General features: G+C 37.9%; 2 pseudogenes; one reads left to right on the top strand and one right to left on the bottom strand.

The window, feature by feature from the left end:
• The first annotated feature begins 14,345 nt into the window (after nucleotides 1-14,345).
• LOC123825354 lies at nucleotides 14,346-14,485 on the top strand (annotated as a pseudogene).
• A 20,956-nt stretch (nucleotides 14,486-35,441) lies between these two features.
• Nucleotides 35,442-36,066, bottom strand: LOC123825124 (annotated as a pseudogene).
• Between the last annotated feature and the right edge of the window lie 36,023 nt (nucleotides 36,067-72,089).

The raw sequence follows: 72,089 nt of genomic DNA, 5'->3' as shown, positions 1-72,089 counted from the left end.
CTTCTACATTCAGACATTGTCTCACAAGAAGTTGGGCCTTTTTCCTCTTGGGTAATTTGTGTCATAGAAATTCACCTTAGGGAGGGATAAAGTACCTGTAGAGTGAATGACACTCATTAAGGCACTTTTTCTCATTTATATGATATTTAGAAAAAACTCATTTGTGAATGCATAAGGCCAGGAAGTGAAGGAATATGTTACTCGTAAAAATTATTTTATTTTCTGACCCACTTAATTCAGTTACATCAAATAAATTATTAAATGATAACCATTTAAAATGGTGAAAGTAGACATTTTAAGTAGCAATTTGAACTTTTTTACAGTAAGATAACTCTGCCTGGATGTGCCAAGAGAACCCAATGTCAACATGTTTCAGACTAAACCTGTACACACACATACACACATGCAGAGTCAAACAGACCTTCCACTCCTCTTGCACTCCTGATTTCAGCTTCTGGTACTTGCTCCCTTGTCAACCCCACTATCTCAGTTCAGGCCCTCCTCACCTCTCACATGGCTAATGCCTTTGGATTCTCTAATACCTCTCCCCAATCCATCCTGCACACAATTCCTACAGCAATCTTCATTTTGCATAGTACTTAATATTATTTTTTGATCATAAAAGTAACTTGGTTCATTGAAGTAAACTCATAAAATGCACAAACAACTAAAAATCCCACAAAAATAAAAATTCCACCATTCATCTATACATATTGTGAACATTTTGGGGTGTATCATTCCAGTGCGTCCATGTTTATGTGTGTATGGTTTTGGAGAACACTTTACATATTATTATATAATCTGTTTTTCACATTTCAGATTGAAGTATAACTGACATACAAATCATAAGTTAACAACTTAATTAACTTTAAAACTAAATACATCTAGGTAACTACCACCCAGATCAAGAAATGGATCATTCACTCACTAGAAGGCCTCCTTTTGTTCCTTGCCACTCTAATATTTATTATTTGTGCACACATTTCAATTTTATATACATGGAATCATGTAGTATGTTTTTTCTTTGCTGCCTTCTTTCACTTAATATTATAGCAGCTTTAGTTTACTTTCATTGTAGAGTATTCCACATACAAATATAAAAAAAATATTTATCCATTCTACTTTTATTGAAATGTGGATGTTTCTGCTACCAGTTATTACAAATAATACTACTATGAACATTCTTGTATACCTTTTGGTACCATATCAATGCTTCTGTGTTGTGTATTGACTGTATTATGTTGTATATTGATTGTGTTGTGTTGTGTAATTGATACTGCAAAACAGTGTTTCAAAGTGGTTACACACTGGTCAAGATGGAGACATAGGTAAACATGCCTCACCTCCTCATACAACTATAGCAAAAATTACAACTAGACCACAAAACAAATATCACCCAGAGTTGTCCAAAAATCAAGCTGTATGGAAGTCCTACAGCAAAGGATTTAAAAAAGCCACATTTATCCAGGCAGGCAGGAGGGGCTGAGATGCGGAGACACACAGAGAGGCGAGGAGAAGTGTGGAGAGGTGCAGAGAGGCACAGACAGTTGCAGAGACACTGAATGGGTGGTTCCACATTTATGTGTGGTGGATAAAAATCTGGAGGGATACCTTTGGAGCAAGAGATTCCAACCCCAGGCCAGATCACACAGCCCAGGGTTTCAGCACCAGGAAGACCAGTCCCCACAACTTCTGGCTGTAAAAGCCAGTGGAGGTTGGGGCAGCAGAAGAAATAGCGGGATTTCCTCAAGAGAGTCCTCTCAAAGGGTCTGAAATTGACTTAGGACTCATGCAGGTTCTGGGATTCAGCACCAGGGCAACAGTAGGAAGGGCACAAGTGGCATATGGGGAGAAATTGAAGTGACTGCAACAACACGAGTGCCGGGAGACAGTTTCCTCCCAGGCAAAACTCCAGAGGCCAGGCAATGGCATTGTCTGGTCTCCAAGCCTTCCCCCACATACAGCCACAGAGCAGTGAAGTGGGTTGCCTTGCCCTGTCAATTGCCTAAGGCTCTGTCCCATATGACTTACAGGTGCGTTTTTCTACAATTAGGCCACACTACTAACACAGGGAGTCAAAGCAGCTCTACCCAGTAACAAACACAGGGAGCCTACCAAATGAGGAGACAAAGAAATATGGCCTAAATGAAAAAAAAAAAAAAAAAAAAACAGGACAAAACTCCAGAAAAAGAACTCCACGCAATGGAGATAAGCAACCTATCAGATGCAGAGGTCAAAACACTGGTTATTAGGATGCTCAGGGAACACATTGGGTACTTCAACAGCATAAAAAAGACCCAGGTGGAAATAAAGGTTACATTAAGTGAAATAAAGAAAAACCTACAAGGAACCACCAGTGAAGGGGATGAAGCCAATAATCAAATCAATGATTTGGAACATAAAGGAGAAAAAAGTATTCAATCAGAACAGCAGGAAGAAAAATATTTAAAAAACAAAACAAAATGAAGATAGACTAAGGAACCTCTTACACATCTCCATACATACCAGCATCTGACTCATAGGGATGCCAGAAGGAGAAAAGGAAGAGCAGGAGATTGAAAACTTATTCAAAAAAATAATGAAAGAAAACTTCCCTAATTTAGTGAAGGAAATAGACATACAAGTCCAGGAATCACAGAGAGTCCCAAGTGAGATGGACCCAAAGAAGACCACACCAAAAAACATCATAATGAAAATGCCAAATATCAAAGATAAAGAGAATCTTAAAAGCAGCAAGAGAAAGCAGATAGTTACCTACAAAGAAGTTCCCATAGGTTGTCAGCTGATTTTTCAAGCTTTGCAAGCTAGAAGGGACTGGCAAGAAGTACTCAAAGTGATGAAAAAGCAAGTACCTACAACCTAGATTACTCTATCCAGCAAAGCTATCATTTAGAATGGAAGGGCAGATAAAGTGCTTCCCAGACAAGGTATAACTAAAGGAGTTCATCATCACCAAGCCATTATATGAAATACTAAGCAGAATTATATAAGAAAAATAATATCAAAACTATTAATATTAAAATGGCAATAAATTCACAATGATCAGCAATTGAATTTAAAAAAAAAACTAAGCAAACAAGCAGAACAGAAATAGAATTATAGATGTGGAGATCATTTGGAGGGTTATCAGTTGGGAGAGGGGAGGGGAAGTATGGGGAAAAAGGTATAGGGATTAGGAAGTACAAATTGGTAGCCACAAAATAGACAAGGGGATGTTGAGAACAGCATAGGAAATGGAGTAGCCAAAGAACTTACATGCCTTACCCAGGGGGTGGATTGCTGGAGGAAATGGGGATACTGGGTGGAAGGGGACAAAAGGGGAAAAACTGGGACAACTGTAATAGTATATTCAATAAAATTTATTTTTATAAAGTAGTTATACAAATAAACTTCTACTACTAGCATGTGAGAATTTCTGTTGCTCAATATCACTGTCAACACTGTAGGTTTTTGTTGTTTTTATTCTAAATTTGCCCTTCTAGTGAGTGTATAGAGTTATTTTACTGTGGTTTTAATTTGTGATTCCCTATGGACTAATGTTTTCATAAGCTCACTGGCTACTTGGACATCCTCTCTGGGAAGTGCATGATCAAGATTTAGGCCATTTTTAAAACATTGGTTTGTCTTAGTTTTCTTTGATTTGTAGGAGTTCTCACATTCTGAATACAAGTCTTTGATACAGGAATTCTTTATACATACTGGATATTAATCATTATTTGTAGTGCAAATATCTATTCCTACTCTTTGGTTGTCTTTTCACTATTGAATTTTCAAACTTTAATGAAGTCCTGAAGTCTTATTTATCCATCTTGGGTTTTTTTTCCTCTCACCTGAGGACATAGCCATTGATCATTTTTTAGAGAATGGAGAAGGAAGGGAGAGGGGGAGAGAAACATCTATGAGAGAGAAACATTGATCTGATGCCCTTCCTATGTGCCCCATATCTCATATACACCTCAACCATTGACCAAACTCTCAACCCAGGTAAGTGCCCTGACCTTAAATGGAATGCATAAGCTTTCAGTCCACAGATGATGCTCCAACAAAGTGGGCCACACCATCCAAGGAAATCCATCTTGTTCTCTGTAGTGAGTGCTTTTTTGACTTATTTAAGAATATTTAATGTGCCTCCTTGCACAACCAAGATAGGGACAACAACAATTTAGAAATAGAATAACAACCAGAACTAACAGAAAATTAACTGTATAGAAGTCGGACAACCAAGAAGTTAAAATAGACCCGTTCATCTAGACTGGTAGGAAGGGCGGAGTCGGGCAGCTGGGTGCAGGTCGCAGCTCGGAGAGCAGGGAGTGTGGGGACCAGGCACGTAAGGCATCCAGGGTGTGCAAGACCACAGTGGGGGGACCCTGAGTGCCCTAGTGGCAGCTGGCAGACCCCAGCCAAGGGGTGGCAAATGGCAGACCCAGCGATGTGGGAATTGTGAAACAAGGCACTGGATGAATCCCAGGATCACACAGCCCTGTGAAATAAAGCCTTGGGGCACTGATTGAAAACACCTGTGGGGATTGAGGCACAGGGAGAGACTCCCAGCCTCACAGGAGAGGTCATTGGAAAGTCTCATGGGGTGCACAAGCCCACCCACACAGGAATTGGCACCAGAGGGGCCCAGTTTGCTTGGGGAAAATGGTGGAAGGGACTAAGGTCCGACGGAGAGCAGAGCTAGCGCCATAATTCCCTCTTGGACCCCGCCCCCACATACAGCATCACAACCCAGCAACGGGGGTGCCCCACCCTGCTGAACACCTAAGGCTCCGCCCCTCATACATAACAGGCATGACCAGACCAAAAGAAAAAAAAAGATGGCCCAAACAGAAGAACAAGTGAAAGACCCACAGCCAGTACTTTTAAGCAACCAAGAGATAGCCAACCTATCAGATGCACAGGTCAAAGCACTGGTGATCAGGATGCTCACAGAATTGGTTGATTTTGGTTGCAAATTAGATGAAAAATGAAGGCTACAATAAGTGAAATGAAGAAAAATGCACACAGAACCAATAGTGATGGAATGAAAGCTGGGCCTCACATCAATGGATTGGACCAGAAGAAAGAAAAAAACATACAATCAGAAAAGAATGAAGAAGTAAGAATTCAAAAAAATGAGGAGAGGCTTAGGAACCTCCAGGACATCTTTAAATGTCCCAACATCCAAATTAGAGGGGTATCAGAAGGAGAAGAGAAAGAGCAACAAGTGGAAAACTTATTTGAACAAATAATAAAGGAGAACTTCCCCATTCTGGCAAAGGAAATAGACTTCCAGGAAGTCCAGGAAGCTCAGAGAACCCCAAAGAAGTTAGATCCAAGGAGAAACACACCAAGGCACATCATAATTACATTAGCCAAGGTAAAAATGAAGAAGAGAATCCTAGAAGCAGCAAGAGGAAAAAGACAGTAACCTACAAAGGAGTTCCCATCAGACTGTCAGTTGATTTCTCAAAAGAGACCTTGCAGGCAAGAAGAGGCTGGAAAGAAGTATTCCAAGTCATGAAAGGCAAAGACCTACATCCAAGATTGGTCTATCCAGCAAAGCTTTCATTTAGAATGGAAGGACAGATAAAGTGCTTCTCAGAGAAGGTCAAGTTAAAGTTCATCATCACCAAGCCCTTATTTTATGAAATGTTAAAAGGACTTATCTAAGAAAAAGAAGATAAAAAAACATGGATAGTAAAATGACAGCAAACTCACAATTATTAACAACCACACCTAAAACAAAAACAAAAAGAAACTAAGCAAACAACTAAAACAAGAACAGAACCACAGAAATGGAGATCACATGGAGGGTAAGCAACAGGGGAATGGGAGGAGGAGAGAGGGGGAAAAGGTATGGAGAATAAGTAGCATAGATGGTAGGGAGAAAATAGACAGGGGGAGGGCAAGAATAGTATGGGAAATGTAGAAGCTAAAGAACTTATGACCCATGGACATGAACTAAAGTGGGGATGTGGGTGGGAGAGGGTGTGCAGGGTGGAGGGGAATTAAGGGGGTAATGGGACAACTGTAATAGCATAATCAATAAAATATATTTTTAAAAAGAATATTTAGACTTCTAGCCAATATGGAGCCATAGGTAGACACACTGTGCCTCCTCCCACAACCAAAAGAAGCACAACAACAATTTAAAAACAAAATCAACTAGAACTGACAGAAAATCGAACTCTGTGGAAGTCTGACAACCAAGAAGTTAAAGAAGACACATTCATCCAGACTGGTAGGAGGGGCAGAGAAGGGCAGCCAGGTGGAGAGGACTTGTGGCAAGGTGGCTGGCAGACCCAGTGAGGTGGCAGATTGTGGACTGGGTGGTTCCACATTCTCTCACAGATAAACTGGGAGAATCAACTGCACAGTGGTTTGAGGCTTTATTTCCAGCATGGGGAAATAAAGCCTCAAACCACTGATTGAAAACACCTGTGGGGGTTGAGGCAGTGGGAGACTCTCCCAGCCTCACAGGAGAGTTCATTGGAGAGACCCACAGGGTCCTAGAACATACACAAACCTACCCACCAGAAGGGCCCAATTTGCTTGTGGGAAGCTGGGGAAGTGACTGAAATCCAGCAAAGAGCAGAGCAAGTGCCATTGTTCCCTCTTGGACCCCTTCCCCACTTACAGCATCACAAAGGAGCTACGTGGGTTGCCCCGCCCGGGTGAACACCTAAAGCTCCATCCCTCACTATGTATCAGGTGTAACAAGACAAAAAAAAATGGCCCAAATGAAAGAACAGATCAAAGCTCCAGAAAACATACAACTAAGCAATGAAGAGATAGCTAACCTATCAGATGCACAGTTCAAAACACTGGTTATCAGGATGCTCACAGAATTGCTTGAATTTAGCCTCCAATTAGATGAAAAAATGAAGGCTACGCTAAATGAAATGAAGGAAAATGTACAGGGAACCAATAGTGATGAGAAGGAAACTGGGACTGAAATCACTGGCATGGATCGGAAGGAAGAAAGAAAGAAATATTCAACCAGAACAGAATGAAGAAATAAGAATTCAAAAAATGAGGAGAGGCTTAGGAATCTCCAGGACATCTTAAAACATTCCAACATCTGAATCATAGGGGTGCCAGAAAGAGAAGAGGAAGGATAAGAAATTGAAAATTTATTTGAACAAGTAATAAAGGAGAACTTCCCCAATCTGGTGGAAGAAATAGACTTCCAGAAGTCCAGGAAGCCCAGAGAGTCCCAAAGAAGTTAGATCCAAGGAGAAACACACCAAGGCACATCATAATTACATTACCCAAGATTAAAATGAAGGAGAGAATCCTAGAAGCAGCAAGAGAAAAGGAAATAGTAACCTACAAAGGAATTCTCATAAGACTGTCAGCTGATCTCTCAAAAGAGACCTTGCAGGCAAGAAGGGGCTGGAAAGAAGTATTCCAAGTCATGAAAGGCAAAGACCTACATCCAAGATTGGTCTATCCAGCAAAGCTTTCATTTAGAATGGAAGGGCAGATAAAGGGCTTCTCAGATAAGGTCAAGTTCAAGGAGTTCATCATCACCAAGCCCTTATTATATGAAATGTTAAAGGGACTTATCTAAGAAAAAGAAGATAAAAAACATGTACAGTAAAATGACAGCAAACTCACAATTATTAACAACCACACCCAAAACAAAAACAAAAACAAACTAGGCAGACAACTAAAACAGGAACAGAACCACAGAAATGGAGATCACATGGAGGGTTATCAACAGGCAAGTGGGAGGGGGAAGGTACAGAGAATAAGTAGCATGATGATAGGTAGAAAATAGGAAGGGGGAGGGTAAGAATAGTATAGGAAATGTAGAAGCCAAAGAATTTATGTGTATGACTCATGGACATGAACTAAATGCGGGGGGCGGTATATGGGTGGGAGAGGGTGTGCAGGGCAGAAGGGAGTGAAAGGGAAAAATGGGACAACTGCAATAGCATAATCAATAAAATATATTTTAAAAATATGTATCTACCTCAAATCATGAATACATACAAGAGAGTCTTTGTATCTACCTCAAATCATGAATATATACAAGAGAGTCTTTTGGGGACTCTCAAAAGACCTGGAATTTATTTATAAAAGTTGAATTTATTATTACATGTTTAAACTCCAGCCACCTTCAAAATACTCTCCATTTGATGCAATACACTATCAAGATGTTTTTTCACTTCTCAGAACAGTTTTTGAACTTCCTGATTTTGATGCCTTTTAGTGCTTCTGCCATTTTTTGTTTCACCTCTCCCACATTGGGAAAATGTTTACTTTTGAGGACTTTTTGCATCTGGGGAAACAAAAAATAAGTCGCTCAGGGTGAGGTTGGGTGAATAGGGAGAGTGGCGCATGGGGGTCATGCTGCTTTTGCTCAAAAACACTCAACAGGGTGGGGGCAGGTGCGCTCACAAATCACCTATCGTGAAATGGGCAAAAATGGTGAGTCTTCAAAAACAAAATCACTGAAGCCAAACATGGCCTCTCACAACAATGCCAGCTGGTACACTGACACAGATGGGTTCCTAGAACACTCATCTAGTAAGGGAAGCCTGTATTACAAGTGGTCCACCCTCCAGAAGGTAATTCCAGGGTTTTTTTTTAAATGGAAGTTCTATTGTTCTGCTTTTCATATTTAGATCTAAAATCCACATAGGAAACCTATGGTTTTCACTCTGATATGTAAAGAGCTTGGATGCTGTCACTCCTGTCTTCACAAGAAGACATTTGGATGTACTGAAAATCAATAACTCTTCTTATATTTATCAGAGAATTTGGGGCACAGAATCAGCCACTGCCTCAAAAAGTGAAGACAGGACAATACAGAGAATCACCACTTCTCAGGAGCAGAAGCTACTACCTGGAACCAGCACCCACAGGAACACTCAGCTGTACTAGACAAATTGCTGGGAGTGTAGTGCGAACTAGCCTGAAGCAAAAAACTTCGGGAGCCCAGCCTTAGGGAGGCCCCCACACTTTCATGAGTTTTACCTCCAAGAAACCTACCAGGTTATCATGGTGAGGATCTGAGAAAAATCTGGTTTTGTTTCCAGAAGGAAGAGGATAAAAAGTAATCATTTTTAAATATACAAGGTGGGAATTACTCATTTTGAAATATGCCCAAAGCATTTCTCTTCTCTGCAACAAAGGCCAGATCTCAAGGGAAACTACAAAAGTCCTATCAGCTAGTCTTTTAGTCTCATACAAGGAAGGGGGACAAGACTAAGAACACCTCTGAAAGTCACAGCTCAGAGACTCTCTCCCATCAAAAAAAAAAAAGAAAGAAAGAAAGAAAGGATATCTAATCATAAGATAATAGGCTATTACATAGACTATCCCAATATAATATAATATTCCAATATAATAGTATACACACTGTAATACATATGCTATAATATACAATAGACTACTCTGTAAACTATCCCACTGCCTTGCCATCACATATGCATATGATAGAATAGAGAGAATATTCCAATATCTTGGTATTGTATTCACAGAGCTCCAGGATAATAACAGAGGATTACAACTGAGAGAGCTGCAAAATACGGACAATTTAAGAAGTTTCTAGGAAAACCCAACAGAGGGAACAAAAGCAAAGGCTCCAGAAGAACTTGAAGTTTCTGATACCTACATCTATCGCAAACAGTAAACATAGCTTAACTTCTTACCAGGAAAACAAAAGCTCACACCAAAGACCTATTTTCCTCAGTTCCTATTACCTAATACATTATGTCTAACTTTTAATGAAAAATTACAAGTTGCACTAAAGGCAAGAAAAAAAACAGTCTGAAGAGACAAAGTAAGTTTCACAACCAAATTCATATATGAATTTTAGAATTCAGACCAAGAATTTAAAACAACTATGATTACTAGTCTAAGAGCTCCAATGAGAAAGTGGACAACATGCAAGAACTTACAGGTAATGTAAGCAGACAGATGGAAACTCTGGGAAAGAATTAAAAACAAATGCTTGAAACCCAAAACACTGTAAAATACTTCAACAGCAGAATAACATTCCTTTAAAACTCATGTGGAACATTCACCATTACAGACCACATTCTGGGACATAAAACACATCTATAACAGTTTAATAGAATAGAAATCACACAATGTATGTTCTCAGCCCACAAATGAATTGATATAGAAATAAATAACAGAAAGATGCCTGGAGATTAGACAATGTACTTCTAAATCATGTACTGGTCAAAGAGGAAATTTCAAGAAAGTTTTAAAATATTTTTAACTAAAAAAATGAAAATGTATTTATCAAAATGGGCAGGATTCAGTGAGACCAGCACTTAAAGGGAAATTTATAGCATTGAATGCATATATTAGAAAAGAAGAAAGTTCTAAAATCAATCACCAAGCTTCAACTTTAGAAAACTGGAGAAATAAAAGCCACATAACCCTAAAGCAAGCAGAAGAAAAGAACTCATAAAAATTAGAGCAGACATCAATCAAGTTGAAAGTAGAGAAATAATAGAGAAAAACAACAAAACCCAAAGTAGGTGCCTTGAAAAGATCAATAAAATTGTTAAACCTGTAGCCAAAGGAAAAAGAGAGGGCACCAATTACTAATATCAGAAATGAAAGAGGGGCCATCACTACTGCTCCCTTGGCTATTACAAAAATAGTAAGAGACTGTTATGAACAACTCTCTGCTCACGGATTTGATAAATCAGATAAAATAGAGTGATCCCTTGAATGATACAATCTGCTAAAACTCACACAAGGAGAAACAAATAATCTGAATAGGTCTATATCTTAAAGAGATGGAATTAACAACTAATAACCTCTCAAAGTAGAAAGCATCCAGAAGAGATGGTTTCACTGGTGAATGTTTCCATTAAGGAAAAATGATAGCAATTTTCTACCATCTTTTCCAGAAAATGGAAGCAGAGATAACACTTCTTAGTTCATTCTATTAGGCCAACATTACCCTAATATCAAAACCAGACAGAAGAGACATTACAAGAAAGCAAAATTATAAGAACAAACACAACTCAATAGAGAAAGGGTGGTCTTAGCTGGAACAACTGTACATTCAGATGCAAAAGAAGAAAATTAATCTAGACTCAGACCTTAATACCTTTCACAAAAATTTACTCAAGCCAGATCAAAGACCTAACCATAAAATGCAAAGCTATAACACTTCTATAAGATAACATAGGAGAAAATCTAGGTAGTTTCGGGTTTTCAAAAGAGCTTTTAGATACAACACCAAAAGCATAATTTATGAAGAATAAATTAGTATATTGGACTTTATTAAAATTAAAATTTTCTGCTCTGTGACACTGTTAAGAGAATGAACAGGCAAGCTACAAGCTAGGAGAATAGGTCCAGACATGTTCTTTACAAAACACATATCTGATAAAGGATATGCATCCAAAATATACTAAGAACTTTTAAAATTTTACAATAAGAAAATAAACAACACTATTAAAGATGGGCAAAAGATCTAAACAGACACCTCACCAAGAATGATATACAGATGACAAGTAAGCAAATGAAAAGATGTTCAATGTCATATATCATCAGTGAATTACAAATTAAAACAATAATGAGGTATCATTACACACTGATTAGAAGGTCAAAGTTCAAATCAAAACACTGATAATACTAATGCCATCTAAGATGTGTAAAAACAGGAGTTTTCATTCACTGCTGTTGGGAATGCAAAATGGTATGATCACTTTGGAGAACAGTTTCACAGTTTTTAGAAAGATAAAGATAGACTTACCATGAAAATACCAATGTCTTTCTAGGTATTTACCCCCAAAAGTTGAAAACTTTTGGCCACATAGATATTTATAACAGTTTTATTAATAATTGTCCAAAAACTGGAAGCAACCAAGTGGTCCTTCAAAAGGTAAATGGATAATCCAAACTATGGTATACCCTTACAATGGAATGTTATTCAGCACAAAAGAGAAATGAGTGATAAAGCCATAAAAAGATATGGGGGAACATTAAATATACATTGCTAAGTGAAAGATGACAGTCTTAAAATATTACTTACTCTATCATTCCAACCACATGAGAGTCCAGAAAAGGCAAAACTACAGAGACAATAAAAAGATCAGTTGTTGCCATGGATTTGTACAGAGGGCTAGGAAAAATGAACAGATGAAGGACAGGGGAACTTTAGGGTGCTGAAGCTTCTATAAGATACTGTGATGGTGGATACATAACATTATGCATTTATCAAATCTACAGAACTGTACGGCACAAAGAGAACCCTAAGCTATGGACTTTAATTAACAATAATGTATCAATATTGGTTTATCAATTATAACAAATGTACCACATTCATGAAAGATGCTAAAACTAGGAGAAATGGTGATCAGGGAAGAGGCAGTTTATGACAAGTCTCCATTCCATTTGCTCAATTTTTCTGTAAACTTAAAATGGCTCTAAAACATAGTTATTAACTTTTTAAAAGTTTGTATAGAATTGATTTGTATGTATGTTCTGAACTAGGGACTATGATTCTATCTATATTTAAATATATATATGATTCCATAAGCATATATGAGTCCACATATATGTGTGTGTGTATATATAGTGTGTGTGTGTGTGTGTGTGTGTGTATATATTCCATATATATTGATGTTAAATTTACTCAGCACTGGAACAGGAGACATTTATTATAAAATAAAGTGACAAGTGTCAGAAAGAACATATCTCTCTGATCTCTCGAGTGTTCTACTCAAATTCATTTCTTTAGTTCTCATTCCTCCCCTGAATTCTAGGCTCGTAACAGCCAATAATGTACTCAACATCTCTACCCGGGTGTCTAATAATGGACATGTAAAATCTAACATATTAAGACACAAGCATTAATCCCCATACCTCACCCACCACATCTGCTTCTTCTGCAGCCTCCACTACCTGTCGTATCAGTTGCTCCATGTTGTTTAAGATTACACGTCTACCTTATAGTTGCTCCACGTCAGAAACTGTGAAGTGATCTTTGATGCCTGTCTTTTCTTATATCTTACACCAATTCGATAACAAACCCTCTGGGCTCCAATTTTAAAATATATCTGAAATCCAACCATTTCTCATTATGCTCACTGCTACCACTCAGAGATCTGAGCCACCATCACCCTTTAACTGGAATATTGTGACAGCCTCCTAACAAGTCTCCCTGCTTTCATCATTACTCACCCCCTCTCCAATGCACAGTTAATCTATTCTTTACCCAGCAGCACGATCATCATATTGTTCTAATCAAAACCATCCAGTGATTTTCCATATTATTTAGAGTAAAATCCAAAATTCTTACATAAGCTACAAGACTCTCTCTAACATGGTCCCTCGATATCTATATGATCTCATATTCTATTGCTCTCCCTCTTGCTTGTTTTGCTTCAGCCACACTGGCCTCCTTAGTGAACTTAAACATGTCAAACATATTCCTACCTCTGGGTCTCTGTGCTTACTGTCTCCTCTGCCGGTGATGCTCACACCTTAGATGTCCATATGAAACCCTCCCCCCATCACATTTGTGCCGAAATGTCATCTTTATGAAGGCATCTCTGTCCATACCCTATACAAAATAACACCATTATTTTCAACTTGTTATTCTGCTTGATTTTCCTTTGTATTACTTATAGGAAAAAATATATACTGTATGCAAATTTTCTGCCTTCCCCTTTCCAGAATGAAGGTTCTTCAAGAACAAGAACTTTGTTATTTGATGCTGCATTCCTAGCAGCAAGAAGAAAATCTGACATCTAATAGGTGTTCATGAAATATTTGTTATCAATGAAAAAACTTCCACATACCCTTCAACACCTCTTTCCCAGGAACTTCCCTGACCTACTCAAGAATAACAAAAGAGCTTTTTCCTTGCTCTAAACTCCCAAAGAATTTTGTTTAACATCTCTTCTGTAAAGTTCTCTTTTCACTATTTGATGATATCCTGTTTGCATTTGATTCCCTGGCACCTAGCATATCATCATTTAACACATATTTGATGAATAAACAAATAAATGTCTTGACAAAATTTCTATATTATAAGCACAACTAATGGGTAAATATTATGAATAAGTCCTCTCCTCTCCCTCTCTCATACATCTACTCTTATCCTTCCTCCGACCATCCCACCAAACGCTGGAACTTGCTGTTGGCATCTCGCTTACCCATGCCTTCTTATAGTCACATCTCCTTACTCTTACCTCTTATTAATCCCAGATAGGCAATCTCAGAAACTTATTTTTAAAGTACAAACAGAAATTTTAAAACCACTGAAGATAAGCTGCACTGAAGTTAAATACCTAATAGTTAATCCTTATGCTGTCCTTTCTTCAGGGAGACAATCTTCTATAGGGAGTGTATCACCAATAAAAATTGGAGACAACCCTCCTCTTCTTGGCAGGGATCAGGCATGGGGTCCAAGTCCCAAAATGTACAGAGGCAGCAGGAAATGGATCTGCCCCCTTAGCATAATGTCTTCGTGGTTTTCAATCTACTGATTCTATCCTCAAATGCCAGGCCACAGGTTAAAGAGAGAGAGAGAGAGAGAGAAAGAGAGAGGGAGAGGGAGAGAACAGTCGGAGTCAGGGGTAAATTATGCTTCCAAGGGCAGATTTTTTTATTTTTTTAAATATTTTATTATTTATGCTATTACAGTTATCCCAATTTTCCACCTTTGCCCCCTCTACCCAGCCCTCCCCTCGTATGCATAGTCAGTCCCCACACCATTGTTGATGTCCATTGTTCCTCGTATATGTTCTTTGGCTAATCCCTTCTCCTTCCTCGAACCAATCCCCACTTCTACCCTTCCCTCTTACAGCTATCAGTCTGTTCCATGTTTCTTTATCTCTGATTCTATTTTGCTTCTTAGTTTATTTTGTTGATTAGATTCCACTTATAAGTGAGATCATATGGTATTTGTCTTTCACTGACTGGTTTATTTTACTGAGCATAATAGTCAACAGTTCCATTCATGCTGTCACAAAGAATAAGGATTCCTTCTTTTTTACTGCTGTGTTGTATTCCATTGTGTAAATGTACACAGCATTTTTAACCACTCATGTACTGATGGGCACTTAGGCTGATTCCAAATCTTGGCTATTGTAAATAATGCTGCTATGAACATTGGGGTTCGTGTATTCTTTTGAATTGGCATTTTCAGATTCTTAGAATATATTCCCAGTAGCAGAATCACTGGTTCAAAAAGCAGTTCCATTTCTAATTTTTTGAGGAAACTCCATACTGCTCTCCACAGTGCCTATACTAGTCTGCATTCCCACCAATGATGTATTAGGGTTCCCTTTTTCCACATCCTCACCAGCACTTGTTTGTTGATTTATTAATGATAGCCATTTTGGCATATGTGAGATAATATCTCATTGTGGTTTTAATTAGCATCTCTCTGAAGGCTAGTAATGTTGAGCATTTTTTTCATATGTCTATGGACCATCTGTATGTCCTCCTGGGAGAAGGGTCTATTCAAGTCTTTTGCCCATTTTTTATTGCTGGTCTTCCTGGTGTTGAGTTGTATAAGTTATTTGTATATTTTGGAGATTAAACTCTTGTCCAGTGTATCATTGGCAAATATGTTCTCACATAAATGGATTTCCTTTTCATTTTGATGATGGTTTCTTTAGCTGTGCAGAAGCCTTTTAATTTGATGTAGTCCCATTTGTTTATTTTTCCTTTGTTTACCTTGCCCTAGGAAATACATCAGCAAAAATAGTGCTACACAAGATACCTGAAATTTTACTGCCTGTTTTGCTCTAGTGTTTTTATGGTATTGCAACTCATATTTAAGTCTTTTATCCACTTTGAGTTTATTCTTGTGTATCATATAAGTTGGTGGTCTAGTTTCATTTTTGCAAGCACTAGTTTAGTTCTCCTAACACGATTTATTGAAGAGACTGTCTTTACTCTAATGTATTCTCTTGCCTCCTTTGTCAAATATTAATTGACCATAAAGGAGTGGGTTTATTTCTGAGCTCTCTATTCTGTTTAACTGATTTATGTGTCTGTTCCAGACTGTTTTGCCAGTACCAAACTGTTTTGATTATAGTGGCTTTATAGGGTAGTTTGGTATCAGCTATTGTGAGCCCTCCAACTTTGTTCTTCTTTCTCAAGATTGCTAAGGATATTTGGGGTCTTTTTTGGTTCCATATAAATTTTGGGGGATATTTGTACTAGATCTGTGAAATATGCCTTTGGTATTTTAATAGGAATCATACTGAATCTATAGATTGCTTTGGGTAGTATAGACATTTTAATAATGTTAATTCTTCCAATCTATGAACACTTTATATACTTCCACTTATTTTGTATCTTTCTGAATTTCTTTCTTCAGTGGCCTATAGTTTTCCAAGTACAGGTCTTTTATCTCCTTGGTTAAATTTATTCGTAGGCACCTTATTTTTTGTTGTTGTTGCAATAGTAAATGGGATTGTTTTCTGATAATTATTGGTGTATAAAAATGTCATAGATTTCTACGTATTGATTTTGTATTCCATTATTTGCTAAATATATTTATTAGGTCTATTAGTATTTTGGTAGAGCCTGTGGGGGTTCTATGTACAATATCATGTCATCTAGTAGTAAAAACAGTTTTACTTCCTCCTTCTTGTCTGGCCACTATGTCTAGGACTTCTAGTACTATGTCGAATGAGAGTGATAAAAGTTGGTATTCCTGTGTTGTTCCTGATCTTAATGGAAATGCCTTTAATTTTTGTCCATTGAATGTGGTGTTGGCTGTCAGTGTTTTGCATATGGTTCTCATTATGTTGAAGTATGATTCCCCCATTCCCATTTTTCTGAGAGTTTTTATCATAAATTTGTGCTAGATTTTAGCAAATGCTCTTTCTGAATCTATTATTACGATAATGTGATTTTTTTACCTTTCATTTTGTTTATGTGATATATCATATTTATTGATTTGAGAATATCATGCCAACCTTGCACCCTCAGAATAAATCCCACTTAATCATGGTGGATGATCTTTTAAATGTATTGCTGGATCCAGTTGCTAATATTTTGTTGAGATTTTTAGCATCTGTGTTCATCAGGGATATTGGCCTATAGTTTTATTTTTCTGTTGTATCTTTACCTAGTTTTGGAATTAGGATAATACTGGTCTCATAAAAGACCTTGGAAGTCTTTCCTCTTCTTAAATATTTTGGAATAGTTTGAGAAAGATAGGTGTTCATTCTCCTCTGAAAGATTGGTAAAATTTACCTGTAAACCATCTGGTTCAGGACTTTTGTTTGTTGGGAATTTTTTTATTACTGCTTCAATGTCATTAGTTTCCATTAGTCTATTTAGGTTTTCTGCTTCTTCCTGATCCAGTTTTCAAAGATTGTATATTTCTAGAAATTTATCCATTTTTCCCACATTGTCCAATTTCTTGGCACATAGTTGTTCATAGCCTTTCCTTACAACACTTTCTATTTCTGTGGTATCAGTTCTTACCTCTCTTCTTTCATTTCTTATTTTATTAATTTGGATCCTCTCTCTTTTTTTCTTAATGAGTCTGGTTAAATGTTCATCTTTTTTTTATCTTTGCAAAGAACCAGCTCCTGGATTCCTTGATTTTTTTAAATTTATTTAGTCTCTACATCATTTATTTTTTCTCTGATCTTGATTACTTCCTTCCTTCTACTCACTCTGGGCTTTGCTTGTTGTTTTTCTAGTTCTTTTAAGTGTAGGGTTAGGTTGTTTATTTGAGATTTTTCTGTCTTTAGGTAGGCCTGTAATGCTATGAACTGCCTTCACAGGACTGCTTTTGCTGTGCCTCACGTGTTTTGGCTTGTTGTATGTTTATTTTTATTTATTTCCATGTCCTTTTTGATTTCTTCCTTTATCTCATTGTTGATCCATTCACTATTTACTAACATGCCATTTAGCCTCCATGTATTTGAATGTTTTTGAGTTTTTTTAATTGAGGATGATTTGTAGTTTCATGTCATTGTGATCTGAGAAAATGCTTGATATGATTTCAATTTTCTTGAATTTGTTAAGACTTATTTTGTGTCCTACCATGTGGCCTATTTTTGAGAATGACCCATATGCACTTTAGAAGAATGTGTAGTCTGCTGTTTAGGGATGTAATGTTCTGAAAATATCAAATAAATCTATTCAATCTAGTGTGTCATTTAAGGTCACTGTTTCCTTGTTTATTTGTTGTCTGGAGTTCTATCCATTGTTGAGAGTGGGGTGTTAAAATATCCTACGACTGTATTGCTATTTATCTCTTCCTTAAAGTTCACCAAGATTTTCTTTATATATTTAGGCACCTGTACTGGGTGCATATATGTTTGCAAAGGTTATATTCTCTTGTTGGGTCAGTCTCTGTCTCTTTTATGGCCTTTGTTTTTAGACGATTTTGTTAGATATAACTATTGCTACTACATATTTTTGTATCCATTTGCATGGAATATTTTTCCATCCCTTCACTTTCAGCCCATGTAAATCTTTTGTTCGGAGGTGGGTCTCTTGGAGACAGCATATATATGGGTCATATTTTCCTATTCACTCAGCTACCCTATGTTTTTTAATTGGAGCATTTAATCCATTTATATTTAAGGTTATTACTTATAGGTACTTATACATTGCCATTTTATTGCTCTATGTTTATGTTCTTCTCCCTCTATTCTTTCTTCTTTTTAAATCAAAATCTTTAATATCTCTTGTAATGCTGGTTTTGTGTCTATGAACTCCTTTAGCCTTTATTTATTTATTTATTTATTTATTTATTTATTTATGTCTGGGAAGCTTTTTATTTCACCTTCAATTTTAAACAATAACCTTGCTGGATAGAGTAGGCTTGGTTGCAGATCCTTGATTTTCTTTACTTTGAATATCCAAGGCAATCCATTATGGTCTGAAGTGTTCCTGTTTAGAATTCAGCTGACATTCTTATTGAAACGCCCTTGTCTGTTACCAGCTGTTTCTCCCTTGCTGTCTTTAATTTTCTCTCTGTCTTTAAACATTTCCATTTTAATTATGATATGTATCAGTTTTCTTTTTGGAGGGCACATCTTGATTGGGACTCTCTGTGCTTCTTGAATTTGTGTGACTTTTTCCTTCACCAGATTAGGGAGTTTTCTGTCACTACTTCTTCAAACAGGTTTTCTATCCCTTGTTCACTTCACTTTCTTTCCCTTCTGGTATCCCTATGATGTAGATATTACTATATTTTATGTTGTCCAAAAATTCCTTTAAACCACTCTCAGCTTTTTTATGTCTTTTTTGTTGTTGTTGCTCTGATTTGGTGTTTTTTCTACCTTGTATTTCAAATTGGTGATTTCATTCTCTGCTTCACCTAGCCTGCTTTTAATTCTTTTTAGTGTATTCTTCTTTTCAGATACTGTATTATACATTTACAACTGCTTCTTTTTCATTTTCTATGTTTTTTTTTTCATGGTGATGTGATTCTAAGTTCCTTGTAGTTCTCACTGTTTCTTCAGCATCCTTATAACCATTACTTTGAACTCTATGTCTGATACATTGCTTGCCTCAATTTCATTTAGCTCTTTTTTCTGGGGGTTCTTCCTTTTCTTTCATTTGGTGATTGTTTCTTTGTCTTCCCATTTAGCTGACTCTTTTGTTTGTTTCTATGCATTAGATAAATCTGCTTTGATGCCCTATTTTTGTGGGGTGGCCTTATGTGGTAGGAGTCCTGTGGGGCCCAGTGGTGCAATATTCTTGATTTCCTGATTTAGATGTTCTAGGAATGTTCCTTGTGTGGATTACATGGGCTCTCCTGTTGTGTTTGGGTCTTGATTGTTGTTGGCCTGTTCAATTGTGGTATCTCTCCTCTGGCTGGCTGACTGAGAGGCTCAACCCCCATCATATCTTGCATTCTGTTCCACAGGTGCTGACAGAACAAAACAAGACAACACAAAAAAAAACAGAACCAAAACAAACAAAAAATCCCTCACAACAAGAGCAAAATCAGTGATAAAAAAATAAAGAATAATAAATGTGGACAGAGAAATAGAATAGTAAAAGAAAAAAAAGGAACACAAGCAGGCCAAAGGCAAGAAAACTGATTATGAGAGAAGGAAGAGAAACAATAAGAATAAGGAATAGAAAAAGGAAATCAGCAAAAAAGAACTACAAAAGAGAAAAAAAATAAAAATTAGAAAGGAAAGAAGGGAGAAATGGAGTAAGAAAAGGGAAGAGTAAAATAAGAGATATGGAAGAAAAATAGAGAGAAATGAAAAAGTTTAATAAAAAGAAAAAATGAAAAGGTGATCTAGAAGAAAAATTAACAAAAATAATGAAAAAAAACAAAGAGGAATTTGTCTCAGCAGAGTTTAATGCTTGCTGGCTGGGTTTTCCCTTTGGACGTGGCCCTGATGTTTTCTGACGTTGGTGTAAGCCAATGTTCAGATGCTGTCCATGTCTAGTCCTCGGCAGCCTGTTGAAAGCCACGAGTGATCCACAGTTTATGGCTTCTCCTCCGGCCTTGGCTGCACCCAGGATGGGCCACACTGCACTGCAAGGCTGACTCTTATCAGCACAGAACCCAGGGGCTGGTCAGCAAACTTTTGAAGACACCACAGGATCTGCCTCCACCTGCCTCAGCCTGCCAGCTTGCTATCAGTCTTAGTCTATCTACTGACTAACAGGGCTTAGTTTCTGAGAGGGCATCTGGCAGAATCAGGAAGATGGGACCCTTGTATCTCCCATAGGAGGTGCCATTCAGACTTCAGGCAAGACAGTTTGTGGGTTCCCCCATCCTTGTGCCACATGTCTGAGTCTGTCCTGGTTTATTTCCCTGAACTCAGCCAGGCACAGCTGAGGCCCCACTAGGAAAGTGGGTGGGGCCTCCAAAGCCCAGAGTTTTGGTCTTCCAGAAACCAGGAAGATGTTTCTATGGCTCTCCAGAATGCATATGAAATGGCCATACCCTAAAGCCAGACTCTGACACCCTCTGAGTCTGCCTGTGAATGTTGCTGTCTCCTTAGCAGGGGTTAATACACAGGTGGGGGAAAGGAAGAAAAAGAAAAATGCAAGCTGGGGAGGGCACGATTCCAGAGGATGGGGCAGGTGGTTTCCCATAGGGTGGTGTAATTGTTTTTCCCCTGGAGAGGGGCTTGCTCTTCTCAAGAATAATGGCTGCTGTGGTATTGAGGTGTGTGCCAGCACAGGGATCCCAGCAGCCATTCCCATGTCTCTCCCAAAGCCTCCCACTCCAGACTCTCAGGTGACTCCAGTTCACACCACCTCTCTTCTCTTGAGCCCAAGGTGAATGGATGTGAACAAAAAAACCCTGTGCTTTGGGTCCCTAACAAGAAATTACAGCTTTTTCTCCAGTGGGATCCATCTCTCCCTGGCAGACAGAAACCCCACGGCCTTTCACCAGTAGATGCTACATGGGCAGCTGATCCCAGCACTGGCATTCTGTGCTTGGGAGCTGGTCTGGGGTCCAGGCTTCACTCCTCGGGATCGGGGGTGGGGGGGAGCTCCCACAGCTGTGCTGTAACTTTGGCCTGTCACCCGAGGGAGTGGTGCTGGCCCTTTCATGTCTCTGCCTTTCCTACTGGTATTGAGGTGGTTTCTGTCCCTCCTTGGTTAAAAGTCTCCTCTTCAGATACTCTTCAGTTGTTTATTTTGATTGGTTGTTCTCCTCCTTATTTTTATTTCCAGTTTGGTTCTCAGAGGTGCGAGAAAAATCCTTCTACTCCACCACCATCTGGCCCCCTCGCCCCCAGGAGCAGTATTTCATAAGACAGAAAGCTTCCTAATAAAGATATTTAAAATACAACGAATTTTCAAGTTCATGCACTTTCAACATCACTATCAGTGCTACCATTTTCCTCAAAGCCTATGACACACCATAAGCAATATAGAGAAAATTTTGAGGTCAGTGGCTCTGGGGATCACAGTTGCAGAGGCAAACATCACGTTTCAAGCAATTATCCACAAGTGAGACACTTCTCCAGTGGGAGCTGTCCACCTCTTTCTTAGAAGAGAGATTGCAGACCTGTGCAATATCAGAGCATTAAGCCCAACAGACAAACTGACTTGCCTAAGATCACTCAGCAAATAGCTAAATCAGAACTTGAAGTCAAACTCAACTTCTAGAAAATTACACACACACACTAATGTAAATTCTGTTATCTTTAGATGTGTTTCCTTTTTTCCCTATCCATGATGGTAATACAAGAAGTGAAAGCTCTTTTATTTAAAGTAAACTTACATATTTTTCTTCTTAATAGGTTTTCAGATTTTCCTCTAAAAGTATTTAAAAGTACTGCTCAGACTGTTCTTATTTGTCTAGAATGATTTATGCTGCCATTAGCTTCTATAGCACCATCATTAGAAAAATGGGCTGTACTTCTTAACCCTCCACATGCAGCCAAAATTGGGTTACTTTAAAGGGCAAGATGTCAAAAGCAGATAAACCCTTTGTACTATAATGAGCATAATGATGAAAATGGCACTTATGTCCAATAAACGATGCCCTGACCATAAACAGCCTTTCCACCCACATACTCTAATGCAATAATATATTCCAGGTAATTTGTGGAACTAGATGAGAAATTATTTTAACCAAGAAGACTAACTGTGGAATTTGCTCAAATATGCCATGTTGAAAATAATTAATGGAAGTGGAGTTTGCAGAAGTAAAATTATGTCATTAAAAAAAAAAACCATTACAGAAATTCACCTTCCACGTGGCCTGCCTCATAGCAGCCCTAGAGATGAGGGCATTGTGGCATGGCTTACACTGGTAAAAATAATAATAATAATAATGATGACACACTAATAATATCTATATACCGTGTATTCAGCCCTTTTGTATTTGTTTTAGGAACACAGATGATAATTCATAGGGTCTTCATTATCTCCCACCCGGACTACTTCAAAACCCAACCGATCTCCCTGCTGACTATATCCCACAGAAGAAACAGAGTAATTTTTAAAAGTGCAAATCATACCATATCATTCCTCCAGTCTAACTACTTTATGGTTTCCCACCAGATTGGAATAATCCAAGATCCTGACCAAGCCATGTAATACTCAAACAGCACCTACGCTGGGCCTACCTCTTTGACATCGCCTCCTACTATTCTTCCCCCTTGCTAGTTAACGTTGGTTACACTTGCTGTATTGATAGTCCTTGGATATTTTAAGCTATTCCTGCTCCAGGGCTCTTGTTCTTTCCCTGAAACTCATTTTGCATAGATTGCTTCCTTACCACATTCAAGTATCTGCTTATATATCACCTCTAATTTGTATTTCCAGCAATATAGCAGACTAGATACCTTGGGGGGACAAAGCCTCCCCAGTGTAGCTAAAAATGCTAAATAACATATATTTTAAAATTTTTTGCATATATTTGAGAGAGAGAGAGAGATCAGTGTGTTATTCCACTTATTTATGCATTCACTGGTTGATTCTCATATGTGCCCTGACCAGGGATCAAAACCCACAACCTTGGCGTATTGGGACACAGCTCTAACCAACTTAGCTATTTGACCAGGGCTAGATAATATATCTTTAAATATCTTAATGCATAGTTTAGTGGAGAAGTTTTTCTTAGAAAAACACTTTTTAGTATTTTATGTTTTATAGATATATCTATATACTATAATATTTTATATTAATATTAAATACATAATATATCTGATTTTAAATTATAAATAATATATTAAAATCATGCATTTATATGTTTAGTTAGATAGTACATTATCTAACTAAAATACTAGATATTTTAAAAATATTTTAATGTAGAGTTTAAATACATTTTTTTTAAATCGCAGAAACAACAAGTTAAAGCAAAAACATTAATCTCAAAAGATGAGAGAGCACTGAAAATAGTCTCTAATGTGTGGACAACTACTGATCTCTGATAGTCTAGATCTGTGCTAATTCAGTCAAAACTTGCCACATGTGGCTATTTGAATTGAAATTTTAAAATATGAAGTAAAACTGGAAAGTCAGCCTCTCCATTGCACAAGCCACATTTCAGGTGTTCAATAACTGCATTTGGCAGTGGATACCATGTTAGACAGTACAGATGCGGAACATTTTACACCACAAAGTAAAAGTGATGCCAGCTGTAGCTCAGCTGCAGCCTGCTCCTGTGCAGAGCTGTGCAGTATGAAAGCACCATACGGTCGTCCCACATCAAGGCAAGAGGCTTAGACATGCTTTAAAAGCCCAAACTGTATTTATTAAGTCTTTACATCGAGTATCTTTTCCATCAACAAAATTTTAATTGGTACTTTAGAGCTATGTTAACACAAATAATTTAGGCACTATTTATAAACTTTATTTTCACTGTTCATTTTAATTTTTTCTATATAGTAGTTTTAACATGTGACATTTTTGTGTTTTATTACATGTATGCCCAATAGAAAATTATAGGAAATATATCAGATATGAAGATATTCACTACTAAAAGATAAAAGGATTAAGAAAAAATAACCTCATAGACACAGACAACAGCAAGGTGATTATGAGAGGAAAAGTGGGATGGGCGAGGAAGAAGAGGGTAAAGAGGGGAAAAATGTGATGGAAGGAGACTTGACTTGGGGTGGTGAACACACAATGCAATGTACAGATGGTGTATTATAGAACTGTACACCTGCAACCTATATAATTTTATTAACCAATGTCACCCCAATAAATTCAAAAGAAAAAACATACTACTGAGATTAAATATCTATTAATATTTTGCTACATCTCTTTAGATTATCTTTATTTTCAGAGAATCAAAACATTGCAAATGCAGCTATAGTCCCACTTTCCATCCTTCCTCTCCATCCATACCTACTCAGAGGTAACCCCTTTCCTGAAACAGGTGTTATCAACCTTGTATACATTTTGTTCTTCCTTTGGGTAAACTTTCTAAATGTTTTGTACTATATCTACACTCAACTTTTTTTTTCACCTACAAGGTTATGTTTTTGAGACTTATCCACATTGACACATTCAAATTTAGTTCATTCATTTTCTTTCTTATGCTTCCCATTGGACCAAACTACAACGTATTTTTCAATTCCTCTATCATTTGACAAATAGGTTGTCTTAGCCTTGTAACAATAAACACATAATTCAGTAACACATGACTTTGTACATGCTTCCTCGGACAAGAGTTTCCCCCTAATAAGCAAGCCCCCAAAGCAGAACAGTTGAGTCATGGAGAATATACATGGCCAGCCTACTTGGTACTTTCACATGGCCTTCCAGAGTGGTGGTACCCACTTTCCCTCTCCAAGGCCATGCTTAGTTCTCCACATTATCACTAGTTAATATCAAAAGTAATAAAATTTTAAATATAAAATGGTATATTTTTGTTTTCATTTACATTTCACATTACTGAAGAAGCTCAACATCTTTACATATATTTGATATCTATATTTTGTTGTCTGAATTTATTATTATATCTTCTGAAATATTTCTCTTGCTGATATTTTCAATTTCTAAAAACATTTTATATATTTGGACATTAATATTTCCTGGGTAATACTAGTTGCAGCTATCTCTCCTCAGTCTCTGGCTTGTATTTTCATTTTTGTCACCTTTTATCATAGAGAAGTTTTCTGTTTTAAGGAAGCAAAATGTATCAGTATTTTTCTCTTGCTTTGTATGTTTTGTGTTAAAGAATTATCTCCTACTAATGCCATAAAGATATTCTCCCATGTTTAGGTTAAAAGACCTAAGAACTTTAGGTTTTAGAACTTTACTTTTTATATTTAGATCTTTAAGCAATTTAGAATGTATTTTTGAGAATGATGTGTGTAGAAATCTAATTTTATCTTGTATTATAAAATAGCCCATATCTTCAGAATTACTTGTTATATAGTTCATCCTTTTCCTGCTGATTTTACTATTACCTCTCTCATATGTAAAATTCCCAAATATGCACTGATCTGATTTTAGTCTCTCTATTCCTTATTAGCCTATTTGTCTATCTGGGCTAGCACCTCATGGTTTTAAATAATGTAGCTCCATATTACTGCCTAGTACCTGGTAAAATGGTTCACCACCTTTTGTTGTTTTTTCTAGTCACCTTGGCTTAGGACTTAGGCTCTTGCATCTTGCCCCTAACATCAGTCAGTCATTGGTTACAAGCTGCCCTCAAGGAAGGAGGGACTAGCATCCCAAGCATTTCTGGGAAGGTGGCTCTTCAAGTCCCAAAGCAATCTGCTGGAATAGTGCACAGTTCTACGCCATCAGCAGCAAACACTCACAGCAGTGGAACGAGGTGTCCTGGTCTAGCTGAGGGGATCTGGGTTGGAGGGACATTAACAGTTTCTAGTACAGGTCTCAAAAAGAAATAGATGGCACACTCAAATTGGGACAACTTAAAGATAGTGTATTTGCAAACAGGCAATTTATAAAGATGTACTTCGGTTAGGTAAACTACAAGGGCAGGAGCTGTTGGAGCTGTTACTATTCCTGGAGCTAGATGAGGGGATAGATGGGTAACTAGAGCCAAGAAACAGAGGTGTTGTTTAGAGGGAGCTGCCTTGAGAGAAGCACTGATTTTCATTAACCTGAGGTGACTACTGGAAGGCGGGGATCAGGGAAGTAAATACCCAGTTTTGCTTTTCTTCCTTCCTTTGATCTCCTGCTGGGCTGCCCATTTGCTAAGCCCAATGGGAAGCCAGAGAGTTTTTAACATCGTGTGTACAGGACAGCCCCCAGAGAAGAGCTCAATAGGACAGATGAATAACGAATCTAGAGGGGCAAATGGACAATGTTCTTCACAAAGGCGAATAAAAGATGTTTCAGACAAATAAATGTCACCTTCTCTGAGCAGTCTTTACAATCATGCTGTCTAAAATAATGCCTCCAGATAGAGCAAAAAGGAAAAGGGACTCATGGACAACAGTGTGGTGATTGCTGGGAGAAGGGGGGTATAAGGGAACCAGAAGGTAATGTAAAAAAGTACAATAAAGATGAATTTAAACAAATAAACTAAATGAGTCACGGAGACATTAAAAAATAAATAAATAAAATAATGTGCCTCCAGTCTCTGACCTTTGTCATTCCTCTCACCAGTTACTCTGCTATTTGTCTCCACATTTATTTATGAGAAATTACATTTAAATTTGCACAAAATAATGAAGAAAAGCAAATACATAAATAGAAAATGGACAAAGTACAAAAAATGTAGCAATTCACAAAGTATAAATGTTTAATTACATTAGTAATCAAATGAATTAAATACATTATAAAATACATAATTTTCACCTATCAAATTGACAGATATTTAATATAGTAATTTCCAATGATAGTGTGTGAGTATCAAACCCTAGGTGGGAATATCGAGTAGATGTAATACTTTTTAAAAATATATTTTATTGATTATGCTATTACAGTTGTCTCATTTTCCCCCTTTTATTCCCCTCTGCCTTGCACACCCCCTCCCACCAGCATTCCCCCACTTTAATTCATGTCCATGGGTCATGCATATAAGTTCTTTGAGATCTCCATTTCCCATACTATTCTTAACCTCCCCTTGTCTATTTCCTACCTACCATTTATGCTATTTATTCTCTATATCTTTTCCCCCTCTCTCCCCTTCCTATTCCCCCACTGATAACCCTCCATGTGCTCTCCATTTCTGTGATTCTGTTCCTGTTCTAGTTGTTTGCTTAGTTTTTTGGTTTTTGGGTTTTTTTTTAAGGTTTGGTTGATAATAGTTGTGAGTGTGTTGTCATTTTACTGTTCATAGTTTTTATCTTCTTTTTCTTAGGTAAGTCCCTTTAACATTTCATATAATAAGGGCTTGGTGAAAATGAACTTTACCTTGACCTTATCTGGGAAGCACTTTACCTGCCCTTCCATTCTAAATGATAGCTTTGCTGGATATAGTATTCTGGTATGTAGGTCCTTGAATTTCATGATTTTGAATACTTCTTTCCAGCCTCTTCTTGCCTGTATATTTTCTTTTGAGAAATCCAGGGATAGTCTAATGGGAACTCCTTTGTAGGTAATTGTCTCCTTTTCTCTTGTTGCTTTTAAGATTCTCTCCTTCTCTTTCATCTTGGGTAATGTAATTATGATGTGCCTTGGTGTGTGCTTCCTTGGGTCCAACTTCTTTGGGACTCTGAGCATCCTGGACTTCATGGAGATCTATTTCTTTGGCCAGATTGGGGAAGTTCTCCTTTATTATTTTTGCAAATAACTTTTCAATTTCTTGGTCCTCCTCTTCTCCTGACAGCCCTAGGCGTTGGATGTTGGAATGTTTAAAGATGTCCTGAAGGTTCCTAAGCCTCTTCTCATTTTTTTTTAATTCTTGTTTCTTCATTCTGTTCTGGTTGAATATTTATTTCTTCCTTCTGTTCCAAATCCTTCATTTGAGTCCCAGTTTCCTTCCCATAATTGTTGGTTTCCTGTAGATTTTTCTTTATTTCACATAATGCAACCTTCATTGCTGCCTGGGTCTTTTTCATGCTGTTGAAGTACCCAAAAAGTTCCTGGAGCATCCTGATAACCAGTGTTTTAAACTGCATCTAATAGGTTGACTATCTCTTCATCACTTAGTTGTATTTTTTCTGGAGCTTTGGTGTGTTCTTTCGTTTGGGCCTTTTTTTTTTTTGTCTCAGCACACCTGTTACGTAGTAAGGAGTGGAGTCAGGTTGGGGCAACCCACATTGCCGTGTTATGATGCTGTATGTGGGGGAGGAGTCTGAGAGGGAACAGTGCTGCTTGCTCAGCTCTCTGCCAGTTTTCAGTCACTTTCCCCACTACCCACAATCAAGTTGAGCCCTTCTGGTGCTGATTCCCATGTGGGTGGGTTTGTGTACATTCTAGGACCAAGTGGGTCTCTCCAACGAACTCTCCTGTGAGGCGGGGCATTTCTCCCAGCACCTCAACCCTTACAGGTGTTTTCAGTCAGAGGTTTGAGGCTTTATTTCCTCATGCTGGAACCCTGGGTTGCATGGTCTGTCTCACTCCCCTGTTTATCCGCACGCAAATGTGGGACCTTCTGCTCTGCCAGCCACCATCTCGACTGGTCCACCAACTGCTGCCTTGCCCGCCCCAGTCCTCCAGCTGCTGCCTTGCCACAAGCCCTCTCCAGCTGGTGCCGTCTCCGCCCCTCCTATAGGTCTGGGTTAATGTTTCTTCTTTAACTCCTTGGTTGTCAGACTTCCATACAGTTTGATTTCCTGTCAGTTTTTGTTTTTAAATTTGTTGTTGTCCTTCTTTTTCTTGTCCAAGGAGGCAGAGTGTGTCTACCCATGCCTCCATCTTGGCCAGAAGTCTGAAATGTAATATTTCTGAAGAGTAATTAGAGAATTTATATTAAAGTTTTTGAACATGGTATTTTATCCAGCCGTTTCTTTTTTAGGGAAGTACTTACAAAATAATTCAAGATATTCTCAAAAATGAAAGTTATTTACATTAACTAAAAACTTCTGATAATCTGTATGTTTGATAACAGGAAATAACAATGTTTCTGAAAGTGTGTTCCTTACAGCACTAGTCTCATGAGATTTTGCTTTAAAAAGGGTTCCACGGTCAAGTAAAAGTTCATTCCCTTAGAATGAAAGGTAAAATTTACAAACCAGGTTAACATGACATAATCTGTGGTCAGGACAAAAGCTAAGACTACTTGGGTTCATAAGTGAGTCAAAAATCACAAATTTAGCCTCATTAGCCCTGTGTTCCAACTTCTAGAACTCACCAGTCTAACCATGCGTTCCAACCATTGGAATTTACAGAAGCGGGCTGTCCAGGAATGGTTTAGCCCCAGGTCCACCATGAGCCTGCCATTTCCTGACCCGCAAGGGGGCCCACTTTTTCCCATTTCCAGGTAAAGGGCTCTCTCCAGCCGAACCAGGGCAGCAGGGCCTGAGTGTGCCAAACAGGTGAGGGCTACAGCCTTCCTATGGGGACAGCTGGGGCAGCTCTCTGAGGCCAACAGAGACTGGGAGGTTATGGAGGTGGTGGGGGTCAAAGGTCAGGGACTGCCGTATCATTCCGCCTCAGTGGGATTCTGACTTAGAGGTGTTCAGCCATAATGCCACAGATGATAGCTTCACCCCTTTGGCTCCTCAGCCAAGTATATACACCAAAGGTCTGCCTGGTAAGTTCCAATTTAACATTACTGATTTAACTAATTGCTTAACTAGTTTAACCAATTTAACATCATTTTGACTGCAATTCATTTTATGTAATAGATGAGATGATTCATTGTTTCTTATTCATTGTGTAATAGATTTCCCAGCAGTTACAGGCTTAAAACCAGGAACACTTATTATCTCACAGTTTCCATGGGTCGGGCACCTGGGCACAGCTTAGCTGGATGCCTCTGGCTCAAGGCCTTTCATGAAGTCGCAGGCAAACTGTCAGTTAGGTGTGTGTCCATCTCTGAGGGTTTGACAAAGCAAAGATACGCCTTCACACTCACTCGTGTCACTGGCAGCATTCAGCCCCTCACTGGTTGTTGGCCAAAGGCACCCTGGTCCCATCCATTGGGTGGCTCTAACATGGCAACCAGCTTCTCTCAGAGTAAGCGAAAGAGAGTGCCAGAGAGCTTAAGAAAGAAACCATGGTCTTCTTGTAACCTAATCTCAGAAGGGATTGCTCATTGTTTTTGCCATATCCTATTTGTTAGAAGCAAGGTACTAGGTCCAGCTCACATTCAAGGAGGGGAAGAGGATTGTACACAGGCAGGAACACCAAGAGGTGGGGATCCCTGGGGGCTACTTAGCAGCTGCCCACCACAATCACTACTATGAAAAAGCCCTTGGAATTCTTAAGTGACTAAGAGAGGCTAAATAACCCCTTCTCTAATGGAGGTCTGTCTGACAGAAGGCATGGAGGAGAGAAACTGAATTTGTAAAATAGATGGATAAATACTTAACATCATGGGGTTTTCCCCCCAATTTAATCTGGTGAAGGTTCTTACTGACTAGGGGAGGTTTGGGGGCTCCTGGGGTAGGAAAAGGAGAGCGGGTGACAGGATGGGGAAAGGGTGGAGGAAGAGATAGACATGTCTCAGAAACCAAGACAAAGGACAACCAGGACTGCTCCACAATTTTTCCAAGAGCTAACTCAGCTTTGTCACTGCGGTGCGACTTCAACACTTGAGGACTGCGGGCTCATTTCTGGTGTGAATTATCTAGGAGTCCTGTGTTTCATCTGCTCCTTTCTGCTCTCATGACATGTTTTGCCATTCTTACTCTTTTGTACCTCTGGAAAATTCGGAAGGGAAAGAAAAGGTTGTAAAATTTAAATCCAGGATTTTGTTATACTTTATCTCCAGAGTGAAAGTATAATGTTCTCTAACCTGGTTCCAATGCTCATATACATACACAGATAATTGGAGAAGTTAAACAGGGAAACTCTAAATAATTACACAATTCAACATGACCAATTTGAGAAATTTTTAAAAAAGTTTTTGACCTTGCCTGGCTGGCGTAGCTCAGTGGATTGAGCGCGGGCTGGGAACCAAAGTGTCCCAGGTTCGAGTCCCAGCCAGGGTACATGCCTGGGTTGCAGGCCATAACCCCCAGCAACCGCACACTGAAGTTTCTCTGTCTCTCTCTATCTCCCTCCCTTCCCTCTCTAAAAAGAAATAAATAAAATCTTTAAAAAAATGACTGTTTAAAAAAAAAGTTTTTGACCTTGAAACCCTAAATGTGGGACCTCAGCCAACAAATTGGTGCCCCTCTTTCTCAGTATCAGGAGTACTGTTTTTCCTCCCAAACTGACACAAAGGGTCTCATCCTGCCGCCTGTAATTTACTCAGTGAGACACGTGAAGAGTGTTGTCTATTTTTGGCTCCCCTAGCAAAGCCGCCTTAGGGTATAATCTTTTTCTCCGCCCTGCCTGGGATGGGCTAGATGACATAGGAGATCTTTTCTATTTCTAATTTTACATCTTTCAGCAAACAGCCGGTAAACAATTTTAATCCAAGGCCATTGTCATTATGTCCACTAGAAGAGTCCCAACCCTGGGCTGCTGACCGGTACCAGTCGTAGTGGCCTGTAAGGAACTGGCACAAGCAAAGCTTGGGTCAGTTCTGCCTCCAGTCTCCCCCCACCATCCACAGTGGGGGCAGTGAACTAAGCTCACCTGAGCTCCTCCCGCTACCACTACTGTTCCTCCAGGAAACCGGCCTGCAGTGCCAAAAAGGTTACAGACCACTGCACTAGAGAATATGTCCCTGCATTAAAATAAATAGTAATAATACAAAAAAAATTTGCTCATACAATAAAGCAACCTTCCTAAATTACAGCGATTGTGCAGCCCAGCAGTGTGATACAAAATGTGGTTTTTATCTCAGAAGACACAGAATTTATTATTTTCCACCTACCTGACATTTTAGAGCAATTGGAATCAGGTTTTTGAAAGGACAATTCAGTACATTAGCTCTCAAATACAAAAAATATATTTTCAGCATTGAAAGGACTCATTGAAAGCAGCACTTCAACAAAATGCTGTCCACCCTGCCCTGGTAATTATGTCACGTCTCATATGTACTAGTTTACACAGTGTATTGTTTTCCTGCATAATTAAGGCTATTAAGCTGAATTCAGAGGCTGCAGTATACCGACAGCCCTTAATTAATTTAACAAGCAGGCAGAGAAGTTTCTGACAGAGTCCGAGACTTGTCTTCTCACTCCTGGTGGGCAAGATGCTAAAGAAATGGGCAAGAAGGGCTGTTACCTGGAACTCTCCTTCAGTCCCAATTTTCTGTTCACAGGGGGAAACCATACAAAGTCATTTCCCAGAATGTAGACACTGTAATTCGCTGCCCCACAATCTCTTATCATTGAATCGCTAAGCAGATACAGTAGTTAAAAATAAAAGCATGTCATGAGATTGATTACTACTTCTTCATAACTTCATCAAAGTGAAGAATTTCCCAATATATTTACTTCGGGCTTCCTTTGGATGCTACCTTTGCAAAGAGTCATATGCTAGATTAAGTCAGGGGATGTGCTTTCGCCACACTCCTCATTCCCTCCAAAGCCACCGAAAACTCCATCTCCATCTAGCAACAGTAGGCCTAAGTATTCTGTGTCTCAGCCACTAGCTTTCCCTACCTGACACGTGAATAGATGATCCTTGGCCTTGGTTGAGAAAGAACTAAAAACATTTCTACTTTCTGTCACACAATACCAACACCGTGCATCACACCAGAGCACCAGCCCAGAAAGCCATCCAAAATCACTAAAAGAAAGTGGGATACCCACAAGTATTGACCTTAAGTATCTTTTCTTTATAGTTACAGTAATATAGCCTTTTCAAACATGTTCTCAAAAAATAAAAATCTATAGATGTATCTTTTAAATGTTCTCTTATTAAAAAAACTTTACATAAAAGCAAATTTGTATCACAGAACAAAGATATGCTGGGAATTTCACAATGACTTAATTTTTGGCAAATTTTACTCCTCTTTTACTACTCCTAGTGATTAGTATTTGATTATTATGGCTGTACTAATTATTACAGGAGTGATAGTTAAATTAATTGAATTTAATAATGAAACCTATGTTCCAGAATCCCAAAGCTATGGCCAGGGAAGAGGGGAACACACTGTATGAAATAATCCTACAAACCACACAAATGCCAGTATATGGTACTATTCTGTGTTTGTTCCTGCAACATAATTAGGAGATCAAGTATAAGAAAATTCAGGACTCTTTAATGCACTTAAAATCACTGTCATGAAGCAATGGATAGCAAATTTGCATGTGAAAGGACTGTGAACAGCATGTAGGAAGAATTGTGAAAATTACTATAGTATTTATTATTATAACTTGGTGTCATGCTAGTCTCATTTTAGAATGAACTATAAGAATAGATTAAATTAGTGCCATTTTCTTCCCTTGTTAACATCTTTGTCACAAGAGCAAGCTGTCAGAATTTTAGTATCTAAAATAGACCATGGAATGTTCCTCATAATAGTTGGTCGTTTCTAAACTCTGGGCTTTGGCTGTTCTCAACCCTGTCCTGCAGATATATGGGTTGAACACAGGGAAATAATAATTTTTAAGCAGCTATTCAGGTTGCAGACACCCTGATAAAGGTAGGAAAGACAGTATAATGTTATACTTTTAAAACAATATTTGATCATAAAATATTATCTTGTAAGAAAATGCTTTTGACCACTGCTGCAAAATACTGTTTGACACGTGATTTTACAATCAAGATGGCTCAGACATGTGTAATTTTAATAGCATCTCTCTGGAATTTTTCACTTCACAAGATAATGGGCAATGCACATTTCTCTGAGGGTCTGGAACACCATGCCCTTGTCAACCTTGAGAAATACGATGATCAGAATTTAATGATCTATTACTTTCTTCACATATTATCTCGCTCACTGGTCCCCTGGGCCTCAGTTTCTGTAGGCAACATGGATGCTATATTAGTCAGGGTTCTCCAGAGAAAAAGAACCAATTGGATATAAAAGGAGATTTACTATGAAGAACAGCTCACCCCATTATGGAGGGTGGAAAGTGCCACAGTCTGCCTTCTGCAAACGGGAGACTCAGGAAAGCCAGTGGTGAAATTCACTCCAGGTCCAAAGGCTTGAGAAACAGGGGAGCTGGTGCTGTGCATCTCAGTAGATGGGCAAGCTAAGATGAGGTGAGGCCACCCACACTGGGCAGCGTGACCAGCTGTATGGACTCCACTGATTCAAATGCTGATGTTATCCTGAAATGCCCTCACGGACAGACCCAGAAATGCTTAGTCAAATATGTGGGCACCTCTTGATCCAGTCAAGGTGACACATACAATTATCTGTCACAGATGCCCCTCTCCACTGTGATCTTCCCCTCCCACAGTGCCCCACAATGAGGGCGACTGTAAGTCTTGGTTTGCTGTCCCACTTTATATCTTAGCTTAATAATCAGCAGCATCTTCTTTAACTCTTAAAAATGTTCCAGTTTAAACAATATACTATATCATCATTCTACCCAAAATGTTTTCTCAGTGCCTAAGACTTACCACTCTTTATACTATGTTATACTAACATATGGCTGTATCTTAGCTCCCCTACTAGATCATCACTTAAGGACAGAATCTAACCTAACTCTTTTTTGTTATCACAGGGCCTCAAAAAGAGTAATCAATAATTTTTCTCTTCATCCAGTCAGCTTTAATGAATGACAGTACCGCATCACATACTACAACAGTTCAGGGTGAGAACTTTCTAATACACCTTTCTGGCATTAAAATTGCTTCCTTTCATATCATCTAAAGGTTCATCTCAAGTGGAGGGAGGAGAAGGCTGGGTGGGCCCTAAGTTTCTTGGGGGAAATCCAAGTCGATGTGTTTTTGCTGAGCAAGGAGATGGGGCAGGGAGAGGAAGTTTTAACCCACAAAGAAAGGACTAACAAGCAATAAACTTACTGCCCCCTCCTTCCTGTGAGGCCTGCCTGCCCTCAAAAGGGAACCACATGCTTAACCCGCAGGTACTTTTCCAATGTAGCAGTGGCTCACATTACTCATGTCTTGCAGCAGAGAGTGCTGGGCTCCTCCTGGATCCTCTCCCCTCCTTACCACCTGTGGTGGTGGCAGGGCACAGTTGGCCTCAGCTGTCTGTGCGTGTCATAGTTCCCCTTGATCACAAGGCCCTGGTTATAAAAAGCCTCCAACAGATCAAGCAAGAGCTTCTCTGGCATCAGCATCTGCTGCTGCTGCTTCTCCCCGCTTTACATCCACCTCAATCAGTAATCATCCACTTCATGGCCGAGAAACTACCACGTGGGTCAGCTGGCGGCACATGGACCTGATAGCCACTGTTGGACAATGGCCACTCTTGAGGATGGGTACCAGTTGAGTCCCAGGGTCACATATTTTCAGCGTTTGGTAAAAGATGGTGCAGGGGTTGCATTCAATGGTTGCCTGTTTCCCTGCAGAAGCAGCACGGTATGTCCCAAACTGCTTCCTCTTCACAGCTTCCCAAGTCTGTGTCATAAAGGATGTGGCCAGTACTTTGTTTCCTCCTTTCATCATCATGCTGGTGCATTGACTGATCAATGGGTCTTCAAACACAGAGTGGGTTTGTGTTGCTGGGGCAGCTTTCACAAGCTGAGTGTTCCTGAGCTCCTGTTTAGACTTTTCAGTCAGCTCTGCCAAGGGTTTGCAATGACAATCCTTGTCAGTCTGGAGATCCCTGTGTCAGGACCTAGTGTTTTGCTTCACTGGGTTAGCACTGGAAGCTGTAGGCCCGCACCCCACACACCCTACACTAGCCTGACCACCCTGCACACAGCCTCCACCCTGACAGCCCTGGCAGTTCCTGAGCGAGTGACAGGAGAACAGGAAAAGGATTCACAGGGGCCTAAATCCACACATCACATCAGTAATCTAGGCATTAAGAGCCTCTCACTCCAAGGTCCAAAGGTAGCACCCTCCCATTATCTGTCTCAGTCTGGCACAACCCTCAGTGGCATTGCTTGCTCAGTATGTTTAAATTACTGAAAATATAGAGTGTTAAATCACTTCAGGGCCTAAACTACCATCATTAATATATTTTTTAAAAAACTCCTACTAGAACTGTAGTGTCTAGGATAAGATAATCTTACTTCATGCTGAAAAGATTGAGTCCCATTTGAACTATCTTGTATAGCAAGTGATGAGGCTGCTGTTATCAGCAGCTGACAGAGTTATCAGCATGTTCCTACCTTGTGCAGAGGGCACCCAGCCGAGGGAGCAAGTGCAGCTGGAACTCAGCCTTGCTCCACTTGTCATTCAATGTGCTATTTGAGTGAGTGGAGACCCCCTACCTGGTTTTCAGGGGTCAGTACAGGTTTTATGGGGCCTGGCTTTTGGCTCTTCAGTTTAGAAGGTTGTCAATGAGAACACTATCTTTTTTATTTGCATCTTTTTATTTGTCTGTCTCTCCTCATTGTTCTTAAGTTTCTTCTATCTCCAGAATCTAGCTCAGCACCTAGCTGTACATAGGAGGTACAAATACATGTTTTTTGAATCAGTTAAGAAATCAATAAATGTTTAGATTATGAACCCACAGTTATTATTTAGCAATTATTGTACACAAAGCATTATGTGGGACAACATCTCTTAGCCATTAGAAATCACACTCTATTTTTTAAAAATAAGAATTATATTGAGAAAATAATAGTTAATTCAAAGAAATTGAATGGCTCTAAGTGAAATAATAGATTATTAGAAGTTGCTTGGCCATTCCTGGCCAATGTCACATTTGCTTTAGTTTCTCTGAAGCCTGCAGAGTGCAGATGCTCCATGACTCTTTTAGATGAAAAAAGAATCATTCCTTCAGCAACAACTTGTGTACCTACCTTATGGCAGGACTGTGTGCTATCCCTTAAAAATACACTAAGGTTGACATGTCTCTTTCATGTGGAGTCAATAGTCTGAGAGAACTAGATACATGCAATCACAGGTGGAACTGGGATTCAGCTGCACCACTGAGCAGCTGCTAGTATTCTTTTACTGTTAAGGGTATCCTGCCCCTGATTTCCAACAGCAGTAGATCCCTTCCAACAACATCTGCTCAAGATAGCATCAGATTCCACAGGTTAAGAATTCAGTCCTGTGAGACTGTCCTCACCTCACAATGCCCCTCTGCCTCAAATGCCAATGGCAAGCCAAGGGTGTCATTTAAGTTTCAGACCCAAAGGCTATTGATTGGAGGTTTCAATGACCCCTTTCTTGGGTTCATTTAATTTGGTAAGGTGGCTCAGAGAACTCAGAGAAACATTTTACTTACTAGATTACCAGTATATTGCAAAAGGGTAACTCAGGAACAGCCAAATGGAAGAGATGCATAGGACAAGGTATGTGGGAAGGGGCATGAGGCTTCCATGTCCTCTGCCACGCTCCCATCATCATCTCCCCATGTTCATCAACCCAGAAACTCCAACTCCAATCCTTTGGGGCAGGGGAGTCCAAACTTTTGGCATCTCTGTGCCACACTGGAAGAAGAAGAGTTGCCTTGGGCCTCACATAAAATACATTGAAACATGTAATCATTAAAAAAATCTCATAATGTTTTAAGTAAATTTATGATTTTGTGTTGGGCCACATTCACAGCCATCATGGGCTACACGTGGCCTATGGCCCGCAGTTTGGAAAACCCTTTTTGGGGGTTTTTATGGAGACTTCATTACATAGGTATGATTGATTAAAGAACTGTCCATTGATGGTTGAACTCAGTCACTAGCCCCACTCCCCATCCCGGAAGTTGGGGGTAGGATTGCAAGTTCCAACCTCTGATTACATGGCTGTACATGACCATGCAGGCACTCCGATCTCAGACTTCCAGCCTCCAGAGCTGTTAGGAATAAATTTATGTTGTTATAAGCCACCCGGTTTATGTTATTTTTGTTATAGCACCCCAAAATACCTAAAACAACTGTTCTTACATTTTCTTCAATTTTACTTCTTTTTGTGTGTCAAATTTTGACTTTCAAATATTAACCATGCTTAGTCAGTAGACATGCTGTTTACAAAAAAGGACAGATAAAATATTAAATAAAAACCAAGGCTCAGCCTTGGCCAGTGTGGCTCAGTTGGTTGGGCATCATCTCATAAATCAAAAGGTTGCTGGTTTAATTCCCAGTCAAGGAACATGTCTAAGCTTTGGGTTCAGCCCCCAGGTCAAGGTGCATACAAGAGGTAACCGACTGATGATTCTCTCTCACATCACTGTTTCTCACCCTCTCTTTCTCCCTCCCTTCCCCTCTATTAAATAATTAAACAAATAGCCCTGGCTAGTATGTCTCAGTGGATTGAGTGCTGGCCTGTGAACCAAAGGGTTGTTGGTTTGATTCCCAGTCAAGGCACATGCCTGGGTTGTGGGCTGATTCCCCAAAGCAGGGCATGCGAGAGGCAACCACACATTGATGTTTCTCAAAAATTAAATAAGTAAGTAAGTAAATAAACAAATAAATAACAACCAAAGTTCAATTGGCTAAGGCAATGTCAATCTAAATCTCGGATACACTAAGAGTGGTATTATGAATGGTAAGTGACAGGGAAATAAAGCAACATGAAAATAGATGTTGATTATTTGAGTTAGGTGGAAAAGAGACAGTAATGTTTTATTTTCTACAATAAATTTGATACATTCAGTAAAATGAAGTTTAAGTGCTTTAGTATTATAAACCATAATATTATAAAGAGAAAAATTTAATGTGTAGCATCAAGAAATATAGATGTTTGTTATGTCTAAAAGAGACAATAAGAGGAAGATGTCACTGGAGTTTAGAACAAAAAGTGACATCAGTGAGAGGCGGCTCGGCTAGGATGATGCATGCAGGCCTTGGTGAAAGACGGCCTGGGTTGGAGTCCTAGCTCCACCCCTTCCTAACTCTCAATTTTGAGCCTGTACTTTAACCTCTCTGTGCCTCAGCTTCCTCATCTGCATAGTGGAGAGGAAGTAAGATAATATTGTACTCTCTCTTACTACATTTAACCTACTATTCCTACTTTAATTATATGGAGTGGCATTGCAAGGAGTAACTTAGTTAATTCATTTGATCCACCTGGCTCAGTACCTGGCACTTTGTAAACAGTAAATTCTCAAAAGAGTATCTTTCAGATTTCACTGACATTTTCACCTGGTTCTATAAACTCATAATGTCACTTTTTCTAAGATTAGTTTTTAAAGACCGCTATTATTACAGTAAATATTGAGTGCCTATTACTACATCATAAAGTGGATAAGAGCATCTAAGTACGCTGTATGGCAACATTCAGCATTTAATCCAAAAGGGCAATCCTGGACCCTCTTGCAATTTTTCCCATATAGTAATTTGTTATTAGGTTCATCTGGAGGTGCCATTTGTGCGACCCCACACAACCAAACCATTAATCAGAATTAATCACGGAAGTAAGATAAAAGCCGATGGCCTGCCCTGGGCCAGAGCAGCCTGTTACACAATCAGGATGCATTAAAGTCGCAGATGCGTAATTTCTTGTAAAGGCTGCAGGGGAAGGGAGAGAAAATAAGCAAACATGTTTTAAAGATCATAGACAATATTCTCTTAAAATGAACCTAATTTAATGCCTCTTGCAAGGTCAGATCAAGGGTGAAGAAATAAGAATTGGCCAAACACTAAAGCAATTTCCAGCTAAATAAAAAGCTAGATATTCTTTTCTTTGCTGACAACAGAAAATATACTGAAAGACACAGAGGGTTCATCATTGATGCCAAAAATGTACTTTCCATTCTTTGAGGCATCTAAAGTCTCTTCTTTTATCCATTTTCTATTTTTCCTCATATTGCCATTCTCTGTTTTTGTCAATGACCTTTCTTCAATCCAACTCAGCCTCTGTCTAATGGCCTGAAGAGGACTTCTTCACATGATAGAAAGCTTTAGATTTAAGATCCCCCTCCTTCATTAGAGGGAAAAGTGAACAGCCTCTATGTGCTGGGTGTTAATGAATGTGAAGAAAGATTTTTTTGTATGTGTTTTACACATTATGTTCTTGACTCCTAGAGGTGCTACAATAAATTGCCACGCTTCATTTACAAGGAGCCATAACAGAAGCAAAATGAGAATCTGGCGACAAATTGCTTCTCAGTCACCCTGGGTCAGGCTGTTGGGGCTAATGAGAAGAGGGGCTCTAATTTTAAACTCCTCCTCAACCAAGCCATTCCTGCATTAATGTTCGCTGTTGTAAATTGTAAAGTCAAATGAAGGAGCACTGTTGAAAATTAACCAGTATTTTTATCCTTTGAGTACCCAATAGAGCATATTTTGGCTTCTGTAGCTGGTGGTTATGGAAGGCGGCTCAGCTTACACCAGGGGTGGCAGCCTCCTCTGTGGATTGCCTCTTCCTCCACACGACGCCAATCTCCTAAGTCCTTCTCCTTTCACCCCTAAACCTGCCTTCCACCTTCACCAAGAAAAATCCACTGGCAGAAGGAAGTGGTAGGTTTTCAACAAGACTATAATGTCACCTGTAGCAGCAGTGTTTGAAACCAGCCTCTTTGTGGGTCCATTTAGCAAGATACTATACACAGACATTAAAAGTCAGAGAATTGTACTATCTATTCAGTCCTGCTGCATGCTTAATGATCTGTAATTGTGTGTATGGAGGGAGAGCCAGTAAATCACTGACCCTCTGATGGCAGGAAGCGCTTTGCCGCTGGAAGCCTGAAGCAGGATTTGAACAAATAATGAGAAACCAGTGAAGCACCTGCCTCACACAAAATACTTTCCTAACCCCACATTTACCAGTTTATAAAATCAAATAGCAGGCAAAAAGAGGTGAAAATAAAGGAAGATTTTTTATTAAAGTATGCAGGATTTTGATCCCACATGGATGTCGAGGCAACAATTCAAAATTCGGGTTTGTTTGTTTTTTTGCAGGGGGATTGGTCACGTGTTTCAAGTGAGTATTAATGAAACGAAGTTGCCCTGTGTGTGAAGTGCCTGTCCGGGTGCATTCTTCCATAAAATCACTACAGAAAATACAAATTAACCACACTACCCTAGTCTAATCATTGTAATCAGTTATGTTTTCATGTGTACATTAGTGATATATAAGGCTGTTGTAGTTCTTGTGTGTGGTTTAATTGCTTGTTTTTGCATATCTTGTGTGATTGATGATGTTCTAGAAATCTTTTCCCCTAAAGGAGACTTTGTAAATTACTTTGTTTAGATGCTAATGATTGTATTTCATTAGTGGCCCTCTCATCCAGAATCATCTTTAAATGAATGAATATGCCATAATTAAAAATCTGAATTATGAATTACTTTGAAAGGAGACAACATTGTCCCGATTTCCCACTGCGACACAGTGTTATTTCAATTATGTAAATATGTTTAATCATTCCCCTTTTGTTTTTCTAATTATTTAATATTAATGTTGCTTTACCCCTTTATTGCTACAAGAAGGGATATGGCATCTTAAATGAGAGTACTTAGACAAGTGATACACAGATGACTAGATTAAAGCAGACATTTATCAGAATGCATAACCCATTTCAAAAACAAACATGCTATTAACATTCATACTAATATAGCACTACTGGCTATAATTGCACTTCGTGCATGTTTTGTCTGTACAAATCTAATGTATTCACAATGAACAATTTCCAATTATTTTTTTTCTTATAGAAAGTCTGAAACCCCCTAGTGAAACTTTCAGATATCTTGAGGTGTACATCTGGACCCACCGTAAGACCACCGTTTTTTCTGCAGTAGGAAACTGGCAGCTGCTCAAGTACTACTAGACTTGACTCATTCAAATTTCACCTCACTACACTGAGCCTTCAGAAACTGTTGGCAAAAAAAAGAATGTGTTTTCAAGTCCTCCTGCTCTTTTTTACTCCCTCCCTGAAGCGAGAGAAATATTAGGAAATTTACTCTTCTGCTCAACAGCTCTCACATGAGCCTTCAAGAAGCTCCCCTTAAGAGAGAGGCATGAACCCAGTGGAGGGGAGGTGTAGAGGGGTCACTGTGCATGACAGGCAACTTTATACATTTCGACTTCAGGCATCTTTGCCAAACTAACTGCAGAAGTCTGGTTTGTTCTTCAGAGAACAGTGTGCTGACTTCAATTTAGACGTTCCTATTTCAGTGCAGCTTGACTACATAGAAGTACATTCCTCTACCATTTAGCAATTTAGATGTTTTCAGTATTATTGCTAACTGACTCTTAATGTATAAGAGCCATAATTACGCTGGTTTAATATTTTGTACTTAAATATTATTATTTGTAAACTAACAGTGGGAAATGCTACTACTTCCCCCATGTTTCTTTCTGATTTCAATGTTACAATAAAATATGTTAACACTGATTGTCTTGTGAAGCTTTATTAATTATATTAGTAACATTAAGGTTATGATCAAAATGCACTGGTGGGAAAAAGTAGGTTTACAGTTGTTCATATGGAAAAGGGCATAGAGGTTATAATTATTACAGTAGCTTAATTAACTCAAAAGAATGTCACAATGACACAGTAAACCTACTTTTGCCCACCCCTGTATTTGGTCTTTCTCTACATATTAAAAGAGTGAGCAATCTTTAAAGCCTCTTTTCAAAACCACTGGTTTTTTTTTTAACTTGAACCCTTCACTTTAGCAACCCTGGAGACAAAGACAGGTTTAGTATAGGACCTGGGTATAAGTTGCACTCAAACACAGCTTACTTACTTTGCTTCAGCATGGGCTACCCTGACAGAACACTCATGATGTTTTACACAGTGTTATACACAGATGAAAGAAAGAGATATTTATGGACGAGCTATACAGAAAACTGTGTAAATTATGTTCCATCTAATTTAACATATTTTATTTCTCATATTTTTTCTCTTGTTGAGAAAAAGCTTATCATACAAGGGAACTAATGTTTCCCCCTAATTAAGAAAAACCTTTCTATTAAAAATATGTTATGATTAACAGGATAAAGCCACAGGTTGTCGGGATCAAGGGGGAAAATAACTCAAAGTTTTTTGTGGGTGGCAAATTAAGTCCTTTTACTGACAACACATTGGTTTTAATGACTTTTTGCATAATAACCTCTTTTGGAATTTTCGGATAGATACGATTTTCATATTACTTTTAATTACATTTTTCCACACATCTAACTGGAAATCCTGGAATTTCATAATACCAATATAGAGAAAAATCCCAAAAATCCATTGAAACTAATGTTTCGTGCTTACAGATACATTTTGCTTTTGATGAGCTCAATAATCTGTCAATACCTTGGAATCCACAGGAAGGAAATTCATGAGAAGAGAGTGGGAGATGAGAATTCACAGAAATCTTTAGTTGAGTTTTTAAATCATGATTCTACTGGATTTTTAAAAAGTAGATAATTAGGATATGGTCTAAATATTCATAATCAGCCCTGGCTGGCGTAGCTCAGTGGATTGAGCATGGGCTGCGAACCAAAGTGTTGCAGGTTCAATTCCCAGCCAGGGTACATTCCTGGGTTGCAGGCCATAACCCCCAGCAACCACACATTGATGTTTCTCTCTCTCTCTCTCTCTCTCTCTCTCTCTCTCTCTCTCTCTCTCTCTCCCCCCCTCCCTCTCTCCCTCTCTCTCCTTCCCTTCTCTCTCTAAAAATAAATAAAAAATAAATAAATTTTCATTATCAGGAAGAAAGATGAGGGAAGGAAGTATTGGGAAGTCCATACCTACATCATTACCATTATTATTTGGATATTTCATTTCAAGCAAAATTGAAGAATAAAAAAGGATCTGGATATATTTCCTTGAAGGCCAGGGCTACTACTCCCCAAGACAGAAGACAGACTGGACAGGCCATGTAACTGTGTGACGGTGGCATGTCAGGGAAATCAGTGAAGGCAGGCAGTGTCCCAACGGAATGCACCTCTGTCTCCAACATAGGAGGAAACCACACTGCTTTTCACTGAAGAAGCCTTAAGATAAACAAGTGGTCTTTCTACACAAATCCTCCTCAGACCAAGTACCCTAACAGCTTGATTTCAGCAGCTAGATGGAGATGGACAGTTAGAAACAGAAGTACACTTGTTCTTATCCAAACCTGGCATTTCAGGAAGACAAGGCTTGCCAATAGGTTCTTACTAGACACACTTGAAATACAAAATAGCCATAAAAATGGTCTTAACTTCAGACCCCTAGAAAATTCCTCCCTAGGAGTTGATAAACCCACGGAAAATGATTTAGGTGTTTCCAAGTCCAAGTACCAACTCCTTTAATCCCACTTCTACTTGTAAAGGTCAGCACAAGGCAATTATATCCTGATTAATCATCACAGTTATGGGCAAGCAAATGGAAGGGAATCATTTTTCCCTTAAGTTTTCCTTCATTCACTGAATAAATATGCTAAATGTCCACAATAGGCAAAGCTCTCTTCTAGGGGCTTTGGAGGCTACATAAGTGAAAAACAACCACTGCACTTACACAACTTACTAAAATATGCCTGATATTTCTTTGTCTTGTCCTATTGACCTAAGACTGCATAATGTTGAACAGGAGTGAAGAGAGCGAACATCCTTGACTTGTTCCCAATTGTAGGTACATAGCATTCAGTTCTTCACTTTTGAGTATAATATTATTGATAGATTTGTGTGTGTGTAAATGCCTTTTATCAGGTTGATGAAATTCACTTTTATTCCTAGTTTGTTAAGTTCTTATTATAAATGAATGTTGTGTTTTTTCCAAATGTTTTGACTCACTCAATTAATAAAATTGTGTGGATTTCTTCTTGAGGTTGTCAATATAGTGCAATACATAGACTGATTTTCAAATATTGAGTCAAACTTTCATTCCCACACACAATTGATCAATACCACTTGGCTGTTGTGTATTATTATTTTTGTATATTACTGAATTCAATTTGTTAATTTTTTGTTAAGATTTTTGCAGGTATGTTAGTGAGAAATATTGGTCTGTAGTTTTGGGGGTTTTTGTTTGTTTGTTTTTGTAATACCTTTGTCTGATTTTACTATCTGATAACATTGGCATAATGAAATAAGCTGGAAAGTATTTTAACTTTCTCTATTTTTCTGGAGGGGATTCTACAGAATTGGTGCCAATTCTTTTTTAAATGGTTCACAGAATTTGCCAGAGAAACCAACTGGGTGTAGAGATTTCTTTTATAGGAAGTTTCAACTACACATTCAGTTTCTTTAATAGTTATAGAACTATTGAGGTTATCTATCTGGAGTAAGTTTGAGGAATTTGTTGTTTTAAGAATTGCTCCATTTAATCTAATTTATTGAATTTATGAGTACATTTTTGTTACATTCCTTCATTTTCCTTTTAATGTTTGCAGGGTCTTTAGTGATGTCTCTTTCTACTCCTGTCATTGGTAATTTGTGTCTTTTTTCTTTGGCAGTCTTGCTAGAGTTTTTTTTAATGTATTTTTTATTGTACTTTTCCTATTACCATTTATCTTTCTTATGCTCCCCTTCTCCCTGGAATCACCACACTGTTGTCCATGTCCAAGAGTCCTTTTTCCCTTTTGCTTGATCCATCCACCCCCTAACCTCCCCTGCCAATAGATGTCATCCTGCTCTCTATCTATGGGCCTGTCTCTGTTTTGCTTGTTAGTTCCATTTGTTCATTAGATTCCACATATGAGTGAAATCATATGGTATTTTTCTTTCTCTGACTGGCTATTTCACTTAGCATAATGTTCTCCAGGTCCACTCATGCTGTTGCAAAGGGTAAAATTTTCTTCTTTTTACACCATTGTGTAAATGTCCCACCGTTGTTTTATCCTTCCATCTACTGATGGGCACTTGGGCTGCTTCCATATTTTTGTGATGTAAATGACACTGCAATGAATATAGGGGTGCTTATGTTCTTTCGAGTTAGTGTTTTGGATTTCTTCATACATATTCCCAGAAGTGGAAACACTGGGTCAAAAGCCAGATCCATTTTTAATTTTTTGAGGTATGTCCACATTGCTTTCCACAGTGGTTGCAGCAGTCTGCATTCCCACCAACAGTACAAAAGAATTCCATTTTGCCACATCCTTATCAGCACTTGTTTGTTGACTTGTTGATGATAGTCGCCCTAACAGGTGTGAGGTGATAATATCTCATCATGGTTTGAGTTTGCATTTCTCTAATGATTAGTGATGTCAAGTATCTTTTCATGTGTCTGTTGGCCATCTGTAGGTCCCCTGTGGAGAAGTGTCTATTCAGGTCCTTTGCCCATTTTTTAAATTGCATTGTTTGCTACAGTTTTTATGGATTCCATTGATCTTTTCAATAATCAGCTTTTGATTTCCTTGATTTTCTGTTATTTATTGTTTGCAATTTTAGTATTATTTCTGCTCCTTATAATTTTCTTCCTTATGACTGATTTGGGTTTAGTTTTCTCATTCTCCAGTGGTCTTAAGGTAGAAGCTTATATTCTTGGTTTGAGACCTTACTTCTTTTTAAATATACACATTTAATGTTAAAATTTCCTTCTAAGCACTACTTTTGTTTCATCCCACCATTTGTATTTCTATTTTCATGTGCCTTAAAATATTTTCAAATTTCTTTTGAGATTTACTTTTTGACCCATTAATTATTTAGATATTTGATGATAGATTTCCAAGTATTTAGAGATTTTCCTATTATCTCTCTGATACTGATTTCTAGCTTGATTCTATCAGTCTTAGAATATTATTTGTGTCATTTCAATTCTTTTCAACTTGTTAAAGTTTGATTTATGATCTAGGATATAGTCTATGTTGTTCAGTGGCCCACATGCACTTGAAAAGAACTCTGCTTCTGTTGGAGTGTTCTATAAATGTCAGATCCAGTTGATTTATGGCATTCTTCATTTTTTCTATATCCTTACTCATCTTACATCTATTCTTCATAACTATGACAAAGAGGAATGTTAAACTCTTCAACTACAATTGTGAATTTGTTTATTTCTCCTTTCACTTTTGTCAGTTTTTGCTTTAGGTATCTGTTATTAATTACATATACGAGGTCTGTCCAGAAGGTATTCAGCCATGTAATGTGAAAAATAGACATTTATTAAAAGATGCAAGATACAAGAAACATTGTACGTAGCACAATAAAGACTCAGTCCCCTTCAGAGTAGGCACCTTGGGACCTCACACAGGTCTTCCAGTTGCCACCAGCTGCTTTATCATATTTTCCTGAATTTCATTGGCGGTCTGAAATCTCTTCCCTTTCAAAGGTAATTTTAGTTTTTGGAAAAGGCAGAGGGCACCAAATCTGGGCTGTAGGGGGACTGAGTCACCTTGGTGATTTGATGTTTTGCAGAAAACTCTGCATGAGATATGATGCATGAGCAGTTGCATTGCCATGATGAAGCTGCCAATCACCAGTTGCCCATAGTTGTGGACCTCTGCATCATCTAAATAGTTTCCATGGAGGAATGTTTAAGCTTAATGAAAAAATTGATGCAAATTTGTTGCTCTACTTGCTCAGTCATTTTGAATGTACCAGACTCACAGTACACATGCTCACTCGACAGCATCTACTGCCCCCACTGACTAGTACAGTGAAGTCATCATTGTTCACACATGTGTATTCCAGTTCACCCTCCTTGGCTGCTAAGTTACATTGACATCATGCAAAATGTTCTTGTTATACTAGCAATGGCTGGACTTTTCCAGGACAGATCTCATACATTTAGTATTTGTATGTATTCACTGTGAATTAATCCTTTTAACAGTGTATAATATCTCTATCCCTGTCAATCTTTTTTTGCTCTTAAGTCTTCTATATTAGTCACTCCAGCTTCTTTTTATTAGTGTTCTATGATACATCTTTTTTCACTCTTTCACTTTTAACTTACCTATATTATTATTAAATTAGAATTATCTGGAATGAGGGTGGAAAGACTAGGGAGTGAGAGAATGAATAAAAGAGAAAAGATCAGAAAACAGGGCATTTCCCCCTGAACATTAGGTCTTTCCTTTCACAGGCCTCAAGCCAGAGAAGAAAGACTTCTTCTGGAACTCTTTCTGAACAACAGTGCTCACTTCCACATGCTCAGGCACATTGAGTTCAAATTAGGATATTACCAGAGGGAAAAATGATAAATCCACCACTGATTTTATTGTACTTCAAATTCCATATTGCTCTAATCTGTCTGTTGCTACTTCATTTTTGAAACCTTTCAACAATTTCCCCATATATACTGTCCAGGTTTTATAACTATATTCAGTGGGAGAGAAAAGACAAAATATGTTTACTCTAGCTCATTCATAATCATAATTTCAGTTTTAATCTTTTTTTAAAAAATGTCACACCTGAAGGTGGTCTATGTAACTGCTCCCCACGTATCACTGGTCAGGACTCAATCTATATTCCCTACTTGCAGAATCCCTCAGTTCTGCTGAGACAATCAGAAAAAGGCTAAGAAATGTGATTTCCACACCCAGAAAAAAAAAACACTATAGTGAATGAATAAGATTTTCTCTACCCTTTGGATTATTGAAATATTTCATTCTTCTTTCCACATGAAAATACCCTACTCCAAGGAAGAAATCCAAAGGCCCATCCAATTGCTGAATCTAGCTCAAAATCCAGGCTCTCCAGGTGGTTTTCAGTCTTCCTCTTTGGGCTCCCTTTGGGCTGGTAACCATGACTAAACAGATAGTTCTCTGCTTCCACCACATCTATTATACAATAAGACAGAAAGGGCATGATACCCACAATAAATACCATTATAAATGGAGAATGTAAGGAGATATACAGCATCCTCTGGTCCATAGCAATCTTAAAACCCTACTGGTAAAAGTTGTGAAACAATTCCCCATCCCCCAATGCCCTGCATCCTTCAGGAAAGGAAGATTTCTTGACTAGGACCTGATGCTTCACTCTGGGAGGAAGGAGTTCTTTGTCCATTCTTCTTACTTTTGTACCTGCAAGTACATTCTGCAACTTCAGCAGATAGGTTTGTACCCACTAGCAAGTCAATGCTAGAAAGAGAATAGTGTGTGCAATCTTAAATGCTGATTAATCCAAAATAAGAGTTCTATATTTCAAGAAAACCTTTATTCTGATAAAGCTTTTATCTCAAAGTTTAAGTGTGTAGGTATGTATCTGTATGTATCTTCAAAAGAAGAGATGTATTTGGTTTTAAAACTACTTTGAGCCTATAGTTTTACACCAGCATTTAAAGAATTTAATTGGTTGAAACAAACATTTAGGTGTTCTCTTTGAAATCTAAGACATAAACATTTCTGCTTGAAAATTATTTTATAGGAAAAAAACTTCTAAATGCATTGCTTCAGCTTCAGAGAGTATTCATATCACTTATTTTTTCTCTTCTAAATATATGAAACTATTTTAGACATAAGCATAAAATAAAATTATGGATTTCCCATTTATTTTCATTTATTGCTCTTTTTATGTTAATGAGTATTTGAAATAAATGTTTTGTATTCTGTGAATCACTTTCCTGTAGTTCACATCTTTGGTACTGTTTATTATGTGCACATCGTATTAGGTCTAAACACTATAGAGTGACTGACATGGTTTTACAAAATCTACCTCTAATGCAAAATCAAATCAATGTGTAGCAGTTATAAAAATGGTCCTTTTTCTCCTGTCTTCTTCCACTGTCTCTCTATGAAAAAAAAAGAACAGATTTAAGTTCTTCATTTGTCCCACGTGAGTACAGCTTTGACTTTACATGTTATGATCAGGCAAAGACACATATACTCAATATAAAAAGAGGAACCAGAAGAAGCAGACTCTGTGGACTCTCCTATGCACTGACCAACTGCTTTGTTGTACAGAATGGAAAGTTGATTTGTCTTATGCTCTCTTAGTGCAGGAGCTTGGGAAAGGGAGGAAGAGTAGTGATAAAGACAAGTAAGGAGAAAAGCCAATGATGTTTTTGCAACTGGCTAAAGTTTCCCTGGTTATATTTTTAAAACTCATGAACAAATCACTTAATACTAATCAGCTGACCATGCATCTAACAATTTGCTGAATCAACTTACTAACCTATTCAACAGTTGAGATGGTGTTGTTTGTGTTAATGGAAAATAAAACTAAATTTAGCATCTACACAAATGTGTAGGGTAAAATAGAAAATATTCTATGGCCTAAGAAAAGTATTCCTATAACCAAGGTTTAATCCCATGGTGAGAATAGTATGATTTTATCTTCTATTGATATAAAAAGTCACATCTTAAATAGGAAATAATAATAGTGTCTTACATTTACGCAGCATTTGATACATTTTTTTGTATTTTCACAAAAATCTTGGAAGGTCAGAAAGAACTTGTGTCTTGTGGCACACATTCTGGAATGTGGAAATCGAAGGCTCAGAGAAGCACACCTCGTCCCAGAGGGCACGAAGCAGTCCTGCATCCCACTCGGTGCTCTGCTCTGTGCTCCCTGTCACCATCGATATTACTCTTCTACTGCAAATGTGAGGCCTTATTGCTAAACAAACCCTATGATAAACATATTGAAATAAGTTAATTTGACTTGAACTTCTGGTTTAAGTCAAACTATTAAACTATTCACATTCTTTTTTAGATAGATTTTAATTTGCTTTTAAAATTAAAAATTATCATTTATACCTCAAGTTTTTATCTAAAAATTCGCATAGAGTGTTTTTTAGAGACTGAAAAATCTATCTCATTCTGCAGCCCATATACACACTTGACTTGTGTGGTGTTGGAACAGCCTTCTAACTCCTTTAAGCCTTAGCTTTCTCACCTGCAAAATCAAGGTAATACTAATAATGCCTCTCACAGGGCTGCCATGAGGTTTAAATGCAACACTGATGACTAGGCATTTAGCCCAGTGCTTGGCAGCAAGTGATAGAACCAGAATTTAACTCACATTTTTCTTGCTCTAAACCAAATGCTTAACCTCCACACTATAGCAAGTTGGTTGGCACATATTAAGAAATAAGAATAGAAAAGAAGAATATAGCATGCTAAATTAAAATACTTTGGCAATTTGAGCTATTACAGATGTTTGAACAGAAACAAAAATGTCAAAGTAAGAAATCTAAGAAAATCATTTTGAAGACATACGTATATAGGACAGATTGAAAAGATAGTGTTAGAAGTTTATTAGAAAGATACTGTTTCATTTTTCTTAATTACTACTAATATAATCAAATTGATAATTATGAACAAATTTTTCTTAGCATGACAATATTTCTTAATCTTGTAATAAATCAAATTAATTCAGAGTCTTCCTTAATTGTCAATCCTTGCCTTTAGTAATTGGTTCGTGAGTCTTTTTTGTACAAAAAAACTAAGGAGAAAAATGAACAAACAACCAAAGAGCTCACAAAAAGAAAAATCAGACAGTTTTGGAGATGGTCTTGATTTAAGAAATCAATCTCCATGAAGAATGTAAAAATGCAATATAAAAACTGGAATATTGATACCTAAAGATACCTGTTTTAATGATATTTTTAAAATAGATTAATAATGAAGTTAAAAGATTTAGCTCTCTTTATTTTTATATTAAATGAACATTATTTTTATCTTTATTTTAAAATATTAACTTAAAATTGCAATGTTATAGCTACTTGAAAGAAATGAACTGCAGTATCAATTAAATAACAATAGCTAAAGCTAAAAAAGTATCATCAATCAAAATTACTTTAAAGAGAAAATAATGCAGATGTTTTGTCTGGTTGTGGGTGTTCAGGACCTAGCTGCTGTGGAAACTGACTCAAACTGGCAGACGACCCTGGATTCTTGAGCACTTAGTGTGTGGCCCTCCTTCTTCGTGGGGGTCCTGATGACCCAGGGGACCCCCTGACACTTTCAGGGCTCTGGGCTGTGTGGAGCAGCAAGAGCAAAAGAGTCACTGGGGAAAGGCTGGAATGTGGACTCCACAGGGGCCAGTGTTTTCCTGTTGCGATCATTCTCTTTCCTTAGTTCCTTGAGCTTTCTTCTTAGATCATGAGGCTTCCACCCAGGCTTTTCGCATAGAAGTTGGTCTCCTTTGGGTGGCTGGAAGTGCTTCTCTCCAATTCCTTCCCCTGTGTTCCACCATCTTCCTGTAGAGTTTGAAAGTTTCGTATGTGGAGCTCATGCTTCTATACACGTTGAGAAGTTTCTTCTCCATTTCTAAACAACTCTATTCCTCTTCTAACAGTTTTTTTCTGAAGTTGCGTTAAATGATCTTCATGGGATTCAGGACGAATTTGAAACTTCAGCTTCAGCTGCTGAACCTCACTTTCTGAGTGTGAATTTTCACGCTGCAATGGTGCCTCCTTCACTGCTAACACGTGGGAGGACCGGCCTCCACCCCAGTGGCCTGAGGGAGTTATCGGCTTGTGCCATTGGTCCAACATTCTCACCAACGCCTGCCAGACTTCGTCTGGGTCAGAACACCTTTTGCCTAGCGTCTACACGCTTCTTAGAGTGTGCCGCCTCTTTGCAGTCAAAGACACCACAGCACAGACCCGGGTCGCCCAGGGAAATGCATGGAGACCTGGGGTCTGTCTCAAGTTTTCAGAAATCAGCCACAGAACCTCGCACAGGTGCTCCAGGAACTGCTGGAAGGTGGATGCGGCGGCAGACAGCAGGCCCTCCGTGGCTGGTCGGTTCACAGCTCTGCCTCCAGTGCCAGTGTGCTGTGGGCCACAGGCCACTGCTTCGAACCCTACGGGAGAGTTCCGTTTCTAAGGTAAACAGGTACCTAGCAACCAGGACAGATCGGTTGGGCTTGGGGAGGGGCAGCCAGTAGGTTCTAAAAATTAGTTTTCCCTAACTTTGCTCTGAAAAAGAAAGTGATGTGTGTACTGGCACTGGGGCAAGTCGAGACGGCAGTCTGCAGAATGCAGAATTCACATGGAGGCCTATGAATGACCTTTCCTCCCCCAGAGTGCCCCTTACTATTAACACCTTGCCTTAATGTGGTGCATTTGTATAACTGATGAATCAATATTGTTACATTATTATCAACAAAAGTCCATAGTTTACATTAGGGTTCACTCTTTGTGTTGTGTACTTTTATGAGCTTTGACAAATGCATGATGGCATGTATGCTCATTACAATGTTATACAGAATAACATCGCAACCCAAAAAACCTCCTGTGCCCCATCTGTTCATCCCTCCCCCTCTCCTCCTCAACCTCTGGAAACCACTGATAACTTTCCTTATTCTGAAGGCTGCCTTGTCTGATATTAATATGGCTACCCTTGCGTCCATTTTGAAAATTTTTATTTTTTTACTCTTTCAGTTACAGTTGACATTCAATATTATTTTATATTAATTTCAGGTTTATAGCATAGTAGTACAGAGATATTTATAGAATTTATGAAGTGATTGCCCTGATAAATCTAGTACCCATCTGACACTAAAAATAGTTATTAGAACATTACTGACTATATTCTATATGCTGTACTTTACATCCTTATGACTATTCTGTAACTACCAATTTGTACTTCTTAATAGTTCTACCTTTTCCATCTACCCCTCAACTTCCCTCCCACCTGGCAACCCTCACTTTGTTCTCTGCATCTACGAGTCTGTTTCTGTTTTGTTTGTTTGCTTATTTTGTTCTCTAGATTTCACATATAAGTGAAATCACATGGTATTTGTCTTTCTCTGTGTGACTTATTTCACTTAGCAAATACCCTCTAGGTCCATCCACATTTCTGCACATGATAAAATTTTATTCCTTTTTATGGCCGAATAATGTTCCATTCAGTGTATGTACCACCATTTTTTACCCACTTGTCTATTAATGGGTATTTATTTAGGTTGCTTCCATATCTTAGCTACTGAAATAATGTTGCAATGAACATGGAGGTGCATGTCTTTTTAAATTAGTATTTTGGATTTCATCAGATAAATACCCAGAAGTGGAATTGTTGGGTCATAAGATAATTCTCTTTCCACTTTTTTGAGGAAGCCCCATACTGTTTTCCATACTAGCTGCACCAATTTGCAGTCCCACCAAGAGTACATGAGGGTTCCCTTTTCTTCACATCCTCATCAGCATTTGTTGTTTGTTGATTTATTGATGTTAGCCATTCTGACAGGTGTGAGGTGGTATCTTTTTAAAGTATATTTTATTGATTATGCTATTACAGTTGTCCCAATTTTTTCCTCCCCTTTATTAACCTCTGCCCTGTACCTCCCTACTGGCATTCTCCCCCACTTAGTTCATGTTCATGGGTCGTATATATAGTTTGTTGTTTCTCCATTTCCTATATTATTATTAACCTCCCCTTTTCCATTTTTTACCTACCATTTATGCTGCTTATTCCCCATACCTTTTCCCTCATTATCCCCCTTGCCCCTACCACTAATAATTCTCCATGTGATCTTCATTTCTGTGATTTTGTTCCTGTTCTCATTGTTTGCTTAGTTTGGTTTTGTTTTTGTTTTTTAGGTTCAGTTGTTGAGAGTTGTGAGTTTCTAATCATTTTAATGTTCATATTTTTGAGCATCATATTTTTCTTAGATAAGTCCCTTTAACATTTCATATAATAAGGGCTGGGTGACAATGAACTCCTTTAACTTGACCTCATCTGGGAAGCACTTTATCTGCCCTTCCATTCCTAATGATACCTGTGCTGGGTTGAATATTCTTGGATGTAGGTCCTTGCCTTTCAGGACTTTGAATTATTTCTTTCCAGCCCCTTCTTGCCTGCAAAGTTTCTTTTGAGAAATCAACTGAGAGTCCTGTGGAAACTCCTTTGTAGGTAACTGTCTCCTTTTCTCTGGCTGCTTTTAAGATTCTTGTCTTATCTTTAATCTTGGGTAACTTAATGATGATGTGTCTTGGTGTGTTTCTTCTTGGGTCCAATTTCTTTGAGACTCTCTGGGCTTCTTGTACTTCCTAGAAGTCTATTTCCTTTGCCAGATTGGGAAAGTTCTCCTTCATTATTTGTTCAAATAAGTTTTCAATTTCTTGTTCTTCCTATTCTCCTTCTGGCACCCCTATGATTCAGATGGAATGTTTCAAGTTGTCCTGCAGGTTCCTAAGCCTCTCATTTTTTTTCGAATTCTTGTTTCTTCATTCTGTTCTGGTTGAACGTTTATTTCTTCCTTCTGGTCCAAACTGTTGATTTGAATCCCACTTTCCTTCCCTTCACTGTTGGTTCCCTGTTATTTTCCTTTATTTCACTTTGTATAGACTTTATTTCTTCCTCTATTTTGTGACCATACTCAACCATTTCTGTGAGCATCCTGATTATCAGTGTTTTGAACTCTGCATCTGATAGGTTGGCTATCTCTTCATCACTTAGTTCTTTTTCTGGGGTTTTGATCTGTTCTTTCATTTGGGCCATATTTCTTTGTCTTGGCATACCTGTTATGTTGTAAGGAGCAGAGCCTTAGGTACTAACCAGGGCGGGGCAACCCATGTCACTACATTGTGGCGTTGTATGTAGGAGAGGAGTCAGAGAGAGAACAGTGCTGCTTGCTTAGCTCTCAGCTGGCTTTCAGTCACTTCCCCCACTACCCACAAGCAAATTGGGCCTTTCTAGGTCTGATTCCAGGGTGGTTGGGTTTGTATACATTCTAGGATCTTGTAGTTCTCTCCAACAAACTTTTCTGTGAGGCTGGGAATTTCTCCCACTGCTACAACCTTCACAGGTTTTTACAACTAGGGGTTTTGAGGCTTTAGTTTCTCATGCTGGAACCTTGTGTTGCATGGTCTGTCTCACTCCTGCATTTTCCCTCCAAGTTTATCTGCATGCAAATGTGGGACTGCCAGCCACCACCTTTCCCACTCGGTCCTCCAGCTGCCACCTTGTTGTGTGTCCTCTCTGCCCCAGCTGCCCATCTCTGCCCCTCCTACCAGTTTAGATGAATATTTCTTTTTTAACTCTTTGGTTATCAGACTTCCATACAGTTTGATTTTCTGCCAGTTCTGGTTTGTTTTAGTTTTTAAATTTGTTGTTGTCTTTCTTTTGGTTGTGAAAGGAGGCAAAGTGTATCTACCTATACCTCCATCTTGGCCAGAAGTCAAAATTCTTGAGTTGGTATCACATTGGGATTTTAATTTGCATATTTCTGAGGATTAGTGGCACTGAGAATCTTTTTATATGTCTATTGGCCATCTTTCTTGTTTGAAGAAATGTCTATTCAGGTCCTATTCCCACTTTTTAATTGAACTATTTGGAGGTGGGGGGTGGTGTTAGGTTGTGTGAGCTCTTTATCAATTTTGGATATTAACCCCTTATTAGATGTACCATTGGTAAATATCTTCTCCCAATCAGTAGGTTGTCTTTTTGTTCTGTTGATGGTTTCCTTTTCTGTGCAAAACTTTTAGTTTGATGTAGTCCTGTTTTAGTTTTTCTTTTGTTTCCCTTGCCTAAGGAAATATATCAGAAAAACAATATTATTAAGAGCCACATTCAAAATTTTACTACCTATGTTTTCTTCTAGGAGTTTTATGGTTTTGAGTCATACATTTAAGTCTTTAGTCCATTTTGAGTTTATTTAGTGTAAGAAGGTGGTCTAGTTTCATTTCTTGCATATATCTGTTCAGTTTCTCCAAAACTATTTATTAAATAAATCAAAACTCATTGTATAGTTTTGCCTATTTTGTTATAGATTAATTGACCACATAGGCTTGGATATACTTCTGGTCTCTCTATTCTATTCCATTAATCTATGTGTCTGCTTTTATGCCAGCACCATGCTGTTTTGATTACTATAGCCTTATAAGATAGTTTGATATCAGGTAATGTGATACCTCCAACTCTATTCTTCTTTGTCAAGACTGCTTTGGATATTCTGGGTCTTTTGTGGTTCCATACAAGTTTTAGAATTATTTGTTCTAGTACTGTGAAAAATGCCACTGGCATTTTGATAGGAATTGCATTGAATCTACAGATTGCTTTAGGTAGTGTGGAAATTTTCATGATATTACTTCTTCTTATCCATGAACACAGTATATGCTTCCATTTATTTTTATCTTCAGTTCCATTCTTCAGTGCCTTATCATTTTCTGAGTGCAGGTGTTTTACCTCCTTGGTTAAATTTATTTTCAGATATTTCTCTTTTTTTGTTACAACTGTAAATGGGATTGTTTTCTTAATTTTCTTTCTGATAGTTCATTATTGGTATATAAAAATGCTACCAATTTTGAATATTTGTTTTGTGTCTTTCCTTCTTGCATTTATTTATCAGTTCTAGTAGGGCTTTTTTTGGAGGGGGGGTGGAATCTTTAAGGTTCTCTCTATATAGTATCATGTCATCTGCAAACAATGACAGCTTTACTTCTTCCTTTCCAATTTGGATGCCTTTTTATTTTTTCTTCTTGTCTGATTGCTGTGGCTAGGACTTCTAATACTATGTTGAATGTAAGTGGTGAAAGTGCACATCTTTGTCTTATTCCCAGTCTTAAGGAAAATGCTTTTAGTTTTTCCCTGTTGAGTATGATAATAGCTCTGGCTTTGTTATATATGGCCTTATTTTGTTGAGGTACATTTTCTCTATTACCACTCTGCTGAGCATTTTTACCATAAAAGGATGCTCTATTTTGTCAAATGCTCCTTCTGCCTCTATTGGTATGATCATATAATTTCTGTTCTTGATTTTGTTTATGTGGTGTGTCACATTAATTGCTTTGTGGACTTTGTATCAACCTTACGTCCCAGAAATAAATCCCGTTGGATATGGTGTATTATCTTTTTGAGGTACTGCTAAACTCAATTTGCTAATATTTTATTGAGGATTTTTGCATCTATGTTCATCAGGAATATAGGCTTATAATTTTCTTTTTTTTTTTTCTAATGTCTTTGCTCTTGAAATCAGTGTAATGCTGGCCTCATAAAGTGAACTTGGGAGCTTTCTGTCCTCTTGAATTTTTGGAATAGTTTGAGGATAGGTGTTAATTCTTTGAATGTTTGGTATAATTCACCTATGAAGACATCTGGTCCAGGACATGTTTTTAAAAATATTGATGCAATTTTGTTGGCAGTAATTGGTCTTTTCAGATGTTTTGTTCTTCTTAATTTAGTGTTGGAAGGGTATATGTTTCTAGGAATTTATCTATTTCTTCCAGATTGTCCCATTTGTTGGCATATAATTGTTTTTAGTATTATCTTACAATTCTTTGCATTTCTGTGGTGTTAGATGTCACTTCTCTACTTAATTTCTGATTTTATTTATTGTGGATTTTCTCTCTTTTTCTTGATGAATCTGATAAAAGGTATATCAGATTTAGCTCTCTTAAGTCTAGAAGTTTTCACCATTGAAGTGTATGGGCCATTTTTTAATATTCTCAATGTTTATAACTGTTATAGTGAAGGTACTAGAAATTAAAGAGATTAAGAGAAACACATAATTATAAAAAGTTACTATGAATTGTTAATGCTTTTAAGTAAATTGCATGATTTACAATAGTATCTACATATATATTTTAAATAGAAGTGTACATATGTAAAGATGTGTCATTTAATTAATTTGCATACAGTATTCAATACTTTATAAATTCAAGGATCTTTTGCAATAAATTCAGGGTCACCCAGGAGATCGAAAATTCCCAAGTTTTCTTGTAGAATGATATTATCTTCAAAAATGTCAAGAGTACCTCTCATAGAAGAAGTGTGAATAGAATTTTTAACAATTTTCTTTTCAACACAATAAAACTATTAAGAATACTAATAAGTGACATGGTTCTCATAGTTCTTTTCAAATATTAGTGTTCTTTAGCTACTCTCTTGCTCTCATCCCATCTTTTATCAATATTTATTTAAGGGACCAATTTAAAATCTTAAGATCATTCATTTTATTCATTCTCTTAATAAATATTTACTTAATTCAGGCAGAGATAATGAGCTAACCAATAGTCTTTGCCTCACAATGATTACATTCTAGAAAAGACAGACAATGCCCCAAGTACAATATAAATAGTTGTTCCTGATAATGCCATAAGGGAAAAGTATAAGTGAAATGCCGTAAGTGGAGGGCAGGGGAACCTGACAGAATTTCAGATTGGGAGTTGGCCAGGAAAGAACACCCCAAGTGACTTTTTAACTAAAATTAATTATGATAGATGATATAAGAAAGAAAGGGGGAAGGGGGGAAGAATACTAATGTGAGGAAAATCATTATATCATCAAGATATTAAAAGAAGGTCAGTATGTTTGGCTTTAGCAGTAGGGTAGTTTTGTAGACAAGAACCACATCATATAGGATATTGTAAGGCACATTAAGGTATTTCATCTTTACCTTAAAAGGAATGAGACTTCTGGGTCTTTCATTTACTAGCTGTGGAATTTGGACAATTTATTTATCACCTGTGCACCTCAGTTTCTTCTTTTGTTAAATAAAAATAATAATAGTAATTATCTCATATGGGTGTAGTGATGATTAAAGGAAATGGTATGGGTCCATGCCAGACACATTGTAAACACCATTTAATATTGGTAATTTTTATAACATTATGTTTTTTGCCACTTTCTTTGCTTTTGAGCTAGTTTTGTATGACTTTTTCCAAGTACATATACCAATGAGATTTTTTCCTTCTAGTCTACCATTACCTTGTTGGATATTCAGGGATCCACCTTTATGTTATTTGGTTTACAAAACTCCAGGAAACTTGTGCATATGGGGACAGAGGGAAAAAGAGAGAGAGGAGTTCAACTTGTTTAAGCTCTGTAGTAACCAAGCAAAGTCTTAAAACACAGATAAGTACCAAATTCAATCGATAGAAGACTTACTGACTACTGTGGAAAGAAAGCCCTCACCATATGCCAGCAGAACCAACAGTAAACACAGCTCTAGGGATGAAAAGGTGAAGCTCTCTCCTACAGGAAGAGGCTGCGCTGAGTCTGGACACAGACTTTCCTGCTCTTCACATGGTATCCTCATGTCCAGTCCCCTTCCCTCAAGTCCACTAACCTTCTCTCTCATTTTATTCTCTTTCTAATTCCGTATCCCTCCTCCAAACTTGAAAATGTCTTATAAGTATCAGGAGGTATATTAATCAGAATGATTAGTGTTGGCTACTGCAATCAAAGTAAAAAACTCAGTTTGTACTCAGAGTACAAACTCTAAGACCTTAACACAATCAAGGTCCATTTCGCATTCACAGAATACTCTCTTATGGGTCATGTGGCTATCTTGGGCAACTGTCCTCCAAGCTCTGGGACCCAGGCTACGTAATATGGAATGTATGGCTTCCAAGTTCATCAAAAATGGAAAAAGAGGACATCCTGCAGTTAATGCAGATGTTTTTAAGGGTCAAGACTAGAAATAGTGTGCATATTTTTTACTGATATTCTATTTTTTTGAAATTCAATATTGTCCCAAATCTATTTAAAAGGGAGGCTAGAAAATGTAAGCTTTCTGTGTAGTGAAAAAAAAAAAACAGTGTAAAGGACTCAGAGCACTGTCTCTGACCGTGGGTGAGGTAATCTGTCTCTTTCTCAGGGTGCTTTGTTTACGCCCTGGGTCTCTTTCTTTCCAGCAAAGTACACTGGTAGACTCACTAAACATTTAAACCTACAGCATACAGTTACCATTCTAAGCTGATGAAAAATAGTTTATCTCCATTTTAAAAGTGAGAAAATGAAGATTTATAGAGCAACATGAGGTCAGTGGCTGGCCAAGATATGTCAGAAGAACCTCAAGTCCTAAGAAGAAAAAGAACCCTAGGCTCCTCCAAGAATAGTCATTATCATTTTTAAAGACCTTACTATATTAGAATCTTCACATCAACTTGACAGTTGAATTTAATTCATCTACTATTATGATGTGCTAACTCTCTCTAAAACCTCTGTTAGCAACTACAAAGATGAAATATACACAGACCTTACCCTTAAAGAATTTATAGTCTAATGCATGGGTGGGGGAACAATAAACAACTAAATTTAAGAAAGTTTAACTATTTTATCATTATTTAACTTAGATATTTTTGATATGTTATAATCAGCCAAAAGTATGGAGAAGGGCTCTCAGTTCAAGGTCCCAAATTATTAAAATCTTTTATTTTTTATTTTTAGAGAGAAGGGGAGGGAAGGAAAAAAAAGAGAACAAGAAACATCAAAGTGAGAGAAAAACAGTGGTCAGTTGCCTCTCATACAAGCCCCAACCAGGGAATAAACCACAACCTGGGCATGTGCCCTGACTGGAATCGAACTGGTGATCTTTCTCTTTGCAAGACAATGCCAAACCAACTGAGCCACACCAGTCAGGGTGAGACCCCTGTTTATTAAATATTCTTCAGAAAATTTGGTAAAAGCACAATGGCAAGGAAATATTTTGAAACAGGAATACATTTTCTTAAAAAAAAAAATCTCTATTTGATACCTAGAAAGTTTAATTCCACATGAATAGGAGACACCGGAAAAGACCTAGAGCCCCATTAGACAACCACTGGTTGGATCTGAGGATCCCAGGGATGTACTCTAGTTGAGAATAATTCTGTGAATCTCAGCTTTTTTTCCTTTGAAAAAAGGGAGCTTAATCATTGCCAACTCATTGCCAAAATTACAAATTTTATTATAATTTAAATTCTGCTAAGTAAAGTTAACTTTGAGTTCTACCAACAAATGGAATCATACAAATGAAACCAAAGAAACTAAAAATGTGTATGTATATCCAAGGTCTGTCCAGAAAGTCTCCAGTCATGTAATATGAAAAAGAGACATTTATTGAAGAAAATGCAAGATACAAGAAATATTGTACATAAGACAATGATGTCTCAGTCCCCTTCAAAGTAAGCACCTTGGGACCACACACAATTCTCCCAGTGTTTCTTCCACTGTTCAAAACACTTGAAAATCCTTCATTAGAATCACCATCAGCTTCCCCATTGTATTTTCTAGAATCTTATCAATCATCTGAAATCTCTTCCCTTTCAAAGGTGATTTTAGTTTTGGGAAAAGCCAGAAATATTAGGGTGCCAAATCTGGCTGTAGGGGGCCTGACTCATCTGGGTAATATGATGTTTCACAAAAAACGCTGCAGGAGACATGATGCATGAGCAGGCAAATTATTGTGATGAAGTTGCCAATCACCAAATGCCCATAGTTGTGGCTATTTTCATTGTATTGCATCTCTCAACCAATGAAGAACATTGAGGTGTTACTCCATATTAATTGTTTGGCCTAGAAGGGCATACTCATGATGGACAACACCTTCCCAATCAAAAACACAGTTAACATGGTCTTGATCTTGCAGCTTTGCTGTGCCTTCTTCAGGTGTGGAGAACAGGGCGACTTCCATTGGGACAACTGGGCCTTCCTTTCTGGATCACACTCATAGCCATGGACCCACGACTCATCCGTATGTTAATAAACAGATGAGAATTTCTATACAAGTAGGCAATATGACATGATTACAGTTGTCTAAATTTTAGCATATCTGAAAACGAATGGCAAAATATTTTAATTCATGCAAATTGAATCAAACAAAAGCAAGAATAAAAACAAATAAAATGGAAGGTAGTGTTTCTAAGCAGACACAGGTTTATGATCCCAGCTACCATGTATTTTTCAACAAATATTATTTTTTCCTTTTGGTGGTCCTTATTCATTATTCAGAGCACAGAATTTATTATAAATGCACAAATTAATAAACCATAAGTATTCAAATTTTAATAAGAATTTATTTATAACAGCTAACACAGATATAAGTTGGTAAAAATATTATCTTGAAGCATCAATCCATATTGCAGCCAAATACAGACAGAAGGATGAAAAGAAAAATAAAAGAGAATTTTTCCAAGGCCTCCATTCCTGGGACAGGAAGGTGAAAGAAGGGAATGGCCAGGAGTGTCGGAGGCCACTGGTCACCAATGTCCAGTCCTTTTCATCACAACTAAAAACAGTAGATTATAAATTGCTGGAGCAGACATTTCTACGGAGGCTTTTCCAGCTTGCCCCCACTGTCACATTACCGATTGACTGCTCTTTTCACCTGACGCTTTTTAAAAACTAGAGCAGTTGTTTAATAGAATGAGCGACAGATACCTGTCTTAAAATCCCATTCCTGCTGTTTCTGAGCCTCTTTTCCTTGAGCAGTCTTCTGGACCAGTGAGCCCAAAGCAAACCTTGCTTGGAAAAGAAGCAGAATGCTACATTTCAATACTGCGACTACTTGAAAGTCATGTTTTCGTTACCCCGAAAAAGGGTTTTTTTTAAAGCTCTACACTTCAGCAGCTGTATTTTCTGTGAGTCTATCACCAAGGAGCACCTCAACAAGCTCTAGAAGGAACTTACTTTCCTGTTTGTTGAAAGGTAAAGTCATCAACAACAGTGTGGCAATTGTGGTGGGGAGGGAGGTATAAGGGGACAAAATGGCAATGGAAAAAAACACAATAAAAAAATTTAAGGGAGGGCTGGGGTGTTGGGCTGGGGTTGGGGGGAAGGGCAAAGAACTGTGCTTGAACAAAAATTTTAAAAATTTGAAAAAGAAAGATGAAAAGTTGAAAATCAAAAATGTTAAAAAATAAAATAAAATGCATAAAAGAGTTAAAGGCAAGTCAAGGAGTAGACTGAAGTGCTGACTCCGGGAAGGTGCTGCACCAAGCGAGCCACATTCGGGAGGCTGTGTCTGGTCCATTTGCAGAGCCATGTTCCAGGTCTGCAGTCACCGCAGATGGAAAGGCCAACCCCGCCCTGACTTCCACAGCCAGTGAAGGCAGAGCCAGAGAACAGCTCTTCCGAGAACCCCCCTATGCACAACTTTTGAAAGAAATTCCAAAACTTTACTCCCTGCCCCCACCCCCATTTACCTCCACCCCAAGGGAAAAGCCATGAAATTTTTACCTCAGAAAATAGGTTCCACAAGAAATTAAGCATATACCTTTAAATAATAATAGAATAGTGAAATACAATACTTCAATACTGAAGGGTCTGTAGTGCTTTTCACATCTGCTTTTTCAATTTCCTATAGAGATGTTTAATTTAACATTTGATAGCAGGTATCCCCTGAAAGAAGAAAATGGTAAGTAGACAGATCTGCATTTTAAATGGTAGACCTGGTGACTTCATATTCCCCCAAGCCCTCACGCTTGTTCTATAGCATTGTATTTTGGATTCATGCTTTTTTATTACTTTCAGGGGAGAGCAATTCACAAAACATTAAGTAGGCAAGGATTAATCAATTTTCACAAAAGAATTCTTCATGGGTTTGTTTAAATAGAATAGTAAATATAAGCCTTGTTTAGGTTTACAAAATTATTTACTATAAAGCAGACAGAGTATAATCTCCCAGCCCTAGCAACATCTAAATAAAATTAAATCTAACAAAATTCTAAAAAGGTATTTTTTTTACTTTCATGCATTTGACTAGTAAAGAACTATTAAGCACCTACTGTGTGCCAGTGTTAGACACAAGAGAAACCAAATCCAGTAAGACAGGCTTCCTCTCTCTGAAGCATTCACGTGGCCGGGAGGATTCCCAGCACTGCAGACCACTGGTAGGGGTTCTGAATGTGGTACTTCCGAGTCCGCACTGTGCAGTTTTGAGAGATTAGCCAGACACAACCACTGCCTGTCCTGCACCCTCTTCTGCCCTCAGGCCTCCCCAGCAAAACTACAAGCAATCAGTTGGGACAACAGGAAAATGCCCAAATGCCCTTTGGGAGAGGAAATTAACCATGGTGGTGTGGCTTATGCTAGCATGCACGACTGAGAACCCATGTTGAAACAAACAAGGCACTGAAATAACTGTTCTTAAAGTGGGGAAATCTAGAGTTTTCAAAATGGTGAAACTGGGTACCAAAACACCTATTCACTTTATAAGAAAAATCTAACTAACCATTTTAAGCTTTAAAGTGAATAATATATAATATTTGTCGAACATTTATTGTGTCAAACACTGTGCTATGTACTTTACATACAAGAACTCCATGAGGTAGGTATTATTATCTTCATTCTACAAATGAGAAAATCCAGGCACAAAAGGTTAGCTGACTCACCCTACACAGGTACACAGCTAGAGACTGGTGGAGCTAGGAATTTTAGCTCAGTCACTAAGCAATATTGCCATATCATGAAAGAATATTTCTATGAAATCCCAATGAATTTGATTTTGAAATCATCAGCAGAAAATACTGTGAATGCTACCCTTCACAAATAGGAAAAGCAGAAAACCACTCCTATGGCAAATACATTACATGCACTTTTTCATTTAATTCTCACAATTTTATTAGGTAATTACTATTGTTATTCTAATACCCATTTAACCAGGGAAAACTGAGGTATGAAGAAAGAAGATCACATGGTGGCCCAAGATTAAAAAGTAGATTTAAACTTAACCCTGACTGAGTCCAAAGCCAGAGATTTCACCACTTTGCCAAATAATACTTTATAATTAATATTTTAATTAGAGCATGAATGGGTAAGATACATCTTTAAAAGAAGTTAAAATAAAGCTCTAACTCTAATGAGTTCACCATTAATTTGCTGTCTTAACTCTGTGTCTAGTTAGCCTAAATTCAGGGGCACTGGATCATGTCAGAGGCAGGTACTCCAGGAATTTAAGATTTAAAGCAAGACAGAGTCTAAGAAGAATGCTACATTTTTTTAAGGCAATGTCCTTCCTTTATATGAATTTAATCAAGACAACACAATCCTTACCTTTAAAATAATATTTTAAAATGCTAAAATTCTCACGGAAGCATCAAAACATCAAGTGGGTAGAACAGACTCTTATTTCCCTTGAGTGGCTAGAACAGTCTCATGTGAGTATCTAAACACCTTCTTTAGATCATTCAAATGCCATACACATCAAAACACTCCAACTCAACACTTCCTTTGAAGGCACGACAATCAGTTTTATATTAGTGTCATTATTTAGCATTTCTATAGCACTTCATTTTTGACAGGTGCCTTATAATTATTTCTACTCTAAGTTAACTCCTATTCATTCATTAGCATGCAGTTACTTTCCCAATAAAATATATAGAGATCCCTTAGCAAAACTGAACCTACCCAAAACCAAGAGATTCAAATTTATATCAAATTCTCAGACAAACATTGTACCTACAGGAAGAATAAGGCAAATAGATGAAAGATAAGATGAGATAATATGAGATAAGATGAGATAGAGTGAGATATAAGAAACTAATTCCAAAGACGAGTAATATTCTTGTATTCTTGTCCTGGTTTGACTGCAGCTTGCAGGAATTATCGGTTATAACTGCTATGCTGCCAATAAGAGCATAAATGAAAAGGAGGCCCATGGTCACATAGGAGTTAAATTTGATGGAAGACTAAGTGAATATGGCAAAGACCTTATTGGCCATTGGCCATTCCTCCTTCCTTCCTTTAAGTAATAGAATCTCCTGCCACTCATCCAGACAGTACATTTCCCAGCTACCCTCAAAGCTAGAAGTAGCAATACAATAAGTTCAGGCCAAAGGGACTCAGAAAGTGATGTGTGCAGCTTTTGAATCACCTCCTTAATCACCATGGCTGCTTGCCAAGACCCCCCCCTCTGTTTCCTTCCCCCGACTTAAAAATGGCACTAATTTCTCAGCTACCCTCAGTGCTTCACATGGAGGCTACGTGCTTACTGCAGTACGGCTGTCTCATCAGCCCAGACCCTCAAATGACCTCATGGGAAAGGTTACTGCTTTTCTGAGTCTCCTAGTTACAGAAATTTAGCCTGCATCATAATTAATAAAGTAACCAAAAAGGAGAAAAAAGTATACATGTAGACTATAAGACTGACTTGGCTAGCTCTTTATAAGGAGAGTATATAGGTAACAGCCCAAAATCTATGGAACACAGCAAAAGCAGTCCTCAGAGAAAAGTTTATAGCAATACAGACCTACCTCAAGCAACAAGAAAATCTCAGATAAGCAATCTAACCTTACATCTAAAGGAACCAGAAAAAGAACAACAAAAAGAAATCCAAAGTGACTTGGAAAGGAAATAATAAAGATCAGAATGTAAATAAACAAAAGAGTCTTAAAAAACAACACAAAAGATCAATGAAACCAAGAGCTGTATCTTTGAAAAAATCAACAAGACTGGTAAACTTTTAACCAGGCTCCTCAAGAAAAAAGGAGAGATGATCCAAATAAAATCAGAAATGAAAAAGAAGTACAACTGTCACCACAGAAATACAAAAGATTGTAAGAAAGTACTACAAACAATTATATGCCAATGAATTGAACAATCTGGAAGAAATAGATAAATTTGTAGTAGCGTACAATCTTCCAAGACTGATTCAAGAGGAAACAGAATGTTTGAATAGATCCATTACTACCAACAAAATCAAACAGTAATCAGAAAACTCCCAACAAAAGCCTTGAACCAGATGGCTTCACAGATGAATTTTACCAAACATTGGAAGAAGAATTAACTCCTATTTTTCTCAAACTATTCCAAAAAATTCAAGAGGACGAAAGCCTCCAAGCTCATTTTATGAGGTCAGCATTGTCCTGATTCTAACACCAGACAAAGACATTACAAAAGAAAAGAAAGTTATATGCCAATACCCCTGATGAACATAAATGAGAAAATCCTTAACAAAATATTAGCAAACTCAATTCAGCAATACATTACAAAGATAATACTCCATAATCAAGTGAAGTATAGCCCTGGGATGCAAGGGTTCAATACCTGCAAATCAACTGGTGTGATACACCACAAACACAAGATGAAGAAAGAAGAGTTCAGGAAATTTTAAAGGAAGGTAGCTGGAAACATGACAGAAATTACTCTAGACTGAAGAATAAACTACTAACTCTCAATTCCAAGTAGAAAGTTAGATAAACTATATTTTAAAACTATGACAAATTTCAAATTAACAATTCTCTACTGAAGTTGAGAAACTCATATAGCACTAAACTGATTCATCAATGTCAAAGATTTCTTATTATGTTGATGGTGGGCCTGATACCATAAGCTCTCAAAAGGCAGGAATATGCCTTACTTATTTTTGTATCCTCTCATGTCTTCCTTCCTTACTCTGAATATGTGGATAAGTACCAATATCTTGGAACAATTTAAGGATTAAAAACAGCTGCCTACTACAGAATTTATTGCTGTTATTTTTATCCCAATAATCCTCAACTTCTCCCATTTTCAGGCTCTGAGAAATGCAAGCATATTTTCAACCCTTAGAGATAGTGTAGACCCTGTGGAAACTTAAACCTACAGACATTCATTTTTTAGATACAGAGTTAACAAAGATTTATTCAGTATCTAGTATATGCTTGGCTCTGTGCTAATTACTTCACACAATATTACCCATTTAAAACAAACATCATCATCTCCATTTAAAAGATAAGGAAACTAAAACATAGATTGAGTGACCTTCCCAAAGTTTTAACAGCTGCTTAATAACAGAACTGGGACTAAAATCCAGGCTTCCTGACTGACAGTCTAGTCATCTCTGAGAGCTCTACTCTGTTGCCTTGTCACTTTCTGATACATTTTTATGTTTCAAACCTCAGGCCAAAAAAAGCAGGGCAGTGGGGGGTGGGAGGTGGGGGAACCTACCAGCATAGTAATGACTGCAGGTATTGATGGATAAGAAAATGAAAAAGTAGTTCTAACCAGACAGATCAGGAAGGAATGTGTGTAAACATATCAGAACAATAGTTCTCTAAATAAAAACTGGAAAACTTTCCAAGATAAAAGTGAGCAATTGGACATCACCATTAAAATAAATATTTTCATTCACTTTAAAAGATGCCACCGAGCTCAACATAATTCTTCACCATGGGTCTAATTAGAATCTGTTTGGATCCAAAGACACCAACAAGCATGGATATATCAAGGTCAGGAACTGACCAGCTAAAAGGTTCTAAGTGCTTGGATTAAGTGTATACACCTTCCTGTAAAACTTCATACCTACTGGAAGAGATAGATGTTCCATATGCTGAGTTTCAGGCCCTTTGATTAAAAATGGTCCAGGAGTAGGAAAAAGCAGAATCTTTGAACCTCTAGTCTGATGTTGTTTTGTTTGTTTGGTATTATTTATTACCTGAATCAGCTTTAACAAAAGCCAAAGAGAAAAGGCTAGGGAAAATTGAGACTGAAACAATTGATAAAATGAGTTATCGATGCACTTCTGGGCCCTGATAATGGGCACATAACAGTGCCTAAGAATCTCAGGTGCCAAGAAAACATCAACTTGGTCTCACATCTCTCAAACTGAACTTTCCATTTTCCAGACACAGAAATTCGGTGTGAGATCATGAACAATCCCATGTAAGAGGAAATTAGAATTGCAAATTGAGATGTCAGAGTTCATGATTCCAAGAAATGTCCTGACATGATCTATGGTAATAGCTTTCAGCCTTTCCCAATAAAAAGCATGAATCTAATCCAGAAGCCCTTTGCACACTGAAATACTATGGGCAATTTTGTCCTTCACAAAAGAAGGGGCTTTCAGAGTTTTAAATAAACACATAAGAGTCCCAAGTAGTAAGTTAAGAAATTCTAGACTAGATGCCTCCTCCAACTGACTACTAAATATGAGTGGAGCTAGGAGATAAATGCAGAGAAACAGCAGAATTGTGTGGAAAGACCTATGTGTGAGGCACTTTGATGGACCCAGTGAGCACAGATAGTCCCCTCCCATTTGGGGTATCTAGAGTGCACCCTTGATTCTCGGTGCTTCTGATGAAGTTTCTGCTTCAATGGGACAACGGCTTTCTATCAGAAAGTGTCATAACATCCAATCAAAGAGTGTCATAACACAGAACCCTTCTAATTGGTGTGGAGAGCTCTGCAAGAGCATATTAGTTGTAAGCCATAGCATCACCTCTCTTTAGGGAAAGGGAACGAAATTTAAATACACAGAGAGGCAGAGAGATAATTAATTGCCTTCTTGGCAACCTACCACTCTACTGCCAATGGGATCACTGTGACAAGTTATGAAATTCAAGTCAAAATATTTAACTCTGCCACTTACTCAAGTGGTAGACCCAATTTTAGGCACCCCACAGTTAGGGTGCTGACAGAGAAAAGCCTCCTCTTCATTTTCTGCACATTTAACTATTAGTAGCACATTTAACTATTAGTATCTATGGGTGTTCTGTTTCCTTTATGAAATATATATGTATAAATGTGAAATGTATGTCTGTAAAGTACACACATATATTTCTATCAATGTAAGGAATAAATGATGAATACAGGGAATTGTGAAAATCTGGATAGATTCAGAAACACATAGGAATAAGAATAGAATAATTTGATAGAAGCCTTTCAAAATAACATGATAGAAAATAGATGTAGTAAATAGGGTGTAAGAGGGTGAATTAGACAATATTCCTAAAAGAATTGCCAATTATACCAACTTGATTAATACCTCCTGGAAATTTAGATCTCTGGATCACTGTAATAAAGCCTAACGAGGTAAGCTGTAAATCCAAGAAAGGAAATTTTGGGACCCAGGATTCAAGGGTAAGGGTGAAGGGCATCTACACCATAAACATATCCATCACCTCCAAAAGCTTCCTCTTATCTTATTTATTATTATTATCATTTTGTAATAAAAACACAGCATGAGATCTGTCTAATTAGCAATTTTAAAGTACACATTGCAGTATTATTAACTATAGGCACTGTGCTTTACAGTAGATGTCTACGGCTTTCTCATCTTGCATAACTCAGACTTTGTACTCTTTAATTCCTCTCCATTTCCCCCTTACTTCAGGCCATGTAAATTACCATTCTATTCTCTGTTTCTGTGAGTTTAGCTATTTTTGAGATTCCTTATATCATGGTTACATTCACTATTTGTCCTTCTGCGTCGGGTTTATGTCACTTAACCTAGCGTATCCTGCCTTGTATGCCAGCCAGTTAGTTACTCAGCAGCATCGTGGTTATCTGCTTGCGTGGAGCAGTATCAGTATGGCAATGCTGTGCTCAAGTAACCCTTATTTTACTTAATAGTGGCCCCAACATATGAAACTCCAGTTTCATCCATGTTGTCACAAATGGTAGGATTTTCTTCTTTGTTAATGCTAAATAATATTCTATTGTATTTATATACCATACTTTCTTTATTCGTTCATCCATCAATGGGCTTTAGGTTGCTTTCATGTTTTTTTGGCTACAGTGGTCTCCCCCAATCCATGAGAAAGACCTGAAATCACAGATAGTACTGAATCCTAATCAACTTCTTTAACTCTGCCAAAATTTGGCAGCAGCTTCTTCATCAGCAGATACATCCTTGCCTGTAATTTTTCTATTTTTTTAGTCCAGACCTATTCCTGAATCTGTGTACCCCTCCCTTACTTGTAGTAAATAGTTTGGTGTCACTCATTTCCAGGGGTCGCTTGCTGAAGTTTTTATAAGGCTCAGTACTTGCTGGCGCAACCTGTTGCCATCAGCCTGAACACATCTTCTGTTCATGTCTTCTACCCACAAACTTCATGCCTTTGTCATCTTAACTAACTTATCATACACTGAGGCCGTAACTTCTGCAGTTTGAGGTGGGGCAGCAAAACTAGCATGAATTTCTTTTTCCTTCTTCACAATTTCACAGATAGATTTGTTCTTACCATGGGCCTTAGCTCCCTCAGCATACAATTCCTTTTCTTTTCTTATCCAGTTGAGAACTTTCACCTTTTCATTTCTAGCTTCTCTTTGACATATTCAAATTGCCAACATCACTACTCTTGAGCTTTGGGGCCACTATTAAGTAAAATAAGGGTTACTTGAGCACAGCATTGCCATACTGATACTGCTCCACGCAAGCAGATAACCACGATGCTGCTGAGTAACTAACCGGCTGGCATACAAGGCAGGATACGCTAGACAAAGAAGGATTTGCTTCAGGGTGAGATATTGTGAGACTTTATTATACTACTGGGAGCAGCCTGCAATTTAAAACTTATGAATTGTTTATAACTAGAATTT

This window comes from Phyllostomus hastatus, unplaced genomic scaffold, assembly GCF_019186645.2.
Source record: "Phyllostomus hastatus isolate PE091 unplaced genomic scaffold, TTU_PhHast_1.1 phas_contig_62, whole genome shotgun sequence".
NCBI lineage: Eukaryota > Metazoa > Chordata > Mammalia > Chiroptera > Phyllostomidae > Phyllostomus > Phyllostomus hastatus.
The sequence above is the reverse complement of the archived record's forward strand: the minus strand, read 5'-3'. Positions and strand labels throughout refer to the sequence as shown.